Source organism: Scyliorhinus canicula, chromosome 7 (genome assembly GCF_902713615.1).
Source record: "Scyliorhinus canicula chromosome 7, sScyCan1.1, whole genome shotgun sequence".
Lineage (NCBI taxonomy): Eukaryota > Metazoa > Chordata > Chondrichthyes > Carcharhiniformes > Scyliorhinidae > Scyliorhinus > Scyliorhinus canicula.
The window spans coordinates 162,543,956-162,616,044 of record NC_052152.1 but is presented as its reverse complement, the minus strand read 5'-3'; positions in this window follow the sequence as shown (position 1 = coordinate 162,616,044).

Sequence of the window (72,089 nt, the reverse complement as noted above, 5' to 3'; positions counted from 1 at the left end):
TGAATATGTTAAATGCGTATTGTGAAGATGAGACATTGTTTAATTACAAAATCTTGATCTAGACTTTAAATAAGTTGTCAAACAATACACTGATTTCGGATTTGCTTATTAATTTAATATTAATTACAATTTTTTGGCTCTGAAAACTTATTATTTTTGCTTTTTCAGATCAGTAGTTTTTATATTAGAGGTAGATTGCTAGGAGCAAATTTAGATCATAAACATCAGTATGAATATATAATACATCTTAGTAAACTTAAGCAATTTGGAGAGGAGAATCAAGATGCATTGAGATAAATTAACAGTAAGTCAGAGTACAAGTATGCACACATAGTTGGCAATTTAAAATCATTTACAGTCTCTTGCATCACACTCTGAAATATGTTCTGCTTTGAATGGACATTTTCTACCTTCTGTCTGAAATGTTTTGCATCACTTGCTCAAAACACTAAAGGTTATGAGTTTGTGTGACTTCATTGACTTTCAAGAAACAGGGTGTTTATGGATCAATTGTAAGTGGACTGTAGCAAAAATGGCTTTTAATGCAAATAAAAAAATGTAATGAATTCATAATCTGAACAGTGCTTTATTGGAGGCAACAACCTTTCATCGTTTATTTTTGTCAAAAATAAGCAGATTCCATATAGGATTTACATGAGTTATATTGTAATACTGGCAAGTAATGCACTCTTAAATCATGCACAGTTACCTAAATTTCAATAGAGAAAGTGTACAATGTGAAAGGAAAGGGAGGAAAAATGTACCCTCAAAGCTGCATGATCACATGTCCGCAAAGCAACAAGAAAGCTCCCACACAGGGATGTGTACAATTCAACTCTTGTAACTTAACACATGTGTGGTTACACAGAATAGTTAAAAGCCTGCACAATTAAACTAATCGGCCCCACACTATAAAAAGAATTAGAAGGTACTTTGGATAGGAAGTTGGACATTTTATTGAAATGCATCATTAGCCTGGAAATGATGTTGTGTTATTCCTTCAAAATTTGACTATTTTAGCACAACCATCAACTTAATTAAAATAAACTGGTTAAGTTAATGACTCCATTAAAACTGCAGAGACCAATTCGAGCATTAAGTGTTTGCATAATAATATTGCACAATGTAATTTCCAGGCTATTATGATTTAAATCTGAGTTAATTATCAAATGCACTAATGTTAGTTTGTCGTCAGTTATTGCCTTTTGTAAGTGCTGTTTCTATTGCTACAATATTTCAGTGAATTGGAAGCAAACATACCAAAGTGATTGAGACAAAATCAAGCAATTTCCCATTTCATACAAATTAGTAACGACCATTATCTTTCGCTTGATTATTTGGCTATTTTAAGAATTTAATTTGCTTTCTTAATTTTATTTGAACATTTTATATTCTTTTAACCGTCAAATAATTTTGGGTAAAATCCTTCTAAAGACTTCCAATTACAGAGTAACTACATATAATGTATTGTTCAAGCTAAATACTTGCCTCTTGATTTAAGAATGTTGACCAACAATGAGTTCACTAATAACAAGGTGGATAAGGAAGAAATACTTTGTCCGCTGGGACATATGTTTGAATCCAGCCCAAAAACCACTGTGAGGAAGATCTTCCTTTCTGCTAACTTCAGTAGCTCGAAGTAAAATGAATTTGACAGCTTCAACAAGTTTAAATTCAAATTGCAATTAAATTGTCAACACCACGCAGGTTGTTGTGGGAAACAGAAACATTTTGATGACATAGCAGGGTTAGAGTTATATTGTTTGGAAAGTAAGAGAAACTTTACCTGCATCTAACCGTGATGAGAGAGAGCTTGGCACTGATGCAAACTATCAAAAGTGTTTCAGTCCCTAAAACTGTTGTCTTCACGCTAATGAGCACACAAAATGATGTTAAAAGCTCAATACTGACTCCTGAAAAATAGACACAAAATATAAATTTTAAGTTGAATAGTAGCTGGTCTCCTCAGCTGATGCTCATAAGAGTTGAATAATGAACAATTTTCTGGCAAAAGGAACATTATACAAGGCTGCAAAATAGAAATTGTCCTGTTCTTTGTTGTAATTTGGGTTCTTCAGGTGTTTCAGTGGAGATCTTGAGACTTGCTTTTTAAATATGAACTGTTCATTGTTAGTCTTTGACTATTTATAGATCACAGGTTACTGACATGCATGGAGTTGCTTCTCTAAGCAGTAAGGCTTCTAGAGTGTTCTCTCTGAGTCTATTACCATGCAAATCTAGACATCATATCATGGACAATACTATTCTCCAGTCCCAAGTTACCCTTGCTCTAGCGAGCACCTTCAGAGTATTACAATGCAATCTTTATTTTCCATCCCTTCTACCCCACCTCAAGTTTCTGAATTTACAAATTCAGATGGCCTTTGAGGCTTCACAGTTCTTCCATATCTTGGTCTGTCATATTTCGAGGAATGATAGTCATACTCTACATTCATGGGGCGCGATTTTCCGCACCCGCGAAAAATCGCAAAGTTGGCCTTTAAAACGGGCGTGTTTTACGACGGTCGGGAAGGATCCATTTCCCGACGTATTCACATCCGGGAAATAGGCTAGGAACGCGGCCGCGTCAATCACGTGCGCGATGACGACGGAACGCGACAACGATACGACCACGCCCACGTGACACCGCCCGGCGCCGTAAAAAGGCGCGGGCGAGCACAGAATCTGTCGGCCATGATGTCGGAGCTCAGGAGAGCTGCCCCTCGGTTTGTTGAGGCCGATGTCGAGACGCTGCTCGATGCCGTCGAGCAGAGGAGGGGCATCATCTGCCCACGTAGAGGGCATCGCCAACCTGCCAGCGCTGTGCACCAGGCCTGGCGTGAGGTTGCTGCTGCCGTCAGTGCTGTGGGGAAGACCCCTCGCTCAGCAGAGCAATGCAGAAAAAAGATGCACGACCTCACCAGGGCTGCCAGGGTAAGTGCCAAGAGGGTGCCCCCTGGTCACAACCATCCCTCCCCCCTTAACTTAATCACCCACCTCCCCCCCGGCACGGGGGGTGGAGGGGGATTGGGGCAGAGTTAGTTGAGGGTGGTTCACAAAGTTATCACAGACCCAGCGCTCTGGCCCCCGTGGAGAGATGCAATGGTCTTATGACAACTTCACCCCCAAACTGTGCCAGTATCTGAACGGACTGCTGATACCTGCCATATTGTAACAATATACCTATGTCCCCTCCCCCAACAGGCCAAGACCGCTCATAACACCCGTGAGCGGCACCAGACTGGAGGGGGTTCGCCCAACCTGCACCCCCTCACCACGTTTGAGCAGAGGGCACTGGACCGTGTTGGAGGGTCTGGCACCCGGGAAGTCGCGCTATGCGAGGTTGCCGGAGCTGCAACAAGTGAGACAACCCTCCATGACAAACACCCCCCCTCCCACATCCTCTGTCCCTTCACACACCCTGCCCACTTGGACACCTCCCCCATCCTCTGTCCCTTCACACACCCTGCCCACTTGGACACCTCCCCCATCCTCTGTCCCTTCACACACCCTGCCCACTTGGACACCTCCCCCATCCTCTGTCCCTTCACACACCCTGCCCACTTGGACACCTCCCCCATCCTCTGTCCCTTCACACACCCTGCCAACTTGGACACCTCCCCCATCCTGGTGGATACAATCGCAGGCCTCCAGGACTGGCAGCGCCAGGTGTCGGTGGCGCGACGGGGCACCTCCCCGCTCGCACCTCTGTCTCAAAGTGAGGACCGGGGGCCACCGGGCTCCCCGAGGGAGGAGGAGGTTTCGGGGCCCGTCCCATTAAGTCCATCATGGGACGTCCCGGAATTCATGGCCTCCCCCCGTCCCATCGGTGCATCGGGTGGGCAGCAGGCAGAGCAGGGTGGCACAACGTCACCCGAGATGCCCGCAGAGCAGCCTGGCCCATCAAGGCCGGGTCGCCCCAGGAAATGCTTGGCCAAGGAGAAACGAGTCGAAGGGGGCGATTCACAGCAGTCCTCCTCCACTCCTGCTGTATCATCTGGGGAATCACTTAGACGTAGTGGTAGGGCCCGTAAGGCAACAAAGTGAGACACAGAGTAAGTTGGCACGGGTGAAGGGCACAGTTTAGTTGTAGGGGCTAGGGCACCTGTAAATTATTGTTAACATTAAACGCACTGTTCCACCTTACTTGTAAAACCGTGTGATTGTTCCACAGCCACAGGAATCGTGATGGTGACCGAGTGTTGCTGGGGTTGACGAGCGGTGAAACTTCGGTGCCGGGTGTGCAGTCCCTGCCCCTCCCCCCACCCCTTCCCACAGCTAGCCCACGCGGGCACGTGATGGAGTGTCCGTGACGAACTCAGCGGCAACCAAGGTGGATGCTTCAGCTATTGCCATGGGTCAGACTCTCTCTAACGATTCTGAGCTCACAGCTCTTCGCAGAGCGGGCTGTCATCATTCAACATGGCACTGATCACACCCGCTGACACAGCTATCAATGTTGTGCCATACCGTCTGGACCCAGTGGTAAGGGTGATGTCTAAGTGGAGCAGTGTACACTGAGAGCGGGTGGGGGGGGGGGCGGGGGGGTTGTGGTGGTGGCAGTTGTGTTTTGACCCTCTGCACGACTAGTGATGCAGGTGGTGGTTTGGTGTTCAGCGGGGACGTCACATGCGACGCGTGAACCGTGCTGCCACCAAGGCGTCCTCGCCGGGTCCGCCGTGCCGCCTTCTGGACATCACCAGCACCTGGGTCGTGTCTGCGTGCTGCGCCCGCCACTCCACCAGCCTCCTCCTCCTCCTGCTCCTCCTCCCTCTCCTCCTCCTGCTCCTCCTCCTCCCTCTCCTCCTCCTCCTCCTCCTCTGTGCTGGCACCACTGCCACTGGCTTCTCCCTCCGCCTCCTGCAGCAGGTCATCTCCCCTCTGCATCGCGATGTTGTGCAGTGCACAGCAGACCACAACAATGCGAGCGACCCTGTCGGGCTGGTACTGCAGGGCCCCTCCGGAGCGGTCCAGGCACCTGAATCTCATCTTCAGGAGGCCAAGGCAGCGCTCCACCACACCCCTGGTTGTTGCATGGGCCTCGTTGTATCGGGTTTCCGCATTGGTCTGAGGCCTCCGTATAGGCGTCATCAGCCAAGACCTCAGCGGATAACCCCTGTCGCCTAGCAACCAGCCCCTCAGCCGGGGGGGACGTCCCTCAAACATCGCAGGGATGAACGACTGCGCCAGTATGTAGGAGTCATGCACACTCCCTGGGAACCTTGCATAGACATTCATGATCCTCATGTGGGGGTCGCATACCACCTGGATATTCATGGAGTATGTCCCCCTCCTGTTTGTGAACACCTCCCTGTCCCCTGCAGGCGGGCGCATGGGGACGTGAACACAATCGATTGCCCCCTGCACCATTGGTATCCCGGCTAATCTGGCAAATCCACGAGCTCGTGAGTCTTGAGTTGCTCGGTCCTCGGGAAAGGTGATGTAGAGGTCCGCGATGGCATAGAGGGCGTCGGTCACATCCCGGATGCACCTGTGCACCGATGACTGGGAGATCCCGGAGAGGTCCCCGCTCGGAGACTGGAAGGAGCCAGTCGCATAGAAGTTAAGAGCGACCGTCACCTTGATGGCAACTGGGATCGCGTGTCCTCCCCCCGTTCCACGTGGGGCGAGGTGCGCCACGAGGTGACAGATATGTATCACCGTCCGCCTACTCAGCCGGAGCCTCCTCCTGCAGGTGATGTCCGTCATTGTTGGGAAAGAGACCCGGACACGGTACACCCTCGGCCTTGGTCGTCGCCTCTGGTGCCGTGGCTGCACCCTCACTCTCTCCTCCCCCTCCTCCTCCTCCCCCCATGCTGCTCGACGACTGGCAACTTCTCGGCCCTTCCCTCTGCTGCTGCAGCTGTCCCTGCATCCACTGCGGGTTGTGGGTGTTGATGCTGCTGCATCGCCAAATGCAGTACAGCGGCCCCAACCACTGCGCAGAACATAGCCGTTCTGTTCACAGACATTGTGCTAACCTAGAGAAGGGTTTTGGGGGCAGAGGGGCAGAGAAACGGGACATGTTAGACGGAGGTTAGTCAACACCTCGGCAGCCGCCTGCCACGGGATACCTGTGTGTCCCGGTGGCCTGGGCGCGCTGCTGACATGCGGGCAGCCTAACCCCTGGTCACTTTCTGCATCCAACGGGCAGTTAACTATGTCCTCCTCACCGGTGCGTCAGTGGCCTGTGGCCGTAAGCCACAGGGCAAACAGCGGCCTTGTCCTTGTGACCGGCAGCCCATGGCATGGTGGCAGACATTTTGTTACGGGGTTGGACGGGTCACTCGCTCACTCTCTCCCTAACCCCCCCCCCACTCCCACTCCCCCCCTCCATCTCCCCCCTCCGTCTCCCCAACTCCCCCCTCCATCTCCCCCACTACCCCCTCCATCTCCCCCACTCCCCCCTCCGTCTCCCCCACTCCCCCCCTCCATCTCCCCCACTTTCCCCCGCTCTGGACCCCCCTCCCGTTCTCAGGGATGCCTTCCCCATTGTGGCCAGACTCCAGCAGTGCGCTGAGCTGTGCGCTGAGCGGTGCGCTCACCTCCTCGAAGCTGTCGTCAGCCAGCACGACTGGTTGACGAACTTGAAAAGCAGGTGTGTTGTGTAGCCATGCTGGCCACGCAAAATGGACACTGAGCCAAACTAAAATGGAAGACAGCAGGGAAAGCCTGTTTAGTGAGAACAAACAGCCTGCTCTCAACTAATTAGCATTTTGCAAGCAGCAAACCAGTTTTCTGGCCAGGTGCAGATCTCCAAGCCAAAGGTGTTAATGGCAAAGCGCTTAACATTCTGATGAGGCAGCCCAGATCCAGGCACACACAATGGCAACATTTCCATCTCAATGTAGCACTTAATTGGTGGAGCAGACAGGATGGCACCAGAGTAACGAATATCGAAACCACCCCCCAACATCGAGGGAAGCCCCGCATTGGAGGATTTCGAAGGTAGCCGTTTGGAAACGTTCCAATCGGTACCGAAAGGTAGAGCCCGCCTAGAAGGGGGCAAGGACATTAGAGAGGGGTATAAAAGCAAATTCCCCACAGAGCCCGGTCTGTTAAACTCGTGCTCCGGCTCTGACTGACATCTTGCATCCTGACTCCAGCCGTTGAGCACCAGCCGCCGAAACCGTAAGTTCAACGCTCGCTACGCGATCCAAGCCCACTAGACTCCCAAGTACCAGAACGCTTGCTGAAGGCTGCAGACAAAACCAGGACGAAGGCCTCGTTCTCTGACCTTGCCTGTTCCTGTTAGATAAGTATTCTGTTCACTTAAGTTTAGTTATAGCTTAGTCTCTTAGTGTGTGCATGAGTATTTATTATAACTGTATAATAAATATTGATCGTTTGAACTTTACTAATCGGTGTATCGTCTTTATTACTTTGAACTTGACCTTGGAATACTTGTGACGTTGCCTATACGGCAACTGGCGACTCCAGAGCTAAATAATTACATAGAACAGAGCCTAGTAGTGTTAAGCACACGTCGAACTCGGAGGCGTGTTAATACACTCCAATAAACGCGTTTTACGCCCATAGTAAAACGTGCAACATTTAGTGGCGACATCCGCCGGGACCCTGTTGTAAGTGGAAACACCACAGTGTCCAGGACCCTGAAATTTGAATTAGAACTCCAAATTGCAGAGAAAGAAAGAGATCACAAGTATTCAAGGTGTTCAAAATAATAAGCGAAATTCGGAAGTGTGTTTAGTGCATGCGTACTAACAGGGCTGTAAGGTAAAACTGAAAGCTTTTTGTTGCGACAAACTTTCGGTAGTTTTGTTAACGGAAAATAGCGTAAGCCGTACCCTTTTTTCGAAACACCACCCCAGCAACCCCCTGTTCCAAATTATACAAAGAGAGTCAGAGGAAATGGCCATGCAGGCAATGGAACGTCTGATGGATCCAGCAAAGTTTGTGGTCGCAGCGACCAGCAGCAGTAGCAGAGTAGGCCAGTGTCCCACGTGGGAGCTGGAACTCCGCAAATATTTACAAGGAAAGGGATGGCCCCTTTGGAAAGAGTTTTGTGCAAATGAGGAGACAGGTCCCGGGAGTATAGGTCATACTTGGTGGGAGAACCTCTCTCAAATACACAAAAGGAATTTAGGTAAAGCACGCAAGCCGATGGCGATTGTGTCCTGTTTGGCACAGTTGCGAGGCGCAGAGGAGGTCATCAGGACGCTCCGGACAGATTTAGAGGAGAGGAATAGGATGAGTAAGGTCGATGTCAGGGACATCGAGAAAGAAAACCTGGAATTAAAAGGGAAGTTGGCAGAGAAGGATAGAGAGGTGGATGATGCCAAGAGGGCTCATCAGTCTTGTCTAGCTCATCTGAACAGTTCCCAGACCCAGTATGAGAAAGCCTATCAGGACGTGCAACGTGCCGTTCTGATAAGACAGGAATCGGAAAAGCAGGTGGAGGCATTGCAGAGGCAATGTTCCGATCTCAAAGCAGCTTTGAGAGCACTCCATGCTGCAACGACCGAACAAAGACAAAGCACAGTTGACCACGCGAAATGCAGGAAACAGATTGCGGAACTGCAATCTCTGCTTTCGGTGCAGAATGGCTTCCAAAGCACCTTTGGAGCACAGTTAGATGGAGAAAACGCCCCAGATTGGCAGGAATTAAGTGAGACAGCGCAGCGTTATGTTCAGGGAACATGTGCGCCCGCAGCTCAGCAGAAACGACAGGCACCCCAACCCCCCACAGCTCAGACCATAACCGCACCCATGAATCCCGTAACCACGCAGAGAAAAGCCGAATCAGAAGGCGCCCCAGACATAACTTACACCACCCCTTTAACAGTAACCCAGTTAAGGGACGCTTGTGAAAAGATCACTCCGTTCCTCCCCACCGCAGACCCCCACCAGTTTTTCGCTAAAGTAAAGCAGCAGGCTACCATGTACGGCCTGGATGAGAGAGAGCAGGTTAAGCTCACCGTGCTGAGTTTAGACCAGAGTGTAGTAGCAGCCCTCCCCGACCCACAGAACGTGGCAGGAGGCAGCCTAGAGGAGATGCACACCGCCATTTTAGATGCCATCGGGTACAATAGAGGTGACCCCGTAGAAGGATTGAATAAGTGCAGGCAGAAGAGATCCGAACACCCCACAGCATTCGCAGGAAGGCTGTGGATTCATTTCAGCGCAGTTTTCGGACAGTTAGATAGAGCGCATTTAACCCGCGAAAACATGGTTAAGTGGACGCGCACAATTATCTCACACGCAACAGAAGCAGGACAGAGCGCTTGCAATAGCTACGACCCCTCAGAAGAGGCCCATAACGAAAAATGGGTCCTGAAAAGATTGTCCCGCGCTTGGGAGCAATCGCTTCAGGCAAAAGGAAAGGTTAGATCCCCAGAAGAGGCTCAGGCTGCTGCAGATATCCAAGCAGTCAGAGAGCACCAGAAGCCCGCATGGGTAAATGAAGGCAAGAGCAGCCCTCAGCAGAAAGGACAGGAATGCTATAACTGTGGACAGTTAGGGCATTGGGCAAAAGAGTGTAATGCACCCCAGCGATCTCAGAGAGGCCAGCAGACAGGCACTCTGAACCGCAACAAAGCAAAACCCATCCACAATGTAGCAGTACAGTCAGGACCCACCAATGTGGACGAGACGAACTGACGGTGTTCGGGCTCCCCCACTTGGGTCTGTGACACACTATGGGACTCATCAGGGAGGCCCGTAGTCACAGCAAAAGTCAAAGGGAAGCCCATAGAGTTACTGTGGGACACAGGAGGATCCCGCACCACCATTAACTCCACAACCACGGCACACGCAGACACGTGGCCGACCACCTCCACCATTACACTTAGCGGGTTCACCGGACACTCGCAGCAGGGACATATCACAGCACCCGTAGCGATCCAGCTAGGGAACATTTCCACAAGACACCCCGTAGTTCTAGTAAATCTTCCCCGGACAGCAGAGCACATCCTGGGGATAGATTTTATGAACGCTCATAGCTTGTCGTTCGACCCAGTGAACCAGTGTGTCTGGCGAATGGCGAGATCAGACAGAGCACCAGCCACCCTCACAGTAGGAGACTACGCTAATCGGATTAGCGCAGTGGGAGAGTACTCATTCGACCTGACTACACTCCACACCGACCGACAAATTAAGGCCCTACTAAACAAACACAGGACAGCATTTGCAAGTCACCGTCATGACTGTGGCAGAATGACTGGACAAGTTCATGTTACCGGACAGGACCCCCGACCGCAAAAGCAATATAGATTTCCCCTTGAAGCAGAGGTGGAAATAGAAAAAGTTATAGTTAGCTTGTTGGACCAAGGTGTACTGAGAACGGTAGCCTCCACCAACAATGCCCCTATTTGGCCAGTGAGGAAGCCCGATGGATCATGGCGTCTGACCATCGATTATCGGGAACTCAACAAAGTAACCCCCGCAGTAGCCCCAACGGTAGCTACTAGTCCCGAGACCATGCTCAAGCAGGGTCTCAACGCCAAGTACTTCACGGTATTGGATATCAGTAACGGATTCTGGTCCATACCATTGGCAAAAGCGTGCCAATACAAATTCGCATTCACTTTTAAAACTCAGCAGTACACGTGGACATGCCTCCCACAAGGATTCCACAATTCACCCTCCATTTTCCACCGACAGCTGGCAAGTGGATTAGAAAAATTTTCCCGACCCGAATGTCTGGTACAGTATGTAGACGACCTACTACTGCAGACAGACACAAAGGCAGAGCACATTTCGCTTCTGGCCGAACTCCTGGAACTCTTGACTGAAATTGGCTGTAAAGTTAACCCGAAAAAGGCCCAAATATTGGAAAGTAAAGTGATGTATTTGGGAACAGTCATCACGCACGGCAAACGCGAGATCGAATTCAAAAGAATTGATTCGATTGTCAAATTGCCCCTTCCCCAGAATGTTTCAGCCCTCCGGTCGTTTTTAGGACTGGTTGGCTATTGTCGGAACCACATAGACGGATTCGCGACAAAAGCCGCCCCACTTTCAGACCTCCTTAAGAAAGGAGCCCCCTGGGAATGGCTTCCGCAGCATACAGGCGCTGTGGAAGAGTTAAAACGAGCCCTTAGTGCAGCACCCGCGCTGCTAGTCCCAGACCAACTTTCCCCGTACGCAATCGAGGTAGCTAGCACAGATCTAACCCTCTCGGCCGTGTTGCTTCAGGAACGGCACGAGCAGCTAAGACCAGTGGCTTATGCCTCCCGACTGTTAGACCCGGTAGAACAAGGATTTTCAGCCTGTGAGAGGCACCTCCTTGCTGTCTTCTGGGCAGTACAGTATTTTTCATACATAACCGGACTAAACCCCATCACCATTCTAACCGAACACACACCCACACAGCTACTACTAGACGGTCGACTGAAGGACGGTTCAGTTAGCCAGATTAGGGCAGCTAGGTGGACCCTACTTTTACAAGGACGGGACATTACAGTAAAACGGACACGCACACACACATACTTAGCAGACAACCTCCAATACCCCGGACAGCCCCATGACTGTGAAATTGTAGCTCCCCTGCATAACACAGGACCCTTTTTAGCAAAAACACCCCCCAGGAAGATAGGGAACCCAAAACAAAGCCCCCAGCCCACAGACACGTGTGGACCCTTGAGGATTTATGTAGACGGTTCCTCCACAGTTTTAAATGGTGAGCGTATCACAGGATGCGGCATCTATGTAGAGGACGCGCAGGGGCGCGCTCTCGAAGAGATAGCTCTTAAGTTACCAGGTCACTTAGGCGCGCAGGCAGCAGAGCTAGCGGCCATAGCGTATATAGTGGACCACCCCGATTCTTTCCCCAGCCCAGCAGACATATATTCAGACAGCTTATATGTCTGCAATAGCCTAACAGATTTTCTGCCCCTGTGGAGGACACGAGGTTTTGTCTCCGCAGACGGAAAACCCCTTCCATCAGCCCCCTTACTCCAGCATATCCTAGAGAAAGCGAAGGACAGGACCTTCGGCATTATAAAAGTTCGCAGCCACCATAGGTCATCACCCCCTGGGAATGTAAAAGCCGACGCATTGGCTAAGGCAGGTTCCAGGAGAGGACACTTATGGACCCCCCCAGCTAGCGCACCAGCTAGCGCCCCTGTGAGCGCAGTACAAGTCTCACAAACAGAGGTTAAAGATCTCGTAGCAGCACAGAAACAGGACGGAGACCTCAGGGAGGTTTTCAAGGGAAACTTTGTGCCTGCGTACGAACACTTTAAACACACACTGACCACACATGAGGGTGTGATCATTAAGGACCAACTTTATGTGGTCCCACAGCAGGACAGGAATCAGATGATTGCCTTGTTCCATGACGGACACGGGCATCAGGGAATTGATGCAACAACGAGGCACCTCAGGCAACTCTGTTGGTGGCCTAATCTCAGGACTGATGTCACACATTACATTGAGAATTGCCTGATTTGTGCTCAGAATAACCCGGAGCGGTATTCTAAGAAAGCACAACTTCGGCATACTCGCCCAGTTAACGGCCCTTGGACAAACCTCCAGATCGACTTTATAGGTCCATTGCCCCCTTGTAGGAATGGCTATAAATACGTTCTGGTGGTGATAGATACCTTTACCAAATGGGTAGAGGCATTTCCCTCACGAACAAACACAGCTAAGACAGCTGCAAAGATCCTGACCCACCACATCTTCACGAGATGGGGTTTACCCCGAAGTATCGATTCGGACCAGGGATCTCACTTTACAGGACGGGTCATGAGGAACGTCCTGACAATATTCGGTATCAAACAGAACTTCCATATTGCGTATCATCCACAGTCCAGCGGGATTGTGGAGCGCATGAATCGGACCCTAAAAACTACCCTTAGGAAAATGGTTCAAGAGAATAATTCCACATGGGATTCCGTGCTCCCCTTTGCACTTATGTTCATAAGGAACACTGTCTCCACATCTACAGGATACACACCACATACACTCATGACCGGACGCCCTATGAAAGGTACAGAATTCCTTTTAGGACTGGACATGACAAGCCCCGAAGTGACGGCCCTCACACATGAAAAGGCAGTTAAAGATCTAGTTGAGACTGTGAGGTCTGCACAGCTCGCAGCCGCAGTCCAGCTGGGGAAACGCCGACAGCAACGTACTGCCTGTTTCAATAAGACCGTCCACACCACAGAATTCCAGGTTGGGCAACAGGTAATGTTATCTGTTTATAACCCCAGCAGTTTTTTGGCTCCAAAATATTCCGGTCCCTACTCAATTTCGGACAAAATTAGCCCCTCCGTTTACAGAATAAAGTATCCTAATGGGAAGACCGCGTGGTTCCATATAAACCAGTTAAAGGCATATGGAACACAGGCCAACCATGCTCACCATGTCCTGCTGGATGCAGCAGAACACTTCACCCCGCCCACCAGAGACACTTTTCCACCATCCCCCTCACAGACCAGTTCATCCACGGACTCGCCCACGACTCCGCCCACAGACCACTACAGACCACGCCCCGACACGCCCACAAGCTGCCATAGCAGAGACAGCAGGACTGACACTGACTCTGAAGACAGCGACAGCACACAGCCATACAGCCCACACTGCACCAACTACGACCCCGACTCCAGTGACCTCATGGAAGTCACTTACCTTAAAAACCCAGAACCACCACCCGACCCCGACTACCCCGACAACACACTCGACACTACACAATGGCACAGGGACAATTCCTACAGACTTGTCCGCAATGACGAGAGTGACCCCCGGTCACACAATTCCAAAGTTTCATGCCTGATCCACACAAGGGTGTGGGATCCGGGAGAGCAGGACGACGCAATGTCTGACTCCCGACACGGCAACCCCTTTGTGACCCTGTTCACAGAGGCAGAATCAAAGTGAGGTGTCCAGATGATGTAAAATAGGAATCGTTTGAGGGAAACGATGTCCTTTCTGATGGAACCTGCACGTATGTTTGTCTTCGTTTTATGTTTATTTGTCTCAGGATTGTACATTGTTCAGCTGGAGGATGGACATCTTCTTTTCAGCTGAAAAGATTGTGACCACCTCACATACATGTTAGTTTGTCCGCAGATACTTTTGAGAACTTCAGTTTGATTGGAGATCCTTTCCAAAGTTGTAAGGCCACACGCCAAATAGCTTGTCCGCAGATATCTCTGAGAACTTCAGTGATGTCCTCAGTTGGAGCATCTTGGCTCCCTTGGTTTTTTTAGGTGCCCCTCTATTTGGCGAAATAGAGGCTGCAAGTCACGGTCGACACATTCGTACCCGTTTCTTTCCAGGTTACTCAGGCAGTGGACAAACGGCACTGAGGACCCGCCCTGTCTGAGAACCAACCCTTGGTCAGCCAAGCTCGGGTATGGCACAGCACGCCCTACCCGGGGATCCCATCCAACTCGTACCCGTCGCGGCCCATACGCAACTCATTCGGATGTTTATTTCAAAGTTTGTTTTCATTTTACGTTAGGTAGCCCTTCGGCCGCCATCCCACATGCTATTTACATCCGGGAACATTCGGATGGTAAATCAGCAAAGCCTGCGAGACGGCTCGCAGAAGGAAGGATTGTTAGGTGTATGCTGGTCTTTAAATTCGCTTTTTGAAAAAAAAATGAGGGGAGTCACAGGGTGTGACTTAGCCAGTCATTTTAAAGGGTCAATTGGGTTTTGAAAGACAGATGCACTAACAAGTAAAGGTCTTAAACTGTGTATTGACAGATACTGTGCTTGATCCCAAAGGTTTCAAAGGACGAGACAGAGGTCGAAGCCAGGATTGTCAATACCGGAGGAAGAAGGAAGAGAAAGAAGAAGAACAGCAAAATGATGGAAGCCCACTTATTACTGTTTAATGTCATATGTATATGTGTGGAAACAAGACACGTTTCCCCCACAACCCCCACCGTAAATGTTTCAATTACAGCAAACCCCCAGTGCTCAGCTCTGATCAGCGAGGTTCAGACCTGGTGTACTAAATTCATGACTTGGTAATCCATGTCCTATATAATCGAATCACTGTTGGTGATCGCGATCCTCATCATACTAGTGCAGACCCTCAGGTTGAGGAAATGGAAGAGGAGAGCCTCTCGTTCCAGCACCTCACCCATCTATAGAGTTCAATCCCCCATCTTCGGATTCCACCAAACCCCTCAACCCCTCACTGATTACAACACTCTGTAAATAAAAGGTTCAGCCATGTATTATATTGTTCCATACTCGACTGCCGAGTTGGGAAGTGTGATGTTGTGGTGTGAATGGTTAAGATTTTAGAGTGATGAAATGTTAAGTTAAGGTTAAGGTTAATAGTGATAGGTAGAGGTTCCCAGTTGTAGTAATGCATGTCCCTTTGACATAGGGCCAAGTAGAAATGTTAGTTAAAAATTTTTTTCTCTTCTTCCCATAGTTTAAGAACAGAGTAGAACAGGAACTGGCAAGAGGTCAGAACACAAGGAAGGCAAAGTACATAGGTGATCCTTCACAATAGTATGATTGTGAGGATCACAAGGAGGGAATGTAGCCATGCTGGCCACGCAAAATGGACACTGAGCCAAACTAAAATGGAAGACAGCAGGGAAAGCCTGTTTAGTGAGAACAAACAGCCTGCTCTCAACTAATTAGCATTTTGCAAGCAGCAAACCAGTTTTCTGGCCAGGTGCAGATCTCCAAGCCAAAGGTGTTAATGGCAAAGCGCTTAACATTCTGATGAGGCAGCCCAGATCCAGGCACACACAATGGCAACATTTCCATCTCAATGTAGCACTTAATTGGTGGAGCAGACAGGATGGCACCAGAGTAACGAATATCGAAACCACCCCCCAACATCGAGGGAAGCCCCGCATTGGAGGATTTCGAAGGTAGCCGTTTGGAAACGTTCCAATCGGTACCGAAAGGTAGAGCCCGCCTAGAAGGGGGCAAGGACATTAGAGAGGGGTATAAAAGCAAATTCCCCACAGAGCCCGGTCTGTTAAACTCGTGCTCCGGCTCTGACTGACATCTTGCATCCTGACTCCAGCCGTTGAGCACCAGCCGCCGAAACCGTAAGTTCAACGCTCGCTACGCGATCCAAGCCCACTAGACTCCCAAGTACCAGAACGCTTGCTGAAGGCTGCAGACAAAACCAGGACGAAGGCCTCGTTCTCTGACCTTGCCTGTTCCTGTTAGATAAGTATTCTGTTCACTTAAGTTTAGTTATAGCTTAGTCTCTTAGTGTGTGCATGAGTATTTATTATAACTGTATAATAAATATTGATCGTTTGAACTTTACTAATCGGTGTATCGTCTTTATTACTTTGAACTTGACCTTGGAATACTTGTGACGTTGCCTATACGGCAACTGGCGACTCCAGAGCTAAATAATTACATAGAACAGAGCCTAGTAGTGTTAAGCACACGTCGAACTCGGAGGCGTGTTAATACACTCCAATAAACGCGTTTTACGCCCATAGTAAAACGTGCAACAGTTGGACGCTGTGTAAACAGTGCGTGATGATGTCGGGACTTCGGCTCATCCGGGCCGGAGAATAGCGGGGGGCCAAAAACTAGCGATTCTGGTCGTGTCGGGGGCGCGTTCGAGGCGTTTGACGGGAATGGCGACTTGGAGTTTGTGCGGGGTTCGGAGAATAGCGGGAGGGCGTCGGACCAGCGTTGCCGTGAAAATTTGCCGTCGTGAGTGCGGAGAATCGCGCCCCAGGTACTTGTTCATCTCCGTTTGATTAATTTTATACATTTCTTCAAGTTGCCCTTCTCTTTATTAACAACTTGTCTGCTTTATTCGGTACTGGGGGTTTGACCAGTTCCTTCCAAAGGGAATGTACACAGTATTCATTCCTAGATTGGACTTGAAGTTTATTTTTCCCTAGTGTCTGGCATGTTCTTACTGGACGCAGATGTTCACAAATGGAACCTGCATTTCCAATTGTGTCATAACTTCATCCAAATCATTTGTTTGCTGTTTTATTTTCAAATTATTTTGCAAGCTTACGAATCTTTTCATTCAGTCCATGGTTTTGTGCATGACTGAGACATCTTGTCCTTTTTCTTTTTCTGGTTCCAAATGCTTTAGTGTCAAATTTACATTTTCCAATCTTATTTCTGTCTTTTTTCTCTATGTCTTAAGCTTGCAAAGCTCTATAGCTTTTCCTTTCAGTGCCTCTGATCCAGCGGCAGAGTGTTGACGCTGTCGTAAATGCCAGAGCGTTTTACGACGGCGTCAGCGGGCCGCTGAGAGCAGCGATTCTGCGCCACAAAAGGGGCCAGCATGGGCGCTGTGAGAAGCGCGGGGGGAGCAGCCACAGACTGGCATCGGCTACGCGGGCCGCGTCACTTCAGTTGCGCAAGCGGCGCACACTGCCGATAGTGGCAAGGTGGGTGCCGCCCGCCGTACTGCCCCGAGGTTCAGGGACGGCGACTTGGACACACTCCTGGATGCGGTAGAGGAGAGGAGGGCCGCCCTGTGCCCCAGACGGACCACCACCACTCGCGCAGCACCGTCCAGCGTTTGTGGAGGGAGGAGAGTCAGGCCGTCAGCGCCGTGAGGCACACCCCACGTACTGGCGACCAGTGCCGCAAAAAGCTGCATGACCAAAAAAGGGCAGCCAGGGTGAGTATGCAGCAACGTGCCCCTGGCACCACCACCGCTAACTCCAGCCCCCCACTCCACCTCTCACCCCAGCCCCCCACTCCACACCCTGGCACCACCACCGCTAACCCCCACACATGTGAAAGCCCCCTCCACCCCAGGAGGTCAGCGCAACCCCCTCCCTGACCGACATAGGCTGCACCCACCCCTGCCAACCACATTGGCCGCGTACCCCTTGTTCCCATGCCACCATATACACAACAGCTGCGCTGCATGCATTGGACCTCCTAACACTGATGTTTGTTTCCCCTCCCCAGGATAAGACTGCCCACACCCCAGCCCCCCACTCCACCCTTCACCCCAGCCCCCCACTCCACCCCATCACCCCAGCCCCCCCACTCCACCCCTCATCCCAGCCCCCCACTCCACCCCTCACTCCAGCCCCCCCACTCCACACCCTCACCCCAGCCCCCCCACTCCACCCCTCATCCCAGCCCCCCACTCCACACCCTCACCCCAGCCCCCCACTCCACCCCCTCAGCCCCATCCGCCTGTCTAACGACACATGCAGTCTTGAGTCTTACAGGACCAGCCGCCGGTCATCCTGGGCTGTCTGGTGCACCACGCCCAAGGCCAGTGCCAGGTCCAGTGGGCCCCAGGGATGCAGGCCATGGCGGGGAGGGCAGATGTCACAGAAGGCCTGCCACCGACACCAAGACCCAGGACACTGACCCACATCGGACTGACACCCAGGACAGTGACAGACAAGAGAACGGTCACCCAGGACACTGACACCCAGGACACTGAGACCCAGGACACGGACACCCAGGACACACACACCCTGGACACACACACCCAGGACATGCACACACAGGACACGGACACCCAGAGGACGGACATGCAGAGGACGGATACACAGAGGACTGCCACCTAGAGAACTGCCACCCAGAGGGCGGACACACAAAAGACAGACAGACCGGACAGTGACACGCAGACAGGGGCGACACATGGACCATCGGGCAAGGGTCGACACAGGAGACCCCGGACTTTAGCTGCGATGATGAACTTGACTCTCGTCACTGCTGTCTCCCACACCCTACAGCGTGTCACGCCGTCGGGCCACAGTCTCGCTGGAGAATCGCCTGAGGGGGTCCGCTGAGCGATTCTCCTGGACACGCAGCGCCATTCACGACCAAGCCGTTTCCGCTTCCTCGGAGAATTGCGAATAGGCGCCAGACTGGCATCGTGTGATTCATGCCCCCCCCCCCCCAACGATTCTGTCTAGGGTTTTAGATAAAAGGCTTTTGGAAGTGAATAGACCTTGAGTCTATTAGACCACAAATAAAGGCAGCTTTCTATCCCAGTAGGATAGAGAAAGAAGAGTAATAATATTTTAAAAGCAGAGCATTCTTGTCTGAACACAAGGACGAGTCTGAAACAATCGAGTTGAAGCAATTATTTTAAGACATTCTAAAATATCTTATTTAAAATCTAAAATCTGGGATCTCTTGTTGCCCTTCCACTTTATTGGATGTTGCACTCTCTCCAAGTCCCTTGTTGCCCTCAGCACTTTATTGAGTGGTGGGGAGGGGGGGGGGGGGGGGATTGCTAGTCCATTCTTGCGCCTACAGCAGCCATTTCCTTCTCCAAAACGTATCTGGTTCTTCTAATGTCCTGTCCATGGCCGTTCGTGTTCTCTTTCAGTTATAGCTTTCAATCGCAAAGACTGTCAGTGCGATTTCGGCACGAATGTTCATTCTCCGGCCAGTCGCAGAACACGATTTCGACATCACCGACAGGATTTTAGAGAGTCTAAAGGGGCTCTAACAAGAGCCAGAATCTGTTCTGTACAACATGTATTACTCTATGCTCAGCTAATTTTAAGATGGATTAAGAGATGTCTATTTATTTTCTTGTTGTTTGATGGGAAACTGCATAGAGATAATTGTGAGCTGTTCTTTTCAGGTGTGACATTAAAAGTTTAATATAGTATATTTTTTTTATAAATTTAGATTACCCAATTATTTTTTCTAATTAAGGGCAATTTAGCGTGGCCAATCCACCTACTCTGCACATTTTTGGGTTGTGGGGGCGAAATCCACGCAGACACGGGGAGAATGTGCAAACTCCACACGGACAGTGACCCAGAGCCGGGATCAAACCTGGGAGCTCAGCGCCATGAGGCAGTTGTGCTAACCACTAGGCCACCGTGCTGCCATATATTGTATTTCTGATAAAGATTTTTTTTTGAAATAACAAAGTCCAATTTTTTTTCATGCGATCACTCCTGAAGTGAATCATTCTTTCAGCACAGTCTGAAACTAAACCAAAATATTGAGGTTTCGATCCAGTATCCTAGCCACTGTTGGTGTCTGGTCTGGGATTGTAATACACTAAATTCAATTTGTTTCTCTGCATAACTTTCCAGAGGAGTAAAAGTTGATCCGAGGGATTCTAATAGCATAAGAAGGTCTTTCAACTTGCTTCATCTCGAGTTCTCTGGTAATTCAGCGGAGTTGCTTTCAGTTTCTTCTGCTGTATTTCCATTCTGCTGTTTAAGACAGACAGTGTTCATTTCTGGATGTTGCTGAACAGGCATGCATTCCTTCTACATTTAATTCTGAAGGGCAGTCAACTGTTTGTTCAACTGGTTATTTTCTTGTTAACCTCTTGGCAACTGACTTTGGGTTTCAGTGCGCCATCTCATGGACTCAGCTTAAATCTTGTGCTTCAAATCTTTCAGTTCAGCTCCAATACAAACATTTTCCGATGGAACAACTTTAATTCTTATGAGTTACCTTACACAGCTTTACTTCATTCACAGTATTCTGTTGTTGAATTTGGTACTGTGTGAGCATTTCCAAGAAACTATTTTTGAGCCTTCCGACTCTTTTTCAGCCATTTCATTCCTCTGTGTTAAATGCCTCAGTTTATGCATTGGCATGGTTGGCAACCATATTGTGGTTTACTTCAATATTGCCTTCTTCGCTCTGGGATCTCCTGTCTTCGCTGGGGTATTTTGGCTCCCTGGCCTTTGTGTCTTTTGTTGCCATCCCTCTGGGATCTCTTGTTGCCCTTCCACTTTATTGGATGTTGGGCTCTCTCCAGGTCCCTTGTTGCCCTCAGCACTTTATTGAGTGGTGGGGGGGGGGGGGTGGGGGGGGGGGGGGGGGGGGGTTATAGTCCATTCTTGTGCCTACAGCAGCCATTTCCTTCTCCAAAACGTATCTGGTTCTTCTAATGTCCTGTCCATGGCCGTTCGTGTTCTCTTTTAGTTATAGCTTTCGATCGCAAAGACTGTCAGTGCGATTTCGGCACGAATGTTCATTCTCCGGCCAGTCGCAGAACACGATTTCGACATCGCCGACCGGATAATCCCGCCCATTGTCTTTGATTTCCCTATTATATTTCAGGCTCTCTGGTGATTCTGACTGCTTTTTTAAAGAAAACTTTTTTAAAAACGACAGCACTTTCTTCTCTCCTTTTTCTTCTTTTTGAACTTTGTAGGTGCTCCGGTTTCCTCCCCCAGTCCAAAGATGTGCAGGTTAGGTGGATTGGCCATGCTAAATTGCCTGTAGTGTCCTAAAAAGTAAGGTTAAGGGGGGGGTTGTTGGGTTACGGGTATAGGGTGGATACGTGGGTTTGAGTAGGGTGATCATTGCTCGGCACAACATCGAGGGCCGAAGGGCCTGTTCTGTGCTGTACTGTTCTATGTTCTATGCGTTCTGGTACGCATTTACGCTGCTGGGGTGGGGGGGGGTGGAAGGGTGGGGCACCCGTATGGCCGGTATTGCTCTGCAGAACTAGGGGCCAAGGTGGGTGGTCAGCAGGGTGGCTGTGGTAATGGTGGTCCGTGCCTGAGCACTGCACAGGCTCATAGGGGGTCACCAGGCCGCTCGGCCTGTTCCCCCATCCCCTCCCCCAAACCTGGCAGTGTACACCCCCACCCCAGCCAGCCCGGCCAGTGTCTGGCCCGGCAGCCCACAGTCGCTCATCTCCGGGTCCAACCTCCTCTCTCTCTTCATCAGCCACCAAGCCGATTTCATGATTTTTAAAAGCACAAGTGAACCGTGCCATCGGGAACTCAACCTAATGGAGAGGGGAGAATTGCGGAGGCCCCGGAGAATACCGGGTCGGGCCCGCTAATGATATGCTAACGGTGTTTACTGGTCTGGCAGTTCCCTTCCTGTCTTCTCCCACTTTTGGAGGTTATGCACGGTCTTCTCCTGGGGGGTGGGGGTGGGGGAACATAAAATGACAGTGTTAGACAGTCCAACTCATGTAGCCCAGAGGGTGGGAAGCTGGTGGCCTCAGTGGCCAGGGCACCCAGCCATGGCGGCCGGTATGGGTACCGGCATGTGGGGTAGGGTGGGGGTTCGACTGCCCTCCGGGTTGGAGGAGAGCTAGGGATTGTTGTGTGGGACGCAGGCCAGAGGCACAGGGCTGCCTACTAACCCTGGCTGCCCTGAAGAGGCTGTGCACTTTCTTCCAGCACTGCCGGCCAATCTGGACTATGTTGCCCCCTGTTGCCCGTGGCGCTGACTGCCTTTGCCACCGCGCCCAGGTACGACGAACGGTGGTGGCTGGCAGCCGCCTTCCTCGGACGGGATACAAGGTCAAGTGCCTCTCCTCCACAGCAATATGACTGACACAGAAACTAATCCTCTTTCTTATATCAACATATGTGGCAGCATTGGATCAGAACGACACAAATGTAGAGTAGGGCCAAGAACAAAAGATGATCATAACTTGGATGCAAGTTAAAGCTGTTACAAATTGGTAATCCACCTTGAATAAACTAGACCAATGAATTAGGCAAAGAGGGAGATCATTCCGATGGTCGGATATTTTGACGCAATGGACTCTTTTGAAGAGGACTCGGAGAAGTAGAAATAATATTCAGAGAGATTCCATAATAATATTATAGCCAATATAATTACAGATATGGGTTGGAGTGTGTATACTTCAATGCAAGAAGCATCAGAGATTAAGTTCCCCATATCCCCAAGTACAATGTGAAGCAAAACCTTTGATTTTTAAGGAGCATATTTTCGGGAGCTTATTTTAGTCAGAGATTCCTGGGGCTAAGACATGGGTAAGTAAAAATATAAGATCGTTATTCACCAAAGTCATTGATTATTGTGGAGAGGCATCATTTTTGGGTAGTGCCGAGGTTGAATGCGCAACATATGAAAATGGGAGGTTGATACAGCGGGGGGGGGGGGGGGGGGGGGGGGGGGCTGCCATCCTCCTCATTTCTCAGACCATCTATGAATGAAAACTTAATCGCCTGACTTTAAAACCATCAGATGTAATCTTAAGGAACTATACTGAAGGAATAGTTCCATTGAGAGGTTATATCGCAGTCAAGATTGAGCTAAATGGACAAAGTGCAGAGTTAACAATCCATGTGGTGTGAGTAAGTTTTCTAGCTCTCTTTGGCTGCTCTTGGCTGGAAAGGATTAAATTGAATTGGAGCGCTGTCAAGAGTTTTAGTTGACTCAATGTCAGGCTTACAGACCATAATGGAAAAATATGGCAGTGTTTTTCAAGACACACTGGGGTCATGAAAGATAGACAAGTGTCCCTGAAGATTAAGGAAAATAGCCAGCCAAAATGTCTCAAGGCTAGAGCTGTACCCTGTATCCAGGCTAGAGCTGTACCTAATACAATACATTTTTAACAATTTATTTATGGGATGTGGGCATTGCGGCTTTGTCCAGCATAAATCTGAGCTAGTTACAGTGCAGACCTTGTTTACACTGAGTGCTGAATTTGGGTGCATTTGAGTGCGATAGTGAGTTTGATGACTGAGGGAGTTAGGTGAGGAGGGAGTAAAGTGCTCTTTTCATTTCATTTCATTTCCTACATTTACTCAAAGAGCGACAAGGGAGCCCGGAGTTTACAGAGAGTACAGCTGACTGGGAGCAGAGTCTGAGGGCGGAGTTCCAGTTGGTCCACATTGCAGCTGTATTCTGTAAGGTAAGAGGGAATGGAGGCTAGGGCAGTTGCATGCTGCTCCTGTAGGATGTGGGTGGTGAGGGATACCACCGGTGTCCTTGCTGACTATACCTGTGGGAAGTGCACCCAACTCCAGCTCCTCAGAGACCGTGTTAGGGAACTGGAGCTGGATGAACTTCGGATCATCCGGGAGGCAGAGGGGGTTATCAAGTAGAGTTACAGAGAGTTGCCACACCCCAGGTACAGGACAAGAGTAGCTGGGTTACAGTGAGGGGAAAGAAAACGAACGGGCAGACAGTGCAGGGATCCTTCGAGGCCATTCCCCTTCAAAACAAATATACCATTTTGGGTGCTGTTCGGGGGGATGACCTACTGGGGGAAGGCCCTAGCGGCCAGGTCTTTGGCATGGAATCTAGCTCTGGGGCTCAGAAGGGAAGGGGGAAGAATATTAAAGAAATAGTGGTAGGAGACTCAATGGTTAGGGGAATAGATAAGAGATTCTATGGTCGCGAGCGAGACTCCCGGAAGGTATGTTGCCTCCTGGGTGCCAGGGCCAGGGATGTCTCGGATTATGTCTTCAGGATCCTGATGGGGGAGGGTGAACAGCCAGAAGTCGTGATGCACATTGGTACCAATGACGTAGGTAGGAAAAGGGGTGTGGATGTAATAAATGAGTTTAGGGAGTTAGGCTGGAAGTTAAAAGCCAGGACAGACAGAGTTGCAATCTCTGGTTTGTTGCCAGAGCCACGTGATAGCGAGGCTAGGAATAGGGAGAGGGTGCAGTTGAACACGTGGCTGCAGGAATGGTTTAGGAGGGAGGGCTTCAGGTATTTGGATAATTGGAGCGCATTCTGGGGAAGGTGGGACCTGTACAAGCAGGACAGGTTGCATCCGAACCAGAGGGGCATCAATATCCTGGGAGGGAGATTTTTCTAGTACTCTTCGGGAGGATTTAAACTAATTTGGCAGGGGAATGGGAACCGGACTTGTAGTCCGGACTAAGGTAGCCAATGTTCAGGACGTCAAAGCGCGTAGTGAAGCAGTGGGGAAGGTAACACAGACAAAGGAGAGTACTTGCAGGCACGGAGATGGGTTGGAGTGTGTATACTTCAATGCAAGAAGCATCAGGAATAAGGTTGGTGAACTTAAGGCATAGATCGGTACTTGGGACTACGATGTGGTGACCATCACGGAAACTTGGATAGAAGAGGGGCAGAAATGGTTGTTGGAGGTTCCTGGTTATAGATGTTTCAATAAGATTAGGGAGGGTGGTAAAAGAGGCGGGGGGGGAGGGGGGGTGGCTGTTGCATTGTTAATTAGAGATAGTATAACAGCTGCAGAAAGGCAGTTCGAGGAGGATCTGCCTACTGAGGTAGTATGGGTTGAAGTCAAAAATAGGAAAGGAGCAGTCACCTTGTTGGGAGTTTTCTATAGGCCCCCCAACAACAGCAGTGATGTGGAGGAACAGATTGGGAAACAAATTTTGGAAAGGTGCAGAAGTCACAGGGTAGTAGTCATGGGTGACTTCAACTTCCCAAATATCGACTGGAAACTCTTCAGATCAAATAGTTTGGATGGGCTGGCGTTTGTGCAGTGTGGCCAGGAAGCTATTCTAACACAGTATGTAGATTGTCCAATCAGAGGGGAGGCTATATTGGATTTAGTACTTGATAATGAACCGGGGCAAGTGATAGATTTGTTAGTGGGGAGCATTTTGGAGATAGTGACCACAATTCTGTGACTTTTACTTTAGTAATGGAGAGGGATAGGTGCGAGCAACAGGGCAAGGTTTACAATTGGGGGAAGGGTAAATACGGTGCTGTCAGACAAGGACTGAAGTGCATAAGTTGGGAACATAGGCTGTCAGGGAAGGACACATTTAAAATGTGGAACTTGTTCAAGGAGCAGATACTACGTGTCCTTGATATGTATGTCCCTGTCAGGCAGGGAAGAGATGGCCGAGTGAGGGAACCGTGGTTGACAAGAGAGGTTGAATGTCCTGTGAAGAGGAAAAAGGTTACTTATGTGAGGCTGAGGAAATAAGGTTCAGACAGGGCGCTGGAGGGATACAAGACAGCCAGGAGGGAACTGAAGAAAGGGATTAGGAGAGCTAAGAGAGGGCATGAAAAATCTTTGGCGGGTAGAATCAAGGAAAACCCCAAGGCCTTTTACACATACGTGAGGAATATGAGAATGACTAGAGCGAGGGTGTGTCTGATCAAGGACAGTAGCCGGAGATTGTGTATTGAGTCAGAAGAGATAGGAGATGTCTTGAATGAGTACTTTACTTTAGTATTTACGATTGAGAGGGGCCATATTGTTGGAGAGGACAGTGTGAAACAGACTGGTAAGCTTGAGGAAATACTTGTTAGGAACGAAGATGTGTTGGGAATTTTGAAAAACTTGAGGATAGACAAGTCCCCCGGGCCTGACGGGATATATCCAAGGATTCTATGGGAAGCGAGAGATGAAATTGCAGAGCCATTGGCAATGATCTTTTAGTCCTCACTGTCAACAAAGGTGGTATCAGGGGATTGGAGAGTGGCGAATGTTGTTCCCCTGTTCAAAAAAGGGAATAGGATAACCCTGGGAATTATAGGCCAGTTAGTCTTATTTCGGTGGTAGGCAAAGCAAGGGAAAGGGTACTGAGGGATAGGATTTCTGAGCATATGGAAAGACACTGCTTGATTAGGGATAGTCAGCATGGATTTGTGAGGGGTAGGTCTTGCCTCACAAGTCTTATTGAATTCTTTGAGGAGGTGACCAAGCAGGTGGATGAATGTAAAGCAGTGGATGTGGTGTACATGGATTTTAGTAAGGCATTTGATAAGGTTTCCCATGGTAGGCTTATGCAGAAGGTAAGGAGGCATGGCATAGTGGGAAATTTGGCCTATTGGATAACGAACTGGCTAACTGATAGAAGTCAGAGAGTGGAGGTGGATGGCAAATATTCAGCCTGGAGTCCAGTTACCAGTGGTGTACCGCAGGGATTAGTTCTGGGTCCTCTGCTGTTTGTGATTTTCATTAATGACTTGGATGAGGGAGTTGATGGTTGGGTCAGTAAATTTGCAGACGATACAAAGATTGGTGGAGTTATGGATAGTGAGGAGGGCTGTTGGCGGCTGCAAAGAGACATAGATAGGATGCAGAGCTGGACAGAGAAGTGGCAGATGGAGTTTAACCCTGAAAGTGTGAGGTTGTCCATTTTGGAAGGACAAATATGAATGCAGAATACAGGGTTAATGGTCGGGCTCTTGACAATGTGGAGGAGCAGAAAATCTTGGGGTCTATGTTCATAGATCTTTGAAAGTTGCCACTCAAGTGGATAGAGCTGTGAAGAAGGCCTATGGTGTGCTAGCGTTCATTAGCAGAGGGATTGGATTTAAGAGCTATGAGGTGATGATGCAGCTGTACAAAACCTTGGTAAGGCGACATTTGGAGTACTGTGTGCAGTTCTGGTCGCCTCATTTTAGGAAGGATGTGGAAGCTTTGGAAAAGGTGCAAAGGAGATTTACCAGGATGTTGCCTGGAATGGAGAGTAGGTCTTACGAAGAAAGGTTGAGAGTGTTCGGCTTTTCTCATTAGAACGGAGAAGGATAAGGGGCGACTTGATAAGACTTGATAAGGGGAATAGATAGAGTAGACAGTCAGAGACTGTTCCCCCGGGTGGAACAAACCACTATAAGGCGACATAAATTTAAGGCGAATGGTGGAAGATATAGGGGGGGATGTCAGAGGTAGGTTCTTTACCCAGGGAATAGTGGGGGCATGGAATGCACTGCCTGTGGAAGTAGTTGAGTCGGAAACAGGGGCCTTCAAGCGGCTATTGGATAGGTACATGGATTACGGTAGAATGATGGGGTGTAGATTAATTTGTTCTTAATCTAGGACAAAAGTTCAACACAACATCGTGGGCTGAAGGGCCTGTCCTGTGCTGTATTTTTCTATGTTCTATGTTCATTTATGGCCCATCCCTAGTTTCCCTTCAGAAGTTGGTGGTGAGTTGCATTCTTGAACTGCTGCAGTCCTTGAGATGCAGGGACACCCCACTGCGCTGTTAGGGAGGGAGTTCCAGGATGTTGCCCCAGCAACAGTGAAGGAACGGTGATATATTTCCAAGTCAGGGTGGTGAGTGACTTGAAGGGGAACCTCCAGGTGGTGAGGTTCCTAAGTATCTGCTGCTCTTGTCCTAGATGGCAGTGGCAGTAGGTTTGGAAGGTGCTGTCTAAGGAACCTTGGTGAGTTACTGCAGTGCATCTTGTAGATGGTACTCATGGCTGCCAAAGTTCGTCGGTGGCGAAGGGTTTGAATGTTTGAGGAAGGGGGAGTAATCAAGTGGGCTACTTTGTATTGGATGGTGTTGTCTTCTTGAGTTTTTTTGGAGCCGCAGTCATCCAGGCATGTGGAGAGTATTCCATTACACTCCTGATTTGTGCTGTAGATGTTGGACGGGTTTTGGCGGGGGTCAGATGGTGAGTTACTCTCTTTTAGATTCCTAGCCTTTGTCCTATCCTCGTAGCCACAGTTCAGATTCTGATAAATGGTAACCCCCAGGATATTGATTGTGGGGGATTCAGTGATGGTAATGCCATTGAATGTCAAGGGCGGTGTGAGATCCTCTCTTGTCGCAGATGGTCATTGCCTGGAACTTGTGTTGCGCGAATGTAACTTGCCACTTGTCAGCCCAAGCCTGAATATTGTCTAGGTCTTGCTGCATTTGGACATGAACTGCTTCATTATCTGAGGAGTTGAGAATGGTGCTGAACATTGTGTAGTCATGCACAAACATCCCCACTTCTGACCTTATGATGGAAGGAATGTCATTATATAAAGCAGCAGAAGATGGTTGTCCCCAGGATACTACACCGAGGAACTCCTGCATCAGTAACGTCCTGGAGCTGAGATAATTGGCCTCCAACCACCACAGCGATCTTCCTTTTCTACAGGTTTCACTCCAACGAGCGGAGAGTTTTCCCCTAAATTCCCATTTACTCCAGTTTATCCAGGGCTGGCTCATTGATGCCATACTCAGTAAAATGCTGCCTTGGTATCACGAGTGATCACTCTCACCTCACCTCTGGCATTCAGCTCTTTTGTCCATGTTTGAACCAAAGCTGTAATGAGGTCAGAAGTTGAGTGACCTTGGCGGAACCCAAACTGAGTGTCCGGGAGTAGGTTATTGCTGAGTGAGTGCCACTTGATAGCATTGGTGATAACACCTTCCATCACTTTGTTGATGATGGAAAGTAGACTGATAGGGCAGTAATTGTCTGGGTAAAATTTGTCCTGTTTCTTGTGTACAGGACATACCTGGGCATTTGTCCACTTTGCAGAGTAAATGCCAGTGTAGCAACTGCACGAGAACAGCTTGGCTTGGGGTGCGGTAAGTTACGGAGCACAGGTCTTCAGTACCATTTGCCGGAATAGTGTCAGGGTCCATAGCCTTTGCAGTACCCAGTGCCTTCAGACATTTCATGACATCATGTGGAGTGAATCATATTGGTTGAAGACTGATATCTGTGATGCTGGAGATTTCAGGAGGAGACCGAGATGGATCATCCACTCGGCACTTCTGGCTGAAGATTGTTGCGGATGCCTCAGCCTTGTCTTTTGCACAGATGTGCTGGGCTTCCTCCATCATTGAGGATGGGGATATTTGTGGAGCCTCCTCCTCCAGTGAGTTGTTTACTTGTCCACCATCATTCGCGGATGGGTGTGGCAGGGCTGCAGAGCTTAGATCTGATGTGTTTGTTGTGGAATTGCTTAGCTTTGTCTATTACCTGCTGCTTATCCAAAGTTGAATCCAAACTACATAGGAAACAGAAGTCTTAGAAACCAACGCTATTAGTGACTGGACATCCCTATTGTACCTGTCATGAAGCAGGATGGTGCAATTTGTATCTGCGGAGATTTTGAGACAAGAATAAATCCAGTGCTGCGTACAGATCAATATCCGTTACCATTGATTGAAGATTTGTTCACAGACCGAGCAGGAGGATAGAGGTTCAGCAAGATTCACCAATCACAGGCCTTCCTGCAAATGAATATGGTAGCTGAATCTCAACACCAGCTCACCACCATTATTCACAAAGGCATATTCTGCCACAAGAGATTGCCTTTTGGAATAATGTCCGCAGCAGCTTTATATCAATGCTCAATGGAACAGATGCTTAGTAGCTCACAGGGTTACCTCGATAATATATTCAGCAAGAACATTTCCAACACCTAGAAGCTCCATTGAAGTGCCTTCAAATGCATGGGCTTTGTGTCAAGAAAGAAAAGTGTGATTTCTATCAGACATCTGTGGTAGTATGGCTAGAGAGATCATATTACCGGAGAACCAGGCTGCCATTGGTACAGCAGCCTCGCTGCCCATTGGCCCAGGCAAGTTATGTGCCTCTCTGCCAATTGGTTGTGGCTGGTCATGTGACTCCCCGCCGATTGGCTGAGAGGTTGGTAGCTCTGCCTACAAGGCGGGGTATAAGAGCTCGTGTTGGCTGGCAGTCGGCCTTTCTCTGTACGACCACTGCCTGGCTCACATCTAGCGTATTAAAGCCTGTTGTTTGGAACTTCACTACGACTCGAGTCCAATTGATGGTGCATCAACATCGATACAAATGTCTTGGACACGTAATTGACAGAAAGGGTGTGTTTCAAGCACCTAAAAAGATCGAAAGCATCATGGAGGTTCCAAGACCAACAAATATCATTCAACTTAGATCATTCCCAAGGTTGGGAAAATTTATCTAGAATCAGGCAACCCTATTGAATCTGTTACAAACATTGTGCAAAAACAGGCATGGCAACGCAAACCAGAATGCTAAAAAACATATCAATCTGCAAAAGAAACACTGAAAAATTCAGAAGCGTTGGTACATTTCAACTTGAAGTAACCATTACAACTTGCCTGTGATGCTTCACCGTACAGTGTTGGAGCGGTGTACTACCTTCAGGGGATGAAAGACCAATAGCATTTGCATCTCGAACATTAACAAGTGCAGAATCTAACTATGATCAGTTGGAGAAGGAGACACTGAGTATCATAATTGGTGTACACGAACTCCACCAATACCTTTATGGTGATCACGTAACATTGTTGATGGACCATGGGCTCTTAACAGCTATTTTTGAGCCTTGCAAATGTATCTCTTTGTTGCCTGCGAATAGACTCCAACGATAGTCATTAATACTAAGTGGCCGTTCAGAGACTATTTCCTCGGGTGGATGTAGCTATTACAAGGGGGCAATATTATAAGGTTCGGGGTGGGAGATATAGAAGGGATGTCCGAGGTAGGATCTTTACTCAGAGAGTGGTTAGGTTGTGGAATGGACTGCCTGCTGTGATAGCGGAGTCGGACACTTTAGGAGCTTTCAAGCGGTTATTGGATAGGCACATGGAGCACACAAGAATGACAGGGAGTGGGATAGCTTGATCTTGGTTTCGGACAAAGCTCGGCACAACATCGAGGGCCGAAGGGCCTGTTCTGTGCTGTACTGTTCTATGTTCTGTGTAATACTATCTGCACGTTCCTACGAAATCAAATAGCATGGGCTGAACTCTCCGCTGCCAGGATTATCCGTTACGCCGGCAGCACACCCACACCCGGGGATTTTCCGATGGCATGGGGCTGCCCACAATGGGAAACCCCATTGGCCGGCCTGCAGGACGGAGAATCCCACTGCCTGCCGGGGTGCACAGCACTAGAAAACTGGTGCAGCACGATGGAGAATCCTGCCCCATTAGACCAGAAATTATACTCATGCATTATCATGTCTGCCTTTACCAGCTGGTCAAATACTATCTAGTCATGATAATATTTTTTACTGTTCACAAACGGAGAATGTTCTAGTGGCTGCAGTTCAAGTCCAAAGACAGACCAGAAAAGGTCCTGTGATGGGGAAAGTGCTAGAAATGGTATTAAAGAGGACAGCAAAAAGAAACATCATGAATGAAAACCGTACACTTCAATTAACAGAACATGGCGGATGTCTGTTGTGGGGGTTGAAAGTAATAATTCCACCAAATTTAGGACAAAATGTTTTGGAGCAGTTCCACAAAGGACACCCAAACATAGTGTGAATGAAGGAACTAGCACAAAGCTATTTTTGGTGGCCAGGAAATGATGCCACCATCATTTCTTGATGGTAGATGATCATTGCGAAGTTGCACTGTGCTAGTCATGTGCACAGGTAAGGAATGCACCGCCATTGTGCCCATTGAATCCATGGAAGTGGCCTAAAATGTCATGGCAATATTTACATGTTGACCTTTATAATCCAGTTGAGGGGCGCATGTCCATAGACGTTGTAGACACACACTCAAATTGGCATAAAGTGGTCGTAATGAAGTTAATCACTGTAAATGATTGAGAAACTTGACAAGATCTTTGCAAGATTTTGAAAACCAGAGCAAATCCTGAGCAACTACTTAAATATGTGTGGACTTCAACATATTAAGTCAGCACCTTACTAGCTATCCATGAATGGTTTAGCCAAAAGATTTGTGCAGTCCTTGAAGTACGCACTGAAGGCTTCAAATAACCAAGGTTCATTTCAGCACCGTGTGAATAAGTTTTTTAGCAACGTACCGGAATATGACACATGCAACTGCACAAAATTGACCAGCTTTGTTATTATTGATGAAAAGGAATCTAAGGACTACCTTTGATTTACTCTTGCTAGAGGAGACACCTGACATACTAGCGAAACCAAGAGTCACAGATCTTGAGACAAGAAAGTAACTCAAGGCAGTGCTCATTTCAACAAGGAGAACAAGTGTTAGCACACAGCTACTCCACTAGTAAGAAGTGGATCCCTGCAAAGGTATTGGCTCAAGCTAGTTCAATACATTACATGGTCCAAACGACAGACAAACCAGTGTAGAGAAGTCAAGTGGATCAATTATTGTCAACACACGTTAGTGTGCCGGTGCCAGAACTACTTCAAGAAGTAATGCTCTTCATTCCCTCTGACTGTGTAACTTCTCGATCATCTACAGAAGATAAGATTGCACCAATTCTGCCTTCAGAAGTCTTCCCTCAGAAAAATAGACTGCAACACCTTCCAGGCATTACTGGAAACCTGAAAATGCATCAATGGTCGGGAATGACAAAGTCCCAGAAGTGCATAGGCAACTAGCGAGAAATAGATGACCACCTGATCATCAAACTCACTGACTGGGTTATTGCACTGTAATAATATGATGCCTGCATTGTACATAGATGTAAATGACTATGCTGAAATACTAGTTATTAGTTGTGTTGGACCTCAGAAGTAAATGTGGGTTATTGTAGTTCTGTAAGAAGCTGAATCACGTGGCGTGCACAATGTCATTGGCTCCTTTGTGGGCTTTTGGAGAGTCTAGTTCCAAACGTTGTTCAGTGAAGTCCTATTCATTAAACTTCTGTTAATCTTCCATCAAACCCACGTGCTTCTGAAATCCAATTTTCTTTCTACTGTCTAAAGATATAACAATGACGTTATTGGTAGTTTGGGCAGGCTAAAAGTCATTCTAGCCTAGCAGCCTGTAAATAAGACACCTTTCCAATAAAGCTCTTGTTTGTTTGTACCTTCATGGCCTGCAAGCCTATCCTTTAAAAATACCACAGTTGCCATTCACTTGGACACAAAGGGATTTTCCATGCCAGGTGGTTTTGGTGGGCGCCGCTACAATGGTGTTCAGCTTGAAAACAAAAGCTTCAACAATGGCTGCTTGGATGGGCTGCCTGCAGAGTTACCCTGCTCAACATTTTACTTTAAAGTCACAAATTTGTTGAGCCTTTGCTTGCTCTCAGCTGAATTTTCTGAAGGGGAGACTCTTCCACATGGCGGCCTGCAGTGGCAGCTGCACCCAGACAGATGGGGAGAGCTTCTAAGCCTGTCTGGAGTAGTGACCCACCTCTTCCATCCACCTCCAGTCTGCTGCTAGAGGATTCCTCCAGGCAGCTACCTCCTTTGGGGATTTGGAGGTTGACTGGAAAACTACAATGAATCCTCAAAAGCAGGCCATAAAGATCCTTAATGAGGTCAATTAGCCACCCACTCTTAGCCCAAACACCACCCCAAACTGACATCTCTGTAAATAGCTGGGGATAGAAGGAACCGAGGAACCAGTATGAATTTATGGGCCCGTGCACTTCTGCTCTCACCCCCAAGGTCCTGCAGAATTCAACCCCTCATGTACTCCTGCCACTCAGGTAGAATATAAGGGAAGCACAAATTTACTTTTAAAAATAGGTATCTTGATCGTGAAAAGCTACTGGAATGAGTAGACAGCTTGAATGAGTAAAAACAGCTTAGTCTGGTTCAGAGCTCAGGGCTGAAATGGAGTTTCAACCCCTTAGCCTCAATTTATTTGTCAGATCAGGGAAACCTGTGTTGTGTGGGACTTGGCTGATGAGGATGGAGTGTCCAGCATAGCCACAAGGGTCCCCAATAGACCCATTCCAATGTTACTTTTTGAAGGTTTTGCAATTCGAGGCATACAACGTCGACAGGACTCTCATCATCCACTATTCTACTCACTCGCCGAAAGAACTCATCAAATTTGAGAGGTGGCACTCTGTTATGTGAATTCATGCAGGGAATTCCGTTAACTGTAAAAGCCTCCAAGCAATCATAAATCTAATTTCTTATAATACATTGCCATAACTTTACTACGACAACAGGTCAATAATTTCCAGGATCCCATTTCGCCCCCTCCTAAAATAATGGACAACATGAACTTCTCTTAAGGCTAATGGAAGCATCCCAGACCTGAAGCAGCTCATAGGTCAATTCAAGTGCCTCTGTTTCCTTAAGCACTCTGGAGAAATGGAAATAGGTGAAGCAGCAAACGCAAGCCTAAGTGCCTTCTGGCTAAAATTTGTCCTGGACATTAACACAAAATGAACAATAGCAAATTGGAAACTCATTTTACACTCTGTCAGATGTATTTTTCGATTGGCGAGGCAGAATATAAAAGGTACTGCAGATTTAACACACATTTTGTTTAACTGCACAGGATGCATTTCACTCCCCTATTCCCAAGATGATGTCTGCAATCATTCAAAGTAAAAGAACTCGAGGTACCCAGTCAATGCTACTGGGATCAATGGAAAATCACAAGTGAAACATCATGTCCAATCTCTTAGAATATGCAAATTCTTCATGTTTGTAGCAATGTTTGGCACTGGAAATAATACATGTCCAGAGTGATTTTTCTTCTGTTTATCCTTGTAAGGAGAATGTATTCTGTTTTTAGTATAATAAGAATATTTTTAAAATGGGAGCAGGAGTAGACCATAAGGCTCCTTGAATGAGCTGTGTTATTGAATATGATAGTGGGTGATCTTTTGCCTCAGCACCACACCTGATTTCCATATCTCCATAACTCTTGCATAAGCTGTCCGAGTCTTCCAACTTCATTTTAATTTATCATAAACTTGGTCTTTTTAATCCAAGCACAAGCTTCCACCTGCATTCCAGCGTGGTGAATCCTAGAGACTTTTGGCCTCTTGCTCTGTCTTTCTCCTGGACTCTGGCAGACAAACCCACCTGTTTATGATATTCAGTGACATTTTAGGAAAATCTGTAACATGATCATCTCGACTCGAAACGTTAACACTTTTCCCTCCCTACAGATGCTGCCAGACCTGCTGAGATTTTCCAGCACTTTCTCTTTGGTTTCAGATTCCAGCATCTGCAGTAATTTGCTTTTATCTTTACAATGGCTTCCTCTGTTTCCTTCCCCATGGCAATGTGAATCATATGGACCTTGTATCCCGGTAGAAATGCTGTTTAGCTGTACTTAAGATCACAATTCTCTTTCACCTTGGAACTAAATGGACTGTTTAAAACAGCCTTGGTACACAGCTGTCTGTGACAAGTAGCCCTGTCCTATACCCTCGGCCACCCCCGCAGAGAGTGTCCCAAGCCTTGGAAATCCTGACTCCAACTGCACCTGCAGGTGTTCAATGGTTGTTGACAACCTCTCATGTAATCTCCTGCACTGTGCCTGCATCTCCATTATCGATAAGACCGCATTGTCCAGAAGCCCAAGACCCACCTTGACAGCAGCTAGTCCCTGGAGTGGGGCCACTTTCCAACCATCTGCCCCCTGGGAGGTTCCCATCTCCACCTGATGTACCACTGTGCATGTGTAGGCCGCACCTTTAATACACCAGGAACTTCTGCACTAACATGCCCAACTTAGGTGAGTGTCTCTGGGATGGTGGAGGGTGTTGGTGACAGCTGTGACGGAAAGTCAGTGTCTGCACTGGTGCTCCAGGGTGGTATGGGATAGTGGGATGGTTTGGGGGTGGTGCTGATATGGTGAGGGGGTGGTGGTGAGGGGTAGGTGGCATCTTGTGGGGGTGGTGCGGGGGCACCTGGGGCTAGTGAGGGGCAGCTGAGGTGGTCTGGGGGTTTAGGGGGGATGGTAAGGGGCTGATGAGGGGGAGGTGGGGATCATGTGGGGGTGGTGAGGGGGTGGCAACAGGGAAGTGGGCTGGTGAGGGGACACTGCAACTCACTGCGGCTCACTTGGCTGCCTAATGCCGACCTCAGCGACTACCCTCCAGGCCCATCGACTAGGTTCTGTGCCCACTGCTCCATGACGGTGAGGGGCCACAGGTCCAGCGGTCCCCCTCCAGTCTTCTCTCTCTCTGCAGTTATGCGCTGCCTTCTTCTGGGGGTAAGGGGGGTGGGGTGGATGTAGAGGGGTGGGAGACTGAAAGCGCACAGTGTTAGGCAGTCGGACGCATGCAGCACAGGGGGTGGGCAACTGGTGGCCTTTGTGGCCATGGCAGGCGGTATGGCTGCTGGCATGTGATGCAGGGTGGAATGCATGCCCTCTGCCGGCGGGTGGTGTTCTTTCTCCCTCTGAGTGTGGGGGGAGGGGGTGTTACCGGTGTGTGGGACAGGAGTTGGTGCCAGAGCACGGTGCTGTTTACTCGCAATGGCCGTCCTGAGGAGGTCATGCAGCTTCTTCCTACACTGCCGTGTGATCCTGCCGGTAGGGCCCATAGCGCTCATGGCCTCTGCCACCTGAGCCCAGGCCTGGTGTCTGGAGGCAGGTGGCAGCCTCCTTCCTACCCCGGGGAGCAGGGTGGCCCGCCTCGCCTCCACGGCGTCCAGCAGGGTCTCAATCTCTGCGTCCGCTCTCCGTGCTGCCACCTTGTTGACTGAGATGAGTGTCTGTGGGGAGTGCTAATGTGTGGATGCAGCTTGTCAACCTCTTGAGTGGCAATCCCGTCCCCGGTGAAATGGACATCGTTTTCATTGGAATCACTCGAGATCCACATGGTGCCGGTGCTAGCCCATTAACGGACTATGTATTGCTTCGGGACAGGCAAAAATTCAATTGTCTTGGAAGTCCACTGATTCAGCACCGGCATCACCACTTAATTTCTGAAAGGTGAAAGGGAGATTCCCACTCATGAGGCTGGAAATCCCAAAATGAACTTTAAAAAAAGACTAAAGACACATTCCAGGGATTTGTAATCATAGTCAAAAATGGTGGCACATTGCGACTCTGTACTTTCAATATTCCAAAAGCCATTGAAATCGAGACACTTTTTCTGAAAAGTCACACCAGGAACAAAGGCCTAATTATCGTGTGGGTGCGTGGAAATGAGGACACAAATGATAACCTTACAGCAACCCTCTCCTGCTCTTATGTACTGTGCCTGTAGCCATGTGGGAATACCTAGCACCCTACCCCCATGTGGTGTATCATTACCAGTGCACAGATCATTTTGCAATATGTGAATAAATGCACTTTCTACAATGATGAATGAGAACCATGTTGTATCTCATTTTCAAAGCATCCAGACAATCGCCTGGGTTCTCAAATGGGTGGAGACTACCCATTAGACATAATCACAATTATGCATCCAATCTGCAGTCCTGCCACATCCAGTTGTGAATGGTGGCGGACAAATAAATGAGTCACTGGAGATGGAGGCTCCACAAATATCCTCATCCCCATCCTCAATGATGGAGGAGCCCACCAAAAAGATAAGGCTGGGGCATTCGCAACAATCATTAGTCAGAAGTGCTGGGTGGATTATCCAGAGGTCCCCAGAATCACAGATGTCAGCCTTCAGCCAATTCGATTCACTGGGCATGATATCAAAAAATGGCTGAAAGCACTAGACATTGCAAAGGCCTTAACAAGGCCTTGACAATATTCTGGCAATAGAACATTGTCAAGGCCTTAACAATAGAACTGAAGGCTTGTCGACTTGCTGTCCCCCTAGCCAAGCCATTCCAGTGCAGTTACAACTTTGGCATCTACCCGGCAATGTGGAAAATTGCCCAGCTATGTCCTGTACATAAGAAACAGGACAAATCCAACCCAGCCAATTATCACTCCATCAGCCTCCTCTCGAACATCAGTAATGTGATGGATGGAGTCATTGAAAGTGCTAACAAATGGCACTTACTTAGCAATAGCCTACTCATGGATGCTCAGTTTGCATTCTGCCAGGGTTCCTCGGCTCCTCACCTCATTACTGCATTGGTTCAAATATGGACAAAAGAACTGAACTTCAAAGGTGAGGTGAGGGTGACTGCTCTTGACATCAAGGCAGCATTTGACTGAGTATGGCATCCAGGAGCCCTTTCAAAACTGGTGTCAATTTGAATCAGGGGGAAAACCCTACATTGGTTGGAATCCTACCTGGCACAAAGGAAGATGGTTGTGGTGGTTGAAGGTCAATCACCTCAGTTCCAGGACAACACTACAGGAGTTTCTCAGGCTCATGTCCTAGGCCCAGCCATCTTCAGCTGATTCATCAATGACCTTCCTTGCATCATAAGATCAGAAGTGGAGATAATAATAATAATCACTTATTGTCATAAGTAGGCTTCGATGAAGTTACTGTGAAAAGCCCCGAGTCGCCACATTCCTGGCACCTGTTTGGGGAGGCCGGTACGGGAATTGAACCCACACTGCTGCCTTGTTCTGCATTACAAGCCAGCTGTTTATCCCACTGTGCTAGACCAGCCCCATGTTCGCTGATGACTGCACAATGTACAATATCATCCGCATCTCCTCAGATACTGAAGCTGTCCATGTACAAATGCAGCAAGACTTAGAGAATGTCCAGGCTTGGGCTGACAAGTGGCACGTAACATTCACATTACACAAGTGCTGGGCAATGACCATCTCCAACAAGAGACAATATAACCATCGTCCCTCAACATTCAATGTCATAACCATCGCTGAGTCCCCCACTATCACCGTCTTGGGGTGTACCTTTGACCAGAAACTGAACTGATCGAGTCATAGATATACTGTGGTATATGTCCATCAGGACAAAGCAGCCCGCTTGATTGCTGCCCTTTCCACAAACATTCACTCCCTCTGTCACCGACGAACAGCGGCAGCCATGTACCATCTACAAGATGCTCTGCAGGAACTCACCAAGGCTCCTTTGGCAGCACCTTCCAACCCATGACCATGACCATCTTGAAGGACAAGAGCAGCACATACCTGAGAAGCCCACCGCCTGGAGGTTCCCTATGTCACCCAGGAGCCAATCCCCCAGGTTCTGGGGGGGCAGGTGAGGGGGGTTGGGGAGGAATCTCAAACATGTCAAGAATCGTTGAGTATGCCAGGATGAAGGCATTGTGCATACTGCCTGAGTATTGGGTGCAGACGTGCATGATGTGCAGCTGACGGTCACATATGAGCTGCACATTCATTGGTTGGAACCCCTTTCGGTTTGTGCAGAGTTACCTGTCTTTTGCAGGCTCTTGTAGGGGGACATGCATCCCGTTGATCACTGCCTGGGCCCAAGACATGTTGCCAATGGCTGCCCAGGCATCCTAGTGGGCTCGGTCCACAGTGAAGTGGATGGATTGTGCTAACCTGGCATATAGGCCCTCCCTGACGGCGCGGAGGCACCTGTGCACTGAGCTCTGTGATATCCCTGACACTTGGCATCTGGAAGGTCACCGTAATGTAAACGTTCAGGGTGACCATTACCTTGGCAGCCACCAGGAGCGGGTGTCCACCCCCATTCCCCTGCAGTGCCAGGTGCGCTATGGTCTGGCAAATATGTTGCACGGTCTCCTTGCCCAGCAGGCATCTTTGATAGCATGCTCTTCCAGCTGGTCTTCAAACATCAGGCGCTACCAGTATATGCTGGGCCTCATACGATGCCTCTTTTTCACCTCTTCCTCCTCAGCTGTTGGGCAGCCGGCTCTCCATCCTGGGCAACTGCCTCCTGTTCATCTGGGACAGGCTTCACTGCCTCCTGGTCCGCTGTTGCGTGCTATGTTGCTGCAGCTTCCTCCTCCTCGAGCAGCTCCAGCTCGTACAGGCACAGGGCATCCCCAAGGGCTGCCGCGGCTAGCAGGAAGGCCAAGATTGTCTGCAGGGGCTACACGGTGGCCCGGGTTGCTATTGTGCCCCTGCTCCCACATGTCCCCTCCCATCCTTGCATCCCAGGTCCCTTCGGTGCCCAGCACCAGGAGAGCCTCTGGCCCTGGAGCCCGTCCCTTCTGACAATGATACCGTCAGCTGGCACTGCCCTTGACAGTGGTATGCTCCGCGGCCCCATCCAGGGCCCCATGGGGGCTACTGTGGGCAATGCACTTGAGTCGTCCAAGTGATGTCCCACACTGGCGGGTGGCGGCCGGGGGGAAGATGGGGTTGGTATGCTGGAGGGTGGGGTGTGGGGTGGGGGTTCATGGTCGGGGATGAAGGGGTGGGGGCACCCATATGGCCCGTGTCACTCTGCAGAACCAGGTGCCAAGATGGGTGGTCAATAGGTGTGCAGAAAAATGGCTGTCTTGCAGGCTGCGGCAATGGTGGTCCGTGCCTAGGACCCATCCCAGACCAATGGGGGTTGCCCTACCACGTGGCCCATTCCCCCGTCACACTGCCTCCCTCCCTGGTCCTGACAGGGTCGCTCCCTACCCCAGTCAGTGTCTGGCCCAGCAGCCCAAGGTCACGCCCCTCCGTGTCCTACCTCATCTCTCTCCCTCATCAGCCACGACACAGGTTTCACCGGTAAACCTCTCTGTCGGGTATTTGGCCCATCGGAGGCAGAGAATCACGGAGGCCCCGGAGAATACCAGGTCAGACCCGCTACTGATATGCCATCGGTGTTTACTGTATGTGCGTTCTGGAACGCCTTGATGCTGAAGTCGAGGCGATAGAGAAATGCTTCGGCGTCGCAATCAATTCTCCACCCAATCGCATTTCCTGATTCCATCGTCAGCTGATGGAGAATCCCGCCCAACCTCTTTTCTTCTTAAAAACGGAAGCAAACCTGCATGTCTTTTATGGTCACATCACATAAACCATTAAACACTAACTCAATTTGCAAGCATATAATTTTAAAACAAAAACCTGCCATTTTCAAACGAGGAGAGAGAAAAAGTGGAAGCTATACAACCTTTCCTCATCTGATCGTAACAACACCCATGAATTAATAGAGATAAAGGTGCTCAATCTTCGAAAGCCTGTGCTGCATAAGATGAAGCAGAAAATCATGCAAAGCTTTACCAGTGGCAATATATTTGATCCTGAAAAGCAATACTCTATGTCATCCATGTCCGTGGCCTGTTGTTTCTTGGCCCTGGGATGACAGATGTCGGGAGGCTTGAATACTCAAAGGCAGACTGCCTTTATCCAACTTTCAACCTTTGAAAGCACCTGCATAGCCAGACTTCTTGGACAGTGGGAGACTTAAATAAACTTGAATTTTCCTTGTTTGCCTTACTTGCTTAATTGCTCTGTGGTTATGCAGGCTTCCCGTTAATTGCTTTTTCTGTTGTCAGAATGCAGTGAAGGCAGTGTTTGGGGCCTGCTCAGTCTGTGTTTGTTCATTAATTGAGCTGAGCTGAGTTTTGTTCTTATTTGCAGTGCTCCAGTGGGTTTAACTACTTACGTTGATCCTGGTTAATTGCTTGGCCACCCTGATGTCTGTATCATTCATTTGGGCTCTCTCTTTTTATTTGAGGCTTTGGGCCTAATTACTTTGTTCTGGTTGGTCTCCTAACCTGGCAATTATTCATTTTGCTGTGACATACTCGTACAGCATTGGAAATAAATGACCACCCAAAGGAAAGTTATATTCAGACATGTTCCAGCAGCACTACATAAGCACAGAGTAAACATAATTTCATGTGAAGGTAGAAAAGACTAATTGGCTTCACTGCATTTTCAGGTGTCAGTATAACTCAGAATTTGCCTCTTCATTTACAATATTATTTTGGAATGCTGTGCACTCATTCCTCTCTCTCCAGGTGCCTCACATCCCCATCTGAACAAACAACACTCACCTTCATCCCATTGCCCTCTCACACCCATGCCTCAGTCAACCTCCATAAATGGGGCCCGTCCCTCCTCTCCACACAATCAGTCTCTAACATTCATCACTTTCTGCTTTCTCTCTTAGCATTTGCAAAGATCATGTATAACGTCAGAGAACAACAGTCATAGAGTCACAGGGTGTGATCTAACCAAAAAAAAAGGGTCCGCTCTGAGCGGGATTAGCGGGGTCATTCCTGGCTGTTGCAGTTCCAGGAACGACCCCTGGATCTAACAGCACTCTGGGGTTTCGGGCCTCGACCGGAATGTCCCACCAAGGCTGCACTCAGCTGCATTTCCTGCACTGAGGAGTTCCGATGAGCGGAACTCCATAGTGTAGGAAGAGATAGGGGTCCCTATTTTTAAATGGTGCTCAAATCTCTCGGCCCCCGGGCCCCAACTCATCTTTCGAGCAGTCCTCGAGCCCTGCCCCCCGTACCTCACCTCAGATGGGCAAGGCACTCCCGGGCCTGATCCCCGGCATGTGCAAAATGCCACCTGGGCACCTTGGCAATGCCAGAATGGCAGCCTGGCCATGCCACTTGGACACCCTAGTAGTGCCAGCTGATAGTATTAAGGTGCCCAGGTGACATCAGCAATGCCAGGGTGCTGCCCTGTCCAGATATCAATGATCTTGGGGCCTCTGATTGTCTGGGAGACTCTCCAAGTACCGTTCCACCTGGTCCCTGTTTGTGGAGATCAGTACTAATTGGTGCTTCTGGGGTCTCCTTGGTGAGGCCGGTGGAGCCAGTTCAATCTGGCGTTGGCAGAGATAAGTGAGTTTTTAAATTCACTTAACTCTGCATTCCTGGATCCCACCATTGTGGGCGGGATCCAGAGTGTAACGACTCGCAAGATCCAGGTTAGATCTCTGAGGCATAACGGCTGTCAGGAGACCCATAAGAGGCCTCTCCCGGTTGCTTTCCATCCTGATCCTGGTGGGACACGGCCAGTAAATTGCGGCAATAGAGGTCTGCAGCACAGAAAATGCCCTTTGGCCCATCACATCTCCACCGGTGAAAAATAACCTGTCCCATTTTCCTGTATTAGCCCAAAGTCCTGTATGCCCTGGCATCGCAAGTGCACATCTAACTACCTCTTAAATGTTATGAGGGTCTCTGCCTCCACCACCCTTTCAGGCAGTGAGTTCTATACTCCTGTCTTGTTCTGCTCTTGGCGTAGCATAAGCTGCTTCCTTGATGTGCACTCTGACAAAGGAAGGTTCAGACGTGGAGATAACTTCAACACGTTTATTAAACTATTTATAATTCTACTACTCGGATTCGCCTCTACTGTTAATCCTTCTATAGCTACTCAGACTGTCGAACCAGTCTGCTACAATCCACGGGGTGGGTGTGATATTGAATCAACCCTGTGTCTTTACTCACTGAGTGTCTCCACAGGAAAGAGGAAGATCATGTGTGCTGTGTCGTTTTATATGGGTTGGTGTAATGCCCTCCTGTGGTAGTGTCACCTCTGTGTGTATCGTGAATGCCCATTGGTTGTGTCCTATCTAACTGACCTATTGGTTGAGTGTCTGTGTGTCATGTATCTGGTGCTCCCTCTAGTGTCTAGCTAGTCTACATGTATTTACATTAACCCCTTGTGTATTTACAGCGGTGCACATCACCACAACTCCTACCAGCCTCTGGGTGAAAAATCTTTTCCTCATATCCCTCTAGTCCTCCTGCCCCTTACCTGAATTTATGCCTCCTGTTCATTGATCCCTCCACCAAGGGAATTGTTTCTTCTTGTATCCTCTTTCCATGTCCCTCATAATTTTATACATCCCAATCATGTCCCCCCTCAGTCTCCTCTGCTCCAAGAAAAACAACCCCAAGTATCCAATCTCATTTCATAACTAAAACTCTCCAGCCCAGGCAACATCCTGGTAAATATCCTCTGCACCCATTCCAGTGCTATAAATTCCTTCTATAATGTGGATTCCAGAACTGCACACAGGATTCTAGCTGTGGACTAACAAACAATTTATACAGTTCCAACATAATCTCCTTGCTCTTAAAGTCCACATCTCGACTAGTAAAGGCAAGTGTACTATATGCCTTCTTAATCATTTTATCCTCCAACCATACTACCTTTAGGGACAAATTTACATGCACACCAAGGTCCCTCTGATCTTTGGTGCTTCTTAGGTTTCTGCCATGTACCAGATCTTCCCTTGCCTTGTTTTTTTCTGTCCAAGTGCATCACCTCACATTTATCCGGATTGAATTTCATTTGCCACCGATGTGCCCATCTGACCAGCTTGTCTATATCCTCCAGTAATCTAAGGCTATCCCCCCGTCACTATTTACCACCCCACCAATTTTTGTATTGTCCTTGAACTTACTGATCAACCTTCCTACATTCATGTCTAAATCATTTATATAAAACACAATCAGCAAGGCCCAGGTTCTGGGCAGTGGCATGTAACTCAGAAGAAGGCAGCTGTTGCTGCTATGGGTCTCCTTTTGCCCCTCATCAGGGGTGTATGGTGGAACTGCATAAGCTGTTCCCACACTGCGGAGGTGCAGCTTTTGCAGGACCAATACAGCTTGAAGGTGAATGCAGTCCATGGCAGTTAATAGTCAGGGGGCAGTGCCAGGGGCACTGCCAGGGTATCTCCCCTCTGAGGGTTGTACTTACCTGGGCCCTCGACCCCCCCCCCCCCCCCCCCCCCCCCCCCGGTAGGGTCGAAATCTGTTGTAAATCACGCGATATGATATCTTGCATGCAGGGATGGGGACTTCCATATGTGGGGGGGAGGGGGGGGGGGGACGGTACAGCGGGAGACTCACTAAGTATATGTTAATGTATTGAAATGCAGTACCCATTGTTGCATGGTATGGACTCCATTATGCCACTAGTGGGGGATGGGGACAATCGAGCGGGGAAATGCCGCCAAGCGTGAAATTCGTTTTGGAACTGCACCTCGATTCTCTGCCCCCACTGCCATACCTGCTGAAATCGGGGGCGAAGACTCCTCGCCAGGTCATCTCCCCAGATTTTTCTTATTCAGCTTGGTGATATAATATTGTTGCAAATATCCAATTCTTGGATCATGTGTTGTTAAATATACCATTTTGTTTTAGAATGTAACTTGTAGTTTTAAGAATTAAAGTTTTAATGAGAAAATTGAATAAATGCAATTAAAGCAAGCTGGGAGCCCATTACCCATGTGACATTGGGGCCATGTTGCCTTAAGATATTAACAGCTAGAATGGCAAGGTGATGCTGCATGTTAGAGGCTGCCAAAACACCTACACAAATGGCAGTGCAAAAGGTGGTCCATGTCTGTTTAATAAAGTCAGAATGGAAGCAATAATGCTGTCAGGTAGCAGGTTGGCTTACTCTGAGATAGCTGCCAAGTTTGCAGTAATGGCAGTCCAGATGGGTGTTTTTTTTTTCTGTTTTGGGAATTAGAGATAAATTAGTTTAAAATAATTCAGTAATCCCTGAAAGGCTATAAAACACACTTCAACTGAAAAAACAAAAATTGTAAATTAGGCATAATTAAGTTGAAGGCCAGTTTGAGGACATCCCACGGCATACTTGCAGTTTTAAGAAGCTTTGAAAAGTTGTGGCACCAGCATCTATGTTAACTTTTTGATTCCTTTCAATTGCCTAGGTTGCATGCCTTTTGAACTCACTTATTCATTCACCTTGAGTTCTGGCAATTTTTCTGGACGCTTGAGCGAGTATCTCTGATCTAATGTTGGTCTAATGTTTGTATTTAAATTAGTATAGTTCACCATGCTTTCCCACAGCATCAAACAAGTTCAAAGGATTCAGGTTTCATTCAATAAATCATGTATCTCTTCACAAATCATTAGTCACATAACACCAAGTTATTTTCTTTCTTGTGTATTATTTTTAACCTAATTGAGGGCTGGCATATCTGACCAGCACAGTTAGATATGAATGTGTAATGCCCCAATGATAGGAAAGTGACCATAGGCTGCTTTCTCCTTTGAGAGGGAGAGCTGACTGGTGGCGATTTAACTTGAGGGTCACCACACCTCAGGCGAGGGGTGAGTTTGAGAGGGTGAGGCCTTCATGAATAACCTTAACCAGTACAGGAATTGAACCCACGCTGTTGGTCTTGTTCTGCATCACAAACCAACTGTCCAGCAACTGAGCTAAACTGGCCCCTGCCCCAATAGGGGCTGGTTTAGTACAGTGGACTAAATAGCTGGCTTGCAATGCAGAACAATACCAGCAGTGCAGGTTCAATTCTCTTACCGGCCTCCCCGAACAGGCGCCGGAATGTGACGACTTGGGGCTTTTCACAGTAACTTCATCGAAGCCTACTTGTGACAATAAGCTATTATTATATTGTGTTCATTCTTGTTAGAAAAGTGTTTATTTTATTTGGATGATTCCTTACATGACAACAGAAATCATACTCATCAAATATGTTCACATATTTTATCCTGTTAACATTTTGAAATAAGCACTTTCTCATCTCATCACATTTTCTTATTCCTGAATATGTGCCTATTGGTTCAATTAGACACAGAAATAGAGACAATCTATGGGTGGAGACAAATCTATGTTTTTAATGGAGCCACTTGATTTTCTATGCTTTAACTGAAATACCTCCCATATTTTTGTGGATTCCTCGTCATCCGATTCCTCTCACATTTGTTATGCCCAAGTGGTCCAATGGCTTCAGGTCCAGGGATATGTGCCCTGCCATTTCTATAAAATTAATGTCACAGAGATCAGCAGTAATTACCTTTGTGTTATTCTTCATTCGCTATGTTACCAGGAAGGTGGGGAGGAAGGGCACAGAGTGCCAGAGACCCCTCCCACATGTTGAAGATGAAAGAGACGCACCATACAAACCTCCCTATAAAACTCACTTGAGGGAACAGGACTTGCCCCCCCCCCCCCCCCCCCCCCCCCCCCCCCCCCCCCCCCCATCCCACTCATCATAACGAGTGTAAATATAAATAAAGTAAAGAGTTCTGGCATTGATTGTAAATATAAATAAGAGAATGCGAGCATGGGAACCTGGGTCACAGGGAAAGTGACAACATGTTGTACAGACGTTTATGAAGTTGCTGTTGCTTGGTTTGGTCTTTTGTGTTCTTGCCAATAGCTCTGTCTCTTGTGTATAAATCTTGTTCTTAAAATGTTAATAATCTCACTCAAAATATTTTTTTAAATACTGTTTTACCTCTTGCCCGGTTATTGAAATTATTTATTAAAGCCTAACAGATTTGCTTTGCACCAATTGTGCTTATGTTTCAGTTGACAGTACAGCATTCGCAGCTACAGACAAAGCTTGCTGCATAATGGCAGCATACAGTTGTGTCCAATTTCATAGAAAATGTGCAGTGTACACTTCTTTATCTTGGTGTATTTGGTGGAGAGTGCATGAATATATATTAATAGAAAATCTTCATTTATATTCAATTGCAGTATTGGGTGATGGAGCTGGTTACAAGCTGCGAATGTTTAGTTTTGAACATCAAGTAAATAATTACTTTCTATTGAACAAATTAATTGAAATTTCCATTCACTTTCTGGTGTACTGTAGTTTTCTTTCTCTGTAAAGGGGAAAAGTGCAGTTTTATTACAAATGCATTTCAGCCAATTAATTCGCTATTTATCAATTCACTATAACTCTTGTTTTGATCAGATTGCTGCCAGTGCAGATTCAGTAAATCACTTAATCATCTTGATCTATGTTTTTTTTTAAAATTCACAGACCCATTGAATGGCGGAAGCATCATAATTCCCAAGCAAACCAACACCAAACAATGTAATTTCTGACAGCTGCTCAGAACAATGATTACTTAGCATGATATCCGAGATGGAGGCGTGGGATTATAAAGTAAATATTCCACCACTCCCTCGCATATTAGCCAAAAAAAAATTTGTATCTAAAGCATCATGAGATATAAAAGAAGGTTAAGTATTGTAAACTGCTGCTACAATATGCTTAATTATCTCAGACCCCTGGAGAGATTTTAACATTTCTGGATGGAATCTTGGGATATATACTCTGACAGGGCATTTTGATGAATCATGACTGATTAAACTAGAAGGTTAAAACTAAAAGATGAAATATTTGTGCTTGACTATAAAAACAGCATCTTATTTTCATCTATTTGTTGGAAGGAAAACAGGAGCAAAGGCTGTTTTTTGTCAACTGAATGCAAAGAGAACGGTCAATACCTCCAAAAATAATTATTTTAACCAAATGCAATTGGGTAATTAGTCAATAACTAATATAAATGTCTGTTAAACTATATGTACATCTGCAATTTTTTGCAAGAAAAGGATCAGCACCAAATGTAAAAAGCACGTTTTATATGTCAGTGTTTGAAAGTATTAGTCATTGCTATCCTGTAGCAGCATGAACAGATAAAAACATGAAAGAAGACATTGCAGCAATGCAAAATTAATTCAACGAACATGCCAGGATTTTGTGGCAATAGTGATGTGAGCTCCCACAAATATAATGGTGATGGTGTCGGGGAGTGGGAGAGTGGAGGGTTTGTGTTTTGCATCTTTGTTTGCCACAATGAGAAACGGTATGGAGGTTCCCACACTCTGGATTGTTTCAAACACGATGAACGTTTATTAAGAAGTGTTGCTCATCCACTCTGAAAGATGGAGAACTGCAAAGCCCACGCAAACACTCTGCTGATGTCATTACACATCATGTGACACTTCATCGTCAGGGATGTATTCTCTGATGTATAATGTAGTAATCAACGGGAGGCAGGAGTTCCGTCACCACACCAATATTTATTTACAATTACGATATTACAGGAGCAGCTACAAACAGTGCTGCTAGCAGTCCAGTCAACTTAAGACTGGCTCACCAAGCCTACAGAGGTGATTATATGGGCCCCCTCAGTGAGCTATCATTGAGGGAGCTCATACTCCAATTGGCCAACCAATAAAGCCAATTGGAGTTCATTACATATAACCTCCCTCCTCCCTTACCCCATCAGAGCAACAACGACTTAACATTTGTGCAACATAGAACATAGAACATTACAGCGCAGTACAGGCCATTCGGCCCTCGATCTTGCGCTGACCTGTGAAACCCCTCTAAAGCCCATCTACACTATTCCCTTATCGTCCATATGCCTATCCAATGACCATTTGAATGCGTTTAGTGTTCGCGAGTCCACTACTGTTGTAGGCAGGGCATTCCACGCACTTACTACTCTCTGAGTAAAGAACCTACCTCTGACATCTGTCCTATATCTATCTCCCCTCAATTTAAAGCTATTAACAGATCCACTTATGTATTATTTCTATTCATATATGCAATTCAGTGAGACAGTCTATTGGGGGGGGGGGGGGCACTGTAGCACAGTGGTTAGCACAGTTGCTTCACAGCTCCAGGGTCCCAGGTTCAATTCCTGGCTTGGGTCACTGTCTGTGCAGAGTTTGCACTTGCCCCCCTTGTCTGCGTGGGTTTCCTCCCACAGTCCAAAGATGTGCAGATTGGCCATGCTAAATTATTCTAATTGAAACCAAAAGGTTCAAGTGGGATTACTGGGTTATGGGGATGGTTATGGGGCTGGTGTAGCACAGTGGGATAAACAGCTGGCTTGGAATGCAGAACAATGCCAACAGAGCCGGTTCAATTCCCGTACCGGCCTCCCCGAACAGGCGCCGGAATGTTGCGACTAGAGGCTTTTCACAGTAACTTCATTGAAGCCTACTTGTGACATTAAGCGATTATTATTATTATTATTATTATTACTAGGTTATGGGGAGGTTACTGGGGATGAGGTGGAGGTGTTAGCTTAGGTAAGGTGCTCTTTCCAAGGGCCGGTGCACACTAGATGGGCCGGATAGCCTCCTTCTGTACTGTTGATTCTATGATTCCATCTGGACGTCTATTCATTTTTGGTTAAATTTGACATTCTGGAATCAGGCTGCTTGAGACCTTGGAAGTGTCCGCAATCCCTTCAGCAGATGGTACTTCCTGGGTAATTACTTCACTGTCACTCTCAGTATTGAAAAGTCAGGGCAGCACGGTGGCACAGTAGTTAGCATTGCTGCCTCACAGCACAGAGGTCCAGGTTCAATCCCAGCTCTTGATCACTGTCCGTGTGGGCTTTGCACATTCTCCCAGTGTCTGCGTGGGTTTTGCCTGCACAACCCAAAGATGTGCAGGGAAGGTCCATTGGCCACGCTAAATTGCCCCTTAATTAGGTACTCAAATTTATTTTTCAAAGTATTGAAAAATCCTCGGAAACAACTTCTCTCTGTGTCTGGGGCGGGATTCTGTGACCCTGAGGCTAAGTGTTGACGCCATCGGAAATGCCGTCGCGTTCCCGACGGCGTCAACATGGCCTCAGGATCAGCAATTCTGGCCCCTACAGGGGGCCAGCGCGGCACTCTAGCGATCCTCGCCATTCCAGCTGCTGATCCCGGCGTCAGCTGGGCGCCACGGGTTCCCCACATGCGCAGTGGCACCGGCACCAACACGCGCATGCGCAGTGGCTCCCTTCTCCGCGTCGGCCCCAGCGCAACATAACGTAGGGCTAAAGGGGCTGACGTGGAAGAAAGATGGCCCCCAGCCCAAGAGGCCGGCCCGCCAATCGGTGGGCCCCGATTGCGGGCCAGGCCACAACGGAGGCCCCTCCCGGGGTCGGACCACCCCTCCTCTACACAGGCCGCCACCGGACTCTTCCACGCCGAGGTTCCACCGGCTGAGAGCAGGTTAGAACTGCGCCGGCGGGACTCGGGTTTTTTGTACAGCCGCTTGGCCCATCCTGGGCCGCGAATCGGCGTGGGGGCCGCATAGAGCGGAACACGACCGGCGCCACACCGACCACGCCGGCGCCAATGGCACCAGTTCTGCGCTCTGTGGAGAATCCTGGCAGCGTGGCACGATGCACACTGGTCGCGCCGATTCTCCAGCCTGGCCCCGGGCTGAGAGAACCCCACCCCTGGTCTCTGTTGTAAAATATTGCTGTTTAGATTTTACAAGGGAAGAATCTCTTGAGAAATTGAGAAGTTTTGGTGCATTCACTTTGTGAAGCAAGTAGCTGATCAGCATTACGCCAATAAAACGTTGTCAACCATCGGTACTGTGTATAATATTGGACCTGCCTTTGCTAAGATCACAGCAGCTACCCATTTCTCATTGGCGGTGTTACATTTGGCTAACACTCTCCCTGGTTGCCGGTGAACTCTGTGTTGTCGTGTGTACCCGTAAGACATCAGGGGTGCGATTTGTGGGCGGGATCACTTATAAATCGGCATATTAATGGGAGACAGTTCGTCTCACTATAATGCGCAGATTTCCGAGATACCTGAGGCATTGTGATCTATCTCCCTTGCCTTGGTGACCTGGGACACGCGCTTTTCAGTACTTGTCTTCACAAAAGGTGACCAGACGGAACAGCACGGCACCCGTGGGGGTCTCCCTGGGATGGAGGGAATGCAGGTCATATGTGGCTAGGATGTTTGAGAAGCTGGTGAGGAAGGGGGTATTTGACCGACCTCTTTAAGTAGATTAGGTGCACAGGTCACTGAGGAGGAGGCTGAAAGTGGGAGAGCTGCCGAAGACGATTATTGGGTGGCTACATCGCTACTTGGACAAGGAAAATATCCTACATTGGGTGAAGGAGATGAGAGCGTATACTGTACCTGGGAAGGTCATGCAGCTCGCATTAATCAGGACTTTTGAGCAGAGCTGCTCAAGCGGCGGGCTGGGTTCAGTAGGGTCAAGACGGCCCTGAACAAGTACTGAAAAGCGCGTGTCCCAGGTCTCCGAGGCAAGGGAGATAGATCTCAATGTCTCAGGTATCTCTGGAATCTGCGCATTAAAGTTAGACTAACTGTCTCGCATTAATATGCTGATTTATTCAGGAATTAAGTGCGGTTCGGGGTGCTGTATCCTGCCCATTGTGGGTCACATATGAAGGTCAGGAACACTATTGTGACATGCCAGAGTAGGCAAATCAGTTCCTAAGGAACCATGGGCTGGGGGCATTGTGAGAACGCTGAAACCTGGGTTTTCACCTGTGAAACAGATTGGAGGTGCTGTGCTCAGAGAGGGAAGGGAACTGTGTATGTTTGTGCCAGGTTATTCTGTTTGGCTTTGTTTGTAATACCTCCTGGGTTTAGTTTGTTAACTGTGTTAAGGCAGAACTGTTGTAACCTCTTATCCTCCCAATGTTAGGAGCAGTGTTTCATACATATTAGCATGTGGGGTCACTGGTGGACAGCATTGGGGGGTGGGGGAGTGAGGGGGGGGGGTTGAAGGAGGTTAGGTGGGGTGGGGCAGAGGGGGCTCACCAAAGTTTTGGGAGGGAAGAAGCTGTTGCCTCAGGTGGAAGCAAAGTGGAGGGTCGAGTGGTGGAAAGAGGTGGAGGGGGGTGCTTGGGAGGGATGGGTTTCTTTGTTTGTAGCTGGGGGTATGGTGGGACATATGATGTTTGGGTTGGGCCAGGGTAGGGGGGAGGGATGGGTTGCTGATGTGGAGACTGTTGGTGTGACACAGTTGGTTAAGGGGGGAGAGTGGCAGTCAACTTTCGGAGGTCCAGGAGGTTGGTGGGGCTTGGACTTGAAGGAGCTCATTAAACAGTGGATATAGCTGATTGGGATGGTGCGGGGGGGGGGGGGGGGGGGGGGGGGGGCACCTGGAGCTCTCCAACCGGACTGATCAGCTGAACATTAGGTGACTGAATGGGCCTATGAAGAGGTTCCGCGTCTTGGCGCACTTAAAGCGTTTGAAGTTTGAAGGCAGATGTGGTGTTCATTCAAGAGACCCATTTAAATGTTGTGGATCGAACAAGGTCGAGGAAAGGTTGGGTGGGGCAGGTGTTTCTTTCAGGGTTGGATATGAACATGAGGGGTTAGCTGTGCTGGTTAGTAAGAGGGTAGGGTTTTCAGCTGATAGTATTTTTGTCAGATCCCGGGGGTAGATTTGTGAAGGTGAGCAGGAAGTTGGAGGGGGGCCCCCCCTTAGTGTCAGATCCCGGGGGTAGATTTGTGAAGGTGAGCAGGAAGTTGGAGGGGGCCCCCCCTTAGTGTCAGATCCCAGGGGTAGATTTGTGATAGTGAGCGGGAAGTTGGAGGGGACTTAGAGTTGGTGAATATATATGCCCACTGGGACAATACAGAGTTCGTGAAAAAGGTGTTGCCGAAGGTTCCGCACCTGGATACACAGCGGTTGATTATGGTTGGGTTTAAACACGGTTCTGTATACATAGGTCATGTCCTAAGCCCATGGAGGTGTCGGCGATGGTCAGGGAACAGCCAGGAAATGGAAGTAATAGTGTCCATAGATGTGGAGAAAGTGTTTGACCGGATCGAATGGCATATTGTTTGAGGTGTTTGGATGGTTTGGGCAGGTGTTTGTAGATTGTGTTAGATTGCTGTACAGAGCCCCCAAGGTAAGTGTTCGTATGAACAATGTGAACTCGGGGTATTTTGGTCTGCACTGGGGAACGAGACTCCGTTGTCTCTGTTGCTTTTTCCTTTGGCATTCGAGCCTCTGGCAATGGCCTTTTGTATTTATGGGAAGGATGGATCCATGGCAGTTTGGGAGGCCGAGGGTGAAGGAATTCTCTTATTTTTTTGCATGTTCACCAGGTGTATTCCTGAATCAAGTTTTCATGCTGGATAAGAGGGGGCTGGCAGGGGTGGTTGGGATGAAATATGACAACGATCCTGGGCTCAGATCACACAACGCATCTGGTGGACTTGCGAATGGAAAGAGGGGGTTCCCAGCGGCCGCAGTGGAGGTTACATGTGGCTTTAGTGGCTGATAATGGGATCTACGAAAGGATAGGGGTGGCTGTATTAAATTATGTGGAGTTAAACAGGATGGACGAGGATTCTGTCTCCAATGTGGGAAGCACTGGAGGCGGTGATCAGGGGGGAGTTCATTTCAATCCGGGCGCATAAAGAGAAGACAAAAAGGCAAAGATTAGCGGAGGCCATTCGGGAGGTGGATCGAATGTACTCAGCAGCCCCTGAGGAGGCTTTACCACAGGAGAGGAAGAGCTCCAGATGGAGTTTGAGCTCATGCCTATGAGGAAGACAGTGGGACTAAATACAGTTTGCGAAAGGGCGACAACCATCAACGAATATTAGAAGGCTGTTGAACATGATCAGGATGCCCCCAGAGGGCCAGGAAATGGAAGTAATAGTGTCCATTGATGCGGAGAAAGTATTTGACCGGGTTGAATAGCATAATGTTTGAGGTTTTAGAACGGTTTGGGCAGGTGTTTGTAGATTGTGTTAGATGTTAGATTGCTGTATAGTGCCCCCAAGGAGAGTGTTCATATGAACAATGTGAGCTTGAGGTCTGCACTGGGGAACGAGACTCCATTGTCTCTGTTGATTTTTGCTTTGGCATTTGTGCCTCTGGCAATAGCACTTAGAGCCTTGAGTTGGTTGAAGGGATGTTATGGTGGGGGTGATGGAGCATCGAGTCTCCCTATAGGCAGATGTCCTTTTGCTGTATATCGGAAACCCATTGGAGAGCTTTGATTGAATCATGGAGGTATTGAGGGACTTTGGCTTTTTCTCGGGGCATAAACTCATCATGGGGAAGAACAAGGTATCCTCAGTAAATATGCGGAATGAGGGGGAAGGGTTTGGAGAAATTGCAACTGGTTGGGGTGAGTTTCCGATACATGGGGATATGAGTGGTGCATAGTTGGGATAAGTTGCACAAGCTGAATTTGGCAAATCTGGAGGAGGTGGTAAAGTAGGATGTTATGAGGTGGGATATTTTGCCGCTGTTATTAGCTGGATACGTCCAGATAGTTAAAATAACTGCACTACCAAAGTTTCTGCTTGTCTTTCAAAATCTCCTAATTTTTATGCCCATATTTATTTTTCAGTAGGGTCATGAGGATGATCTCGGAGTTTATTTGGGTGGGTAAGGTATCCCAGATCAGGAGGGTGTTTTTGGCAAGAGACAGAAGAAGTGGCACAGTTCGGTATAGGGGCGGATGGAGGAAGCCTCTTGTAGAGGAATGAGTTTAAGGGCGCTGTCACTGGCACCTGTCTTGTTCTCGCTGGCCAGGTACTCCATGAGCCCAGTGGTGTTGTCAGCGCTCAGGATATGGAGAATGCCGGCAGTATTTTAAGATGGAGGGGCTGTCACTGTGGGTGCCAATCTGTGGCAATCACAGGTTTGTTCCAGCAGGCCTAGATTCCATGTTTAGGGCATGGGAGAGGGCGGGGTTAGAGAGCTTTCGGGACCTGTTTGTGGGGGAGAGGCTTTGCAGAGTTGGAAAGACCTGGAGGCGGAATCCCAACTACCGAGGGGGAGTGGGTATTGATATCTGCAAGTTAGGCACTTAGGAAGGAGTTGGTTATGTTTCCAAAGTTACCACCACCAGTGCCGCAAGATAATATTTTGTCCGAGGATGAGACCGGGGAGGGAAGTATGGGGAGTTGATGGAGAGAGGGTGGACTTCGGTGGAAGATATAACACGAAAATGGGGAGAGGAGCTGGGGGGCATTGTGCAGGCTGACTATGGAGTGAGGTCCTGTGAAGTGTAAACGCACCCTCCTCATGTGCGAGACTGAGTCTCATCCAGTTCAAGGTGGCGGACAGGGTACGCATGATGTCAAAGATGAGTCGTGTCTTTCCAGGAGTGGAGGATAGATGTGGGTCGGTGCGCAAGGGAACCAGTAACTTATGTCCACATGTTTTGGGCATGCCTGAAGTTGGAGGAGTTTTTAGAGGCCTCAGGGGGAATTATGTCGAAAGGGGTTGTGGTGATATGCACATCGGCATATCTATGTATAACTGTACATAATTACACCAATGTATATATCTGTACATATATCAGTACCAGTGTATATAGCTTCTGATCAATGCATGTAGTGACAGTCATGACCTCCTGCCAGTAGGTGGAACCAGACACCCATAGAGACATATATATACCAGGGGATGGATGAGTCAGAGGCACTTGGTAGAAGGTTGGACAATGGGACAGTCGCATCTCACCTTAGCTCCACAGGAACAGAGACATAATTATTTGTACGTAGAATTGCATGGTTACCTTCCTGCGTGTCAAGAATAAATACTTATAACAACCACACCATCATGTTTTATGCGTGACTTCATGATCAGGGAGCCATAGAACACAACAGGAGTGAAGGTGTCCCGAGCCCATGGATGGCAATATTTAGAGTTTTGGATGATCCGGTATTACAGGTGGGAAGAGAGGCTGACGTTTTGGCCTTTGCCTCCCTGATAGCCCAGAGGCAGATACTGTTAGGATGGGGGGACTTGGAGCCGCCTAAAGCATCAATTTGACTGAGTAGCTTGGCAGAGTTTCTGTACCTGAGAAATAATGTTTGCTGTCAGAGGTGCAGATATGGGTTGTTCTTGAGATGGAAGTTGTTCATCGACGTCTTCAAAGAGTAGTTGAACATCAGCAGTGGGGAGGAAAGGGGGATGTAGGGGGAAGGGTTGTTCTTTTGCAGGGCGAGCTTTTGTTATTATTGTTAGAAAACGGAGCAGAGGGAATAGGCTGGGACAGAAGGGTTGGGATATCTGGAGTGTGGTTTGGGAAGGTTGTTTTCTGATGTTATGTCTCTTTTCTTTCTGTATGTAATTGAAAATGCCTCTAATAAAAATAGTTTTTAAAAGGTCTTTGCTTAATGTAGGGCTTGCTGTCTGCATTTTTCCGATGAACATCTGCTGCCTTCCTTTTTGGACAACGTCCAACACATTCCCCATCATTGAATTGGTTCTTGTATATCTTGGAACTTGAGATGAAGACAGAACTGCATTATCCACGTGCAGGAAATACAGAATATTGTCAAAATATTCTTCAGGTTTATCCTTGACTTGTAATGGCAATCGTGACAGAGCATCAGCATGTTGATATGACTTGCGATATTGGATATCATGAGTGTGTGCCGACAACATCAAAGACCATCTTCGTAATCTACTAGCTGCTAAAGAAGGTATAACATTATATGGCCCAAAGATTGTAGTAAAGGGTCGATGGTCCATCAAAGGAGTGAAATGACGTCCATTACCCCAATAATGGTGCTCAATGCTTTTTCTATGCGGCGCCAGTCGGGGGCCATTGAAAGAGGCCCCAACGGCGATTCACCGAGTTCAGCTGGCCGAGTTCCCGACAGCATGGTTCTCTCATGGTTAAACCCGGTGGGACCTCTGAGTGGCAGCCGCGGACTGAGTCTGCGGCCACCCTGTTTGGGGGACGGGGGGGGGGGTGGGGATCATTCACGGGGGGGGGGGCCTCCAGGATGACCAGGCTACCGATCAGGGGCCACCGATCCATGGGCGCATGCGATCGGTGGGGGGGGGGGGGGATAATCTTCTTGGTGCTGGTCCGCGGTGTGGGTCGGCCATGTTTCATGGGGTGGCCAATGCAGGCCGCCATCATGTGCAGACCCCCGACCGGAAGAGCAGCGCCCAATATTGGCAGCTGGCGCTGCAAGGACTACTCCGGGGCCCTGCTAGTCCCTTGCAACTCCGAGAATCACCCTGGACTTTCTCCAAGTAAGTCCAGAGTGATCCGCGTGCATTTTTTCATGGCTGGGATGTCTTCTGGTTCCTGTTTTTCAGTCGTTCAGCTTTCGGTTTGATACTTCTTCCTTCTTGGTTTGAGATGGTTTTCTTGGTTTGAGATGGTTTTCTTGGTTTGAGATAGTTTTCTCTGGCAAGGTTGTTTATCTTCTCTGGAGACACAGCATCATTCCAGGTGGACAGCAAAGAGTGTGCAAGGCACTCACTGCTTTCAGAAAAATACAGCAGTTCTTTCACTTCAGCAAGCAGGAGCGAGAGAGGGTGTTCCTTTCACTTCAAAGGTCGAAACGCTTTTGCCCAGTTCTCTTAGAAAGCACCTTGCAGGAACCAATCACTGACTATTGTCAGGCAGAACACGATCCCTGGCCAACCCACCGGTTGCCGGTTAACCACTGGATCTGAGTTCCTAAGTGCCACTCAGTGCCAAGGAGTCTGGCTTCTCCACTGCAAAACATAAAATCTGGAACACAGCTGTCAAGCAGGCTACTTCAACCTTGAATCGTAACCTTCTTGAAGTCACTGTGAATTGTAAAATGCTTTCACCTTATTCTGACTAAGGCAGTGGAACCAAAACCTTTCTATCATCAATAATGGTCCAGGAGAGAAATGTCTCTCTAAGATTTTCATTAATTCGATGTACAGCTTAGCTTCCAGTTTTGTTGAGTAAACTAAATTTTGCCGCAGCACAGAGATTTTATGACCGACTGAGCTGAAAAATGTTGTGACCTTTAGGTCCTCCTGTGTCTGATTTGCTTTGAGATATAATTTGAATCTTTCCTCATATGAGTTCTAAGTCTCAAAACCTTCATCAAATGTGCTCGTTCTCCAACCATTTTGGATCCTCGCTCCTAGGGTCAATACTTCAACCAACTCCCACTCTTACAATTCTTTTGGAAAGTATGTCACAAACAATCCCCTTTTATCACAAGCAATGAGAATTTTTTTCCATTTTGCTAGACTGTAGTCCAATATTTCGGCAAGTAGGCCAGTGCAAAGTTGGCAGACTTCGGAATTCCCATTCCCCACAGCCCAGTTTGCTTCACCACATAGCCACTGTAGACCAAACCCTAGTCATTTTACTGGCAAGTAGGTTTTTCCCAAAATGTCGGTCTTTATTCACAGCCGCAGTGGAAAGTTATTTTGAGCCTTCAGCATCGGCGGCAGTTCTTCCTTTGTTTCAATGCCATCTCCACTGTTCAGTTGCCAAATTTCTTCTTCCAGCAAATTTTTTGCCTCAATCCTCATCGCCAGTTTTTTCTTCTGTTATATTTCTTTGTTTGCCACAAAGAGAAAGGGTGTGGAGGTGCCCACACTCTGGATTCTTTCAAACATGAGGAGAGGCTTATTAGGGGCATTACTCATACAATCGATTGGTTTAACCAGGTCGGTGAAGCCTTGAGGAGGAGTTTATAGAATGTAAATTCTATGAAAAGCTATGAAAAGCTGTATCTACAAGTTTCCTAGAACAGTATGCAATGGGACCTACGAGGGAACAAGCAATCCTAGATAAAAGCAAATTACTGCGGATGCTGGAATCTGAAACGAAAGGGAAAATGCTGGAAAATCTCAGCAAGTCTTGCAGCTTTGAAAACAGCTTTGACAAAGAGTCATCGGACTCGAAACGTTAGCTCTTTTCTCTCCCTACAGTTGCTGCCAGACTTGCTGAGATTTTCCAGCATTTTCCCTTTCGTAAGCAATCCTAGATCTGGTCCTGTGTAATTAGACAGGATTGATTAATGATCTCATAGTTAGGGATCTTCTCGGAAGGAGTGATCACAATATGATGGAATTTGAAATACAGATGGAGGGTGAGAAGGTAAAATCAAACATGAGTGTTTTGTGCTTAAACAAATGAGATTACAATGGGATAAAAGAAGAGCTGGCTAAGGTAGACTGGGAGCAAAGACTTTATGGTGAAACAGTTGAGGAACAGTGGAGAACCTTCCAAGCAATTTTTCACAAGGCTCAGCAAATGTTCATACCAACAAAAAGGAAGGACGGTAGAAAGAGGGAAAATCGACCTTGGATATCTAAGGAAATAAGGGAAGAGTATCAAAATTGAAGGAAAGAGCATTCAAACTGGCAAAGGTTAGTGGGAGACTACAGGATTGAGAAATCTTTAGGGGGCAACAAAAAGCTACTAAAAAAACTATAAAGAAGAGTAAGATAGATTATGAGAGTAAACTTGCTCAGAACATAAAAACATATAGCAACGTCCTCACCTGCACGTCCTCCCCGTGTCTGCGTGGGTTTCCTCCGGGTGCTCCGGTTTCCTCCCACAGTCCAAAGATGTGCAGGTTAGGTGGATTGGCCATGCTAAATTGCCCGTAGTGTCCTAAAAAGTAAGGTTAAGGGGGGGGTTGTTGGGTTACGGGTATAGGGTGGATACGTGGGTTTGAGTAGGGTGATCATTGCTCGGCACAACATCAAGGGCTGAAGGGCCTGTTCTGTGCTGTACTGTTCTAAAAAAATTCTAAACATTTCTACAAATATATAAAACAAAAAAGAGTGGCTAAGGTAAATATTGGTCATTTAGAGGTTGAGAAGGGAGATTTAATAATGGCAGATGAGGAAATGGCTGAGGAACACCTGCCAGTGACTGAAGGAAATGAGGCTATGACAGGTGAGGTCCGTGAGACGATTGTTATCAGTAAGGAGGTAGTGATGGACAAGCTAATGGGGCTAAAGGTAGACAAGTCTCCTGGCCCTGATGGAATGCATCCCAGCGTACTAAAAGAGATGGCTAGGGAAATTGCAAATGCACTGGTGATAATTTATAAAAATTCATGAGACTCTGGGGTGGTCCTGGCGGATTGGTAATTAGCAAAAGTGACACCACTGTTTAAAAAAGGAGGCAGGCAGAAAGCGGGTAATTATAGGCTAGTTAGCTTAACTTCGGTAGTAGGGAAGATGCTGGAATCTGATGCTGAAATAGCGAGGCATCTGGATGGAAATTGTCCCATTGGACAGACGCTGCATGGATTCACAAAGGGCAGGTCGTGCCTACCTAATTTCATGGAATTTTTTGAGGAAATTACCAGTGCGGTAGATAATGGGGAGCCAATGGACGTGCTATATTTGGATTTACAGAAAGCTTTTGACAAGGTGCTACACAAAAGGCTGCTGCATAAGATAAAGATGCATGGCGTTAAGGGTAAAGTAGTAGCATGGATAGAGAATTGATTAATTAATAGAAAGCAAAGAGTGGGGATTAATGGGTGTTTCTCTGGCTGGCAATCAGTAGCTAGTGATGTCTCTCAGGGATCAGTGTTGGGCCCACAATTGTTCACAATTTACATCAATGATTTGGAGTTGGGTACCAAGTGCAATGTGTCCAAGTTTGCAGATGACACTGAGGTGAGTGGTAAAGCAAAAAGTGTAGAGGATACTGCAAGTCTGCAGAGGGATTTGGATAGTTTAAGTGAATGGTCTAGGGTCTGGTAGATGGGATACAATGTTGAAAAATGTGAGGTTATCCATTTTGGTAAGAATAACAGCAAAAGGGACTATTATTTAAATGATAAAATATTAAAACATGCTGCTGATAGAAACATATAAAATTATGAAGGGAATAGAGAGGTTTTTATGCGAGCAGGTTGTTTCCACTGGCAGGTAAAAGCAGAACTAGGGGACATTGCCTCAAAATAAGGGGAAGTAGATTTAGGACTGTGTTTAGAAGGAACATCTTCACCCAAAGAGTTGTGAATCTATGGAATTCCCTGCCCAGTGAAGCAGTTGAGGCTCCTTCATTATATGTTTTCAAGGTAAAGATAGATAGTTTTTTGAAGAATAAAGGAATAAAGATGTTCGGGCAGGAAAGTGGTGCTGAGTCCACAAACGATCAGCCATGATCTCATTGAATGGTGGAGCAGGCTCGAAGGGCCAGATGGCCTACTCCTGCTCCTAGTTCTTATGTTATTATGTTCTTGCAATCTAAGATGGAGAACTGAAAAGCCTGCGCAAACACTCTGCTGACATCATGACACATCACGTGACGCTTTTCTCTGATACATATCGACCAAGACTTCACGCCCTGATCTCCAGCCTTCACTTGTTGCACCTGATAGAGAAGTAACCAAAGTCTCAGTCCACTGATTTGTAGTCGATCTGAAATCACTGCAATCGTGCACTATTCCTTACATGGTGTACCTTTTTCTGTTAAGATGAATGAAGAAAAATAGAAGTAAAATGTTGACTAGACCAGCAGTAAATTAAAGACATGCAAAACAATGAAATTTAGAAGACTGCTCAAAACAGAAGACTGCTCAAAACAATGAAATTTCGAAGACTGCTGCTAAATCATCACTGATGACAATGCATCCTTGTTTCCTATTAAGATAATTCTATTATGTGCTAAATTTCAATCAGTGTAAGTTGTAGCATTGCCACATTCCTGTATCATGTAACTAATTTTCCTAACAATTCTTCTCAATCCTCCTGAGATACCTTAATACCCACAAGCTGTTCCAGACACAGCGATGCACAGTGCTCCTAATTTTAACCCTTAGATTTCTGATAGGTACTGAAAACAGTCTCATACTACCTTCTGCGCTGCAGGGAAGGATTCTCTGTGAAATCTTGATTTTTCTCACATATATTTGTAGAAACTGGCTAGTTTGAAATATTTAATTTGTAAAAGCTTTACAGTGGAATTCTCCGTCGGTGAGGTCCTCCAGTCCGCCGGCAGCGCGCACACATCCATAGGTTTCCCGACGGCATGGAGTGACCATAATGGGAAATCCCATTGGCCGGCTGTGGGACCGGAGAACCCCACCCTTAATCTGTATTGTGCAAAGCTTCAAATAATGTGTCCTGTTAAATTGAGTTGATAAAGTAAATAAAGTAACAAATTATTCAATGAAGTGTTCATATTCCATGATTGTAAAGAGTAATTAATAACTTATTTTTTTAATAGCTTTGCGATTGACATCCAACATTGTGAATTATTACAATGCATTTCTATAATAAAATGGAATTAACCCCTACATTTTAATGGTTAACACGCTTAATAGAATACCAGTTGTTTGATGGCAATGGCAACATACCTTGTTGTAGGTTCAAGTCTTACTTCAGAGATATGGGTGGAATTCTCCGACCCCCGGCCAGGTCGGAGAATCGCCGAGGGTCGGCGTGAATTGTGCCACCCGCCTCGGAGAATGGCGGAGACCGGCGCAATGCTATGGACCCCGAGGCTGCCCATATTCTCCCGGCCGGATGGGCCGAAGTCCCGTTGACATAACCATGGGTCACGCCGGCGTAAATTAAACCATCTTATATAACGGCGTCAACCAGTGCTGATGGTTGACACCGGACAGCGCAGAGGTATGTGAAGGCGTGGGGTGGCCGCAGGAGAAGTGACGGTGTGGCCGCAGTCTATGTTGGGGGGGGGGGGGGGTGAGAGGGGAGCTGGAGGGGTGGATCGGGAGGCGGGGGGGATGAGGGGGGGTTGAGAGGGGAGCTGGAGGGGTGGAACGGGAGGTGGGGGGTGGAGAGGGGTGGAGGGGGGAGAGGGCGAGTGCCGGGGAAGGGGGAGGGGGGAGGGGGAAGAGGGTGTGCCAGGAAGGGGGGAGAGGGCGAGTGCCGGGGAGGGGAGGGGAGTGCTGGGGAGGGGGGAGAGGGCGAGTGCCGGGGAGAGGGGGCGAGTGCCGGGGAGGGGGGGGCGAGTGCCGGGGAGGGTGAAGAGGGTGTGCTGGGGAGGGGGGAGAGGGCGAGGGCCGGGGAGGGGAGGAGAGTGTAGGGGAGGGGGGAGAGGGCTAGTGCCGGGGAGAGGGCAAGTGCTGGGGAGGGGGGACGAATGCCGGGGAGAGTGCGAGTGCCGGGGAGAAGGGGCAAGTGCCGGGGAGAGGGGAAATGGTGAGTGCGGGTAGAGGGTGAGTGCCGGGGAGAGGTGCGAGTGCCGGGAGGGGGGAGAGGGCGTGCCGGAGAGGGGGAAGAGGGGGAGTGCTGGGGAGGGGAGGGCAAGTGCCGGGGAGGGGGGGGGTGAGTGCCGGGGAGGGGGGGACGAGTGCCGGGGAGGGGGGGACAAGTGCCGGGAGGGGGCGAGTGCCAGGAAGGGGGGAGAGTGCCGGGGAGGGGGGAGAGGGCGAGTGCCGGAGAGAGGGTGAGTGCAGGGGAGAGGGGGCGAGTGCCGGGGAGGGGGGAGAGGGTGAGTGCCGGGGTAAGGGCGAGTACAGAGGAGGGGAGACGAGTGCCGGGAGCGGGCGAGTGCCAGGGAGGAGGAAGAGTGCCGGGGAGGGGGGAGCGGGTGCCGGGGAGGGGGGAGAGTTCCGGGGAGGGGGGAGAGGTCGAGTTCCGGGGAGAGAGGGTGAGTACAGGGGAGGGGGTACGAGTGCCGGGAGGGGGCGAGTGCCAGGGAGGGGGGAGAGTGCCGGGGAGGGGGGAGCGAGTGCCGGGGAGGGGGGAGCGAGTGCCGGGGAGGGGGGAAGAGATCCGGGGAGGGGGGAGAGGGCGAGTGCCGTGGAGAGGGGGCGAGTGCTGGTGAGGGGGGAGAGGGCGATTGCTATGGAGGGGGCGAGTGCGAGTGCAGGGGAGAGGGGAGAGGGGGAGTGCCAGGGAGGGGTGGTGAGTGCCAGGGATGGGGGAGAGGGTGAGTGCCGGGGAGAGGGCGAGTGCAGGGGAGAGGGGAGAGGGCGAGTGCCGGGGAGAAGGAGCGAGTGCTGGGGAGGGGAGAGAGGGCGAGTGCTATGGAGGGGGCGAGTGCGAGTGCAGGGGTGAGGGGAGAGGGTGAGTGCCGGGGAGGGGGGTGAGTGCCAGGGAGGGGGGAGAGGGTGAGTGCCGGGGAGAGGGCGAGTGCAGGGGAGAGGGGGAGAGGGCGAGTGCCGGGGAGAAGGAGCGAGTGCCGGGGAGGGGAGAGAGGGCGAGTGCTATGGAGGGGGCGAGTGCGAGTGCAGGGGTGAGGGGAGAGGGTGAGTGCCGGGGAGGGGGGTGAGTGCCAGGGAGGGGGGAGAGGGTGAGTGCCGGGGAGAGGGCGAGTGCAGGGGAGAGGGGGAGAGGGTGAGTGCTGGGGGGGAGGGGGGCGAGTGCCGGTGAGAGGGCGAGTGCCGGGGGGGGGGGGGGGGGGGGGGGAGTGCTGGGGAGAGAGGAGAGGGCGAGTGCGGGGAGAGGGCGAGTGCCGGGGAGAAGGCGAGTGCCGGGGGGGGGTGAGTGCCAGGGAGTGGGGGTGAGTGCCAGGGAGGGGGGAGAGGGCGAGTGCCGTGGAGAAGGGGCGAGTGCCGGGGAGGGGGGAGAGGGCGAGTGCTATGGAGGGGGCGAGTGCGAGTGCAGGGGAGAGGAGAGAGGGTGAGTGCCGGGGAGGGGGGTGAGTGCCAGGGAGGGGGAAGATGTTGAGTGCCGGGGAGAGGGGAGAGGGCGAGTGCCGGGGAGAGGGGGAGAGGGGGAGAGGGTGAGTGCTGGGGGGGGGGGTGGGGGGTGGGGGGGGGGCGAGTGCAGGGGAGAGGGGGGGAGGGGGGAGTGCCGGGGAGAGGGGAGAGGGTGAGTGCCGGGGAGAAGGCGAGTGCCGGGGGGGGGGGGGGGGGGGGGGAGCGAGTGCCAGGGAGGGGGGGTGAGTGCCAGGGAGGGGGCAGAGGGGGCGAGTGCCGTGGAGGGGGAGAGGGCGAGTGCTATGGAGGGGGTGAGTGCGAGTGCAGGGGAGAGGGGAGAGGGTGAGTGCCGGGGAGGGGGGTGAGTGCCAGGGAGGGGGGAGAGGGTGAGTGCCGGGGAGAGGGTGAGTGCTGGGGGGGGCGGGGAGGGCGAGTGCAGGGGAGAGGGGGAGAGGGGGAGAGGGTGAGTGCTGGGGGGGGGGGGGCGAGTGCAGGGGAGAGGGGGAGGGGGAGTGCCGGGGAGAGGGGAGAGGGTGAGTGCCGGGGAGAAAGCGAGTGCCGGGGGAGGGGGGAGGGAGCGAGTGCCAGGGAGGGGGGGTGAGTGCGAGGGAGGGGGGAGAGGGGGCGAGTGCCGTGGAGGGGGAGAGGGCGAGTGCTATGGAGGGGGCGAGTGCGAGTGCAGGGGAGAGGGGAGAGGGTGAGTGCCGGGGAGGGGGGTGAGTGCCAGGGAGGGGGGAGAGGGTGAGTGCCGGGGAGAGGGGAGAGGGCGAGTGCCAGGGAGAGGGGGAGAGGGTGAGTGCTGGGGGGGGGGGGGGTGCGAGTGCCAGGGTGGGGGGAGAGGGCGAGTGCTATGGACGGGGTCAGTGCCGGGGAGGGGGAGGGGGGAGAGGGCGAATGTCGGGGAGATGGCGAGTGCTGGGGAGGGACAGCAAGTGCCAGGGTGAGGGGAGAGGACTTGGGAGGTCGTCCGCCTGGCCAGGTGCCAGCCTCCAACAGTCGGGCCCATGCAGTCCATGGCACCTGACTGCGGGGGTGGTGGGGGGTTGGGGGGGGGGGGTTGCTGGGGGGGGGGGGGGGGGGTTGGTGTGGGGGGGGGGGGTTGGTACGGGCAATTATGACATGTCGTCGTTCCCCCCACCCCACCCCCAACCCCTGCAGGCCGTTATGTTCGCTGATCAGCCAGCGATGTTGGCCATCGTGGTGGCAGCCGCACTTCTACATGTTGCCCTGGGAGAGGAGGAAGAGGAGGAGCGTACCAGGGAGGCAGCGCAGGCTGCCGCAGAGGAGCATGCCCCAGAGGGGCAGGTGGCAGCCACCCAGGCTGGAGGGCTGCCCGCCCGACAGGACGAGGAGGAGGAGGAGGAGGTGATTGCGCCACGGCGACGGAGATGCCCGAGGAGGCCCCGTGTGTACCGGCCCCACTCGTCATACCAGGACCTCACAGACCGGGCATGCAGGAGGAGACTCTGCATGAGCCAGGAAACCATGGCACACATCTGCCACCTGGTGGCACACCTGGCACCGCGTGGCACTGGGGGAGGACACCCTCTCCCCGTGTCCGTCAAGGTTATGGTGGCCCTGAACTTTTATGCCACGGGGTCATTCTAGGCACCGGGTGGGGACCTGTTCGGCATGTCGCAGGCATCGGTGCACCGATGCATCCGGGCAGTGACAGACGCCCTTTGTGCCATTGCAGACCGCTACATCCAGTTCTCTATGGACCGGGCCAGCCAGGATGCCCGGGCCGTGGGCTTCGCTGTTGTGGCCGGGTTTCCCATGGTCCAGGGCGCGATTGATGAGATGCATGTCGCCATGTGGCCACCTGCAGACAACAGGGCCGTGTTCACCAATAGGAAGGGGGCATATTCCATGAACATATAGGTGGTCTACCACCACCGCATGATGATCCTGCACGTTTGCATCCGGTACCCGGGAAGTGTACATGACTCATACGTATTGGCGTAGTTTTACATCCCCGGCATGTTCGAGGGATGCCAACCCCGGCTGAGTGGATGGTTGCTGGGCGACAGGTTTACCCGTTGCGGTCATGGCTGATGACGCCTATACGGAGGCCACAGACTGACGCGGAGAACAGCTACAACGATGCCCATGCAGCGACCACGGGTGTGATAGAGAGGTGCTTTGGCTGCTAAAAATGCGTTTCAGGTGCCTGGACCACTCTGGAGGGGCTCTCCAATACCCGCCAGATAGAGTCGGCCGCATCATTGTGGTGTGCTGCGTCCTGGACAACATAGCCCAGCAGAGGGGCGATGTGCCGCAGGCAGAGGAGTGGGATTGGAGGAGCAGCAGGACGAGGTGCAGTCCTCCCCAGATAAGGAGAATGGGGGCAATGGTCAGGACAGACGGGCTGGACATGGGCGAGTGGCTGCCCACCATTACCGGCTGGGCCAGTGGGCACGGGACAGGCTGATAGCCGCCCGGTTCACTGACTGGGGGGGTGTGGGAATCGCCGAGTATGGGCACAGACCGCACACCACGGCACCAGCCGACCACCCTCGCCCCCTCCCCCCACCCACCCATCAACCATACCCACCCCACCCGCATGCACACCACCCTTCCATTTCACATCCACCTGCGGCACAACGTGCCGGGCTCACACGGTTGCCGGTGGAAGCATGTCTATTGCAGGCCATGGAGGATGATGACGACCCGCTCTGTGATGAGCTCCTTGCTCTTCATCGTTGGACAATGTCTGACCCATGGCCACAGGACCACCATCCATCCGGACCATCCCTGCATACGGCTGTGACACTGCAGCGCACGGTCCCGTCCTCTGCCCAGGGGGATGGCGATGGCGATCTGGGGGGAGGGGGGGGGCACACTCACCTGGGGCCGAGGTAATACCACCCCTCACACACACACTGGCGCTCACCTCACACCACACCCCGCACGCTTCGGATAGAGCACAAAGGCAGATTAGTATGTGTGAAAGTGATTTTAATGCCAAACAGTCCATATACGTGCCCCCGCCCCTATAACTCGTCTATGCCCTGCACCCGTGCCAACTTACTCAGTGTCTAATTGTTTGGCCTTACGGGCCCTTTGACTACGTCTAGGTTGTTCCCCAGACGGTACAGCAGAACTGGAGGTGGACTCCTGTGATTCCTGCCCTGTGACTCGGGATCCCTTTGGCAGCCATTTCCTGGGGTGGCCCGGCCTAGATGGGCCAGGCTGCGGCTCGGCCGACTGGGATGGCGAGCTGCCAGCCTGTCCTGCCCATTGCCCACCAGATGCACCTTGGACAGAAGTTTGGGGTGGGGGGGGAGTCCGAGGTGCCGCGGTGTTCCGGGGCCTCCCCTACAGAGGGTCCCAGGTTGGGCCCCAGCACCTCCTCCTCCCTCGGGGTGCCCGATGGTCCCTGGGCCTTCACATGGGTCGGGGATGCGAACGGACTGGCCATTCAACGCCCCCCTGACACCTGGCACTGCCAGTCCTGGAGGCCCGCCCTGGTATCGACAAGGGTCTGCACGTTTGCAGCCATGGAGCTCAGGGAGTTGGCCATCCCTGTCTGTGTCTGGGCGACGCCGGTCAGCACATGGGCAATGGTGCCAATGCCCTCAGTGATGGCCTGCTGAGACTGGGCCACTGCCTGCTGAGACTGGGCCATGGCCTGCTGAGACAGGGCCATGGCGTTGAGCGCCTCTGCCATCTGCCGCTGGCTCTAGCTCATGGCTTCCTGTGAGAGGGCAACCATGTCCTGGGCCACAGACACCTCATGCACGGAAAGCCTCAGGCCTTGCATACAGCTCCTCATGTCTGACACCGTCGCACCCATTGCCTCCACCGCGGACACCTGGGTTGCACGCATGACCGGCACCACTCCCAGCTCCTGGACACGGGTGCACTCCTCCACCTGCGTCTGCAGCCGCTGCAAGCCGGCCGTCACCCCTTTCGATTGTCCCTGGGTCCGTGACTGCATCGGGTCTATGGGTGGGTGTGGTAACTCCAGGAACCCGGGACCCGTCTGGGCGGCAGATGTTTGCTTGTGCCGGGATGCCCTCCGACCTCCTGGCCCCTCTGCTGCTCCTACCTCCACCTGCTGTACCGGTACGGCTGTGTTGTTCGCACCAGTGAGTGTACCAGAGGCCTCATCGCTAAAGTGCCCAACCGAGGTGAGTGTTTCTGCGATGGTGGAGGGTGTTGGAGATAGCAGTGACGTTGTGTCGTGAGCATCGTCCGACCCAGAAACCATGGTCCCCTGGGGTGGCGGTTCGTGTCCACCCGTCCGCTGTGTGTCACTGTCCTGTCATTCGCTGTCATGTGTGTCGGTGTCCTGGGTAGGGGTGTCCTGGGTAGGGGTATCCTGGGTAGGGGTATCCTGGGTAGGGTTGTCATAGATCATAGAATTTACAGTGCAGAAGGAGGCCATTTGGCTATCGAGTCCGCACCGGCTCTTGGAAGGAGCACCCTACCCAAGCCCACACCACCCTATCCCCATAACCCAGTAACCCTACTCAACCAATACTAAGGGCAATTATGGACACTAAGGGCAATTTAGCATGGCCAATCCACCTAACCTGCACATCTTTGGACTGTGGGAGGAAACCGGAGCACCCGGAGAAAACCCACGCACACATGGGAAGAACGTGCAAACTCTGCACAGACAGTGACCCTGCCGGGAATCGAACCTGGGACCCTGGAGCTGTGAAGCAATTGTGTTAACCACTATACTACCATGCCCTCCTGGGTAGTGGTGTCCTGGGTAGGGCTGTCTTGGGTAGTGGTGTCCTGGGTATTGGTGTTGTCATGTGAGAGTGCCTTTACGAAATGGATGTTTAAGCAATGTACCTTTAAGAAATGAAGTGATGGGGCAGTACGGTGGCCTAGTGGTTAGCACAACCGCCTCACGGCGCTGAGGTCCCAGTTTCGATCCCGGCTCTGGGTCACTGTCCGTGTGGAGTTTGCACAGTCTCCCCGTGTCTGCGTAGGTTTCGCCCCCACAACCCAAAAATGTTCAGAGTAGGTGGATTGGCCACACTAAATTGCCCCTTAATTGGAAAAAATAATTGGGTAATCCAAATTTATAAAAAAAAAGAAAAAAAAAAGAAATGCAGTGATGTCAGAGTGTGGGTGGAGCTGGGCTTTAGCTTTAGTTTCAGTTTGAAGAGAAAGCTGAGAGTGTCTGGGTGTTTTGCAAAGAGCTTCAGGAAGAAGAGAGCGGGTATGTGGATGTCTGCAAATCCAAAGACTATAAATATATTGAATGTAACCTCATGTCTGTTGTTACAGGCAAAGTCTTTTGGATGTTTGAAGGAACATTTTGAGGGATTGTTTAGTGTTGTATTATTTTCGGGGTTATCTTTGAAGTAAGGGGTGTTAAGTGTTAAAAGGTTAAGTTGAGTTCATGGAATAAACATTGTTTTGTGTTAAAAACCACGTATCCATAATTGTAAAACCACACATGGGGAACAAGCTGTGTGCTTCAAAAGCAACAATCCATTAAAGGGGGAGGTTGGTTGAACTCCATGATACATTTTGGGGTTCTGAAAATGCCTCTCCAATAACAGTGTCCTGGGTAGGGGTGTCCTGGCCCGGCTGCGACGTGGGCTTGTGGCTGCCCCCCTCGTCGCTGGGTGTCACACGCCTGCGTCGCCGTACTTGCACGAGACAGGGGCGTCGTTTCCGTGTTGCTCTGGGCCTGTCCCTGTCTCGTGGTTGCCCTGGGGCATCGTGTGGGCGTGGCATGCCTGAGGGGCCGGGCCTGTCCCTGTCTCGCGGCCGCTCTGGGGTGTCCTGCGGGCGGTCGGCATCCATGGGGAAGGGTGCCTCGATGTTTGGTCTTGCAATACACAATACAGCATACATGGTTAGACACCCAGGTGGTGATCGAGGGGCATGGGGGATATGGGGTAGGTGGGGATATGGGCGAAGGGAGATATGGGGGGAATGGGGACAGACCGTGGGGGTCTCACTTGGTGGTGCGCCCCCGACATCTGCTTCGGGAACCTCCCGGACCTCGGCTCTGCCTGCCAGTTCCAGGACCCTCTCCTCATGAATGGTGAATGGTCTCTCATCAGCTGGGCCCCCTCCGGTCCTCTCACGCTCCCTGTTGTTGTGTGCCCGCTTCTCCTGTGGTGGGGCGGGCGGGTGGGTGGCAGAGTTAAAGGGCAACAGTGTTAGGCAGGGATATACATGCAGGCCAGCGGTTGTGCGTATATTGGCATAGGTACGCAGCACATTAGGGTTAGGGTTAGGCATAGGGTTGGTTGCACCTGGGGGTGTGCCGCACATCGCGCGGGGGGTGGGGGGGGTACTCACCCTGGGTGCCCTGACGAGGTCAATCACCTTCTTGTGGCAGTGTGCACCTGTACTTGGTGTTACAGCCACAGCGCTGACGGCCTCTGCCACCTCCCTCCACAGGCGGCGGCGGAGGCTTGGGGCAACCCTGCGGCCATGTCTGAGGTGCAGGGCCTCCCTCCTCTGCTCTACTGCGCGGCGGTGGCCATCTTGTCGGTTCTCTGGGGGGGAGGGAGCGGCGTTTTTTGTGCTGTGACGCCGCCTGGCGTCAATGACACCGTGCGTCCATGGCGGGTGGCGTCGTCGCGAATGGTGTCACGCCGCTACTAGCCCATTCCAGGCCGGAGAATTTGCGCCATTTGGGGGGACCCTACGCCAGCCGTGCTGTTTTTGGTGCCGGGTCCTGGCCATCGCACCGATTAACGGAGAATCTCGCCCATGATCTTCTTGTGTTCTCTTGCAGAATGCAGGTCTGATCCACAATACCATGATCTCCGCCATGGGTATGGCAAGGAGGCAGGTCCTGAATCGCTCCTAGCCAGAATGGAGATCGAGGGCTAGATTCTCCTTTCCTGAGCCGCGTGTTTCACCAGTCACTGGTGGCTGGAGTTTCAACTCTCGCCACTTGCCAATGGGATTTCCCCTTCAAGCAACCTCACACTGCCGGGAAACCCATTGGCAGAGTTACGCTGCCGGCAGGAAAAGATAATCCCAATGGCTGGAGAATGCCAGCCGAAATCTCATTCCGTTGACAGCAGTCTGATCCACATCAGCCATCCATCCAATGTTCAAGGTGGTTCAGATGGTGGGCTGCTTTAACATGGAAGGTGTTGAGCATCTTGGTGTTGTTGGAATACTCTCCAGGCAAGTAGAGAATATTCCATCCCTAGCTTGTGCCATATAGATGGTGAGCAGGCTTTGGATAGTCAGGAGGTGAGTTACTTGCCGTAGAACACCAATGTCTGGTTTACTTTTTGAGCCACAATATTTATATGGCAAGTTCAACTGAGTGGTTGAGTCCCAGTATGAAAGGAAAAGAAAATCACTTATTGTCACAAGTAGGCCTGTTCAGGGAGACTGGTTGGGGAATTGAACCCGCGCTGCTGGCCTTATTCTGCATTGCAGGCCAGCTATTTAGCCCACTGTGCTAAACCAGCCCCAGGTATGTTGATGGTATGGGAATTCCATCCAGAATAAAGCAGCCCATCA